Source organism: Arachis ipaensis, chromosome B06 (genome assembly GCF_000816755.2).
Source record: "Arachis ipaensis cultivar K30076 chromosome B06, Araip1.1, whole genome shotgun sequence".
Classification (NCBI taxonomy): Eukaryota; Viridiplantae; Streptophyta; class Magnoliopsida; order Fabales; family Fabaceae; genus Arachis; species Arachis ipaensis.
In genome coordinates, this window is record NC_029790.2 from 104390275 (window position 1) to 104462363 (window position 72089).

Here is a 72089-nt window from a genome sequence, read left to right on the forward strand (position 1 = left end):
GTTAATATAATATTTAATAGATTTAAATAAAAAATTCCTATTAATATGTATATTGAGATGCATGCACAATCTAAATTTTAATTAGTATAAAAAATGGCATATAATACGAATATGACTTAATTAGTATTATATACATATATGTAAGCGTATCGTAAAAAGTAAACTTGCATGTATAATAAAATATATATAGTTACATGAAGTTTTATTATCCGAAAATAATAAAGTTGTATTATAGAAAATAATAAAATGGAATAGTCATTAGTCGATGTGTGTTACGGGTCTTTAGTGGGGTTTTGGTTTTTTAAATATAGATAACCTACATTGATTGAGATTCACTAAGTGAGAGAGAGTTTCCTATCTTGGTTGGATATTTGAAGAGCCTTCGTTACCGTTGTGGTTTCCATGGAGAATGAAAGGTATATGTTTTATGCCATCAGGAAGGGACGGACGAATTCCAGGGATTTACCTGACGTGGGAGGAATGCAGTGTACAAGTGGACGGGTTTAAGAAGAACGAATACAAGGGGTTTCATGTGCGTGCAGAGGCCGAAGAATATATGCACCGCGGAGGTTGTTTCTATGGAGGTGGAGGGGATGTGGTTGGAGGTGGTGGGTGTTCCCAACATTTACTTCAGGCTTCTGTATATGCAAGTCCTTCTTCTCAAAAAGTGCAATACTTGGGCTATTCTCCTAGCAGTGTTTTTGTTGGTTGCGGTAGTCGTGGCACATCCGCATCGTCAGGTACTTTTTTTCTTCTTTACATAACAGTTATAATATTTTTGTTAGCCGTTGTGCAATTTCAATTGGAACCTTTTCTTCGTAGGTGGAGAAGTGGCTTCGAAGACCTAGGGTCCTGAACTTTTGTATGTGGAGGACTTTGAACTAATGCTCATGCGAGCATGTTCGACTCTTGCAATTGGAGCTCCAATCTTCGTGCCTCAAGACAGCAAGTCGTCAGCGCGGTGTGTGATGTTTCGATTCATTGTTTTCCTTCCAAGCAATGCAAGAGGTTTAGAACTTGTGGTATATGGCCCAAAGTTTGAAAAGGAAAAGGTGGCTAGGCAAGAAGTTTCTTTCGTCATGCTGGAGAAATTGATCGACGCTAGTGGAAAGAGCATTTATGACTATAATTATCGAGTGCTCGGTCGTATGCAACACCAGATGAAGGATGAGATGCCACAGTCGATGTTTGAGCGAATTCGGATGCTTGAGAAGGAGAACATTGAACTGAGGCACCAAGTCAAAATGATTGAGGAAATGTTGGCTGATTAAGGATGAAGGTGATTAGTCCGTGGTTTGCTTAGGAAGGTATTTGGTGTATAGGTGCTTCGTTGTATGTGAATTTTGTGTTTTGTTATGTGTTGGATGTAAGATAGTGTTTGTAGTTTATGGCAGTCACAAATTAAAAGAAGTCGGTGGGAAGAAATCTCATATTATATGCTCAGTATGGATTATGGTTCATAAACCGCGTAGTTGTGATTGTCATAGCCTTAACAAAGTTTCCGAATTAAATTACAATGTGGTGTGTCTTATGTGAATGATGTAGTCCCATAACCATAGTGATCTTATATTTGAATTACCGCGAGTATTAGTGAAAGAGTTGGTGATATTATGGTACAACGTTGCATACGTTGCAATAAGCTAAAAAAACATGAAAATCTAATTAACTTGCTCTTCAGTTGAGTCCTTTTTAGAATATGCAACATGTACGAGATTAAATTTAAATGGTTTATTAAAATAAAGGTTTAAAAATTTAACAATTTATTGCAATTAAGGTGACGTTGAGGCTTTAATATTTGCCACGGCATCATGAATGCACATCTTTGTTAACAATAAAATGGTTACCAGTACCACTGGTACTAGTGTCTTGATTTTGTCATTGATTTATATAATGAAGTGGATGAATGATTACACCCCCCTCAACAAGGATAGGCATTGGTTTCTCATTATTGTTGACCTAGATTTGGGAGACCTTATGTACCTGGACTCCGCAAAGGACCCAAATGATCGAACGCACAGAGTTTAGATGATGACATACGTGGTACTGTGCAAAATTTTTATCCTTTATGGACTATTCTATTATTTTAGTGACGTCCAATGTCATGTATTCTCACATTGGGAAGTGGATGCATGATTTCTTCTTGGAGACAATGCTGACGGACAAGAGGTTTTATGAAAATGAAGCAACAATCCTACCACTGGTGTCGCAGTTCGATCTAAGAGAACCTCTCGTCACACAACAAAAGGATAAGTCGTAAGTTCTATTTGAAATATAATTTATTTTCATCAACTTTGAAGAATACTTCATGGACACAAATTAATTTGTATTTTAAAATACTTTGGGTATTGTTTTAATGAAAATGCAGAAAAGATTGCAGAGTCTTTGTAGCCCAATGGTTGCAACTTTCCCCTCTGTGGAGCACGTATGATATTGAGGTGAGCACTACACATTCACAAATGAAAATAACAATTATAACACATTCGAAAGTTAATTTTCAAACTTCGTTGTGCAATATGGTCACCAATGCTTTGCTCATTAATTTAGGGTGTCACTGACCTTACCTAGATGAGTCTAGCACTAGACATTTTCTTCTCAAAAGCCAACAAACAGAGAGACGAAGTGGTAAAACTTGCTATTGATTATTGGGACAAGCATGATCAAAAATCCAACACAACAAGAACGAAGTTGAAAAAGAAATCTGTTGTCGAAGTTGTTTCACTAGCCACCAGCAGCAGCCAAAGCATGAACATCTAATGTGTAGGGATTGCACGATGACGTTCCACGCCGAATCCTACTTACGTAGTAGTACTTCTTTTTGGGAGAAGTCACATGATGCATTTTGGTTAGATTAGTGGTATATAATCATACTGGAATTTGCTAGACTGTGTGTTAGTATATATTACTATTGGAATCCGTCTTGATCAGCACAAGATCATGGATCCTGGTGTCTATCTTTTGAGAATTTGTGCGCTTCTCCTGATCATGGGCGTATGGGTATGAGATTCTTTTGGGTATTTAACTGGCTATTTTTGGCACTGAACAAGAAGGTTTAACCTTGTAACTTTGCTTTTTCAAATTGTTAAGATTTCACAATGTCCCGTGGAATAAGTAACTTCAACGAAGTGATGATGTTATTTGAAAGTAGCATTAGATTTTTAATTTTTAAATATTAAAAATTAACACATAACATCTTTAAAATTAAAAAATATTTTTATCACGATGTTGACAGAACCCAAAATATAATGTATGTAACAATTTTAAAGTTACTAGCATACCCTTATTGGAATAACTAACATTATTTGATTCATTAGCAACTATGAATCTTAATTTTAAAAGGAAATATATTCTTACAATGCACATTTAGAGATTTAGAATTATTTACAGTAGTCATTAGCATTAAAAGGCAAAATTTATTTTCTAATGATTAATTGAAATTATTGGATTATATTGTAGTTCAGAAAACTTAATCTAATACTATAAAAAATAAATCGTATTAACAAAAGTTATTTAATTACATTAGTAGTTGTAAATTTTCGGTGTTAACATAACTAAAACACCTTCATAATCAGTCGGTAAATGTGTATTTCTTTCTTTGTTATTAAAAATACCATTAGAGCATAACTTGACCCTTGGAAAAAAAAATAAAAAAGAATATTTAGTGGCGGCTGAATGAAAGTAAAGGCTATAACTGATCTCTGCTTTCAGCAAGCAAAGTTTTGCCATTGAAAGTGTAACGTAAGTACAAAAAAGGCCAAATAATAAAACTCATGTACTTAGCATATCCAATTGCGCTGAACCTTAACGACATTGTTGCACACAAAGCCAAAAAGAGTCTTTTAAACAACTACTGACTCCTAAGAAAAACAAACTAAACCACTAACTGAAACATCACTGGGACTTCTAAATGCCATCTAAGCCTATTGTTGCATTCAGCGATTTCATAAGATCCAGTACCTATGAATTCCCTCAATCGATGAACAAATGGAACACATCCCATCTAAATGATAAATGTTATATGCAATTGAGGGGAGTACCTATTGGTGATAATCGCAAGCCCCTGCATCTGCAACAGATGCTAGAATCTCACTTTGTGCAGTTTCGACAATCCTCTCCTGAGTTCTCACAGGTTTTAATTTTGCCGAAACATTTTTCCCATCTCGTGAATACGCCGATGCTATCCTCGCGGGCAGACTTGTTTCATGTACCCCCATTAAGTTCTGCAACATCAACCCAAATGATCACTCACCACAGTTAATTCAAATATACTGGCTATACAACAACTTCACACCCCAAAACATTATCTCATAATTTCATTTACTTAGCATGCAAAAGTAATGTTGATTCTCTCAGCATAAGTAGTTGAGGGACACATTCCCCACAATCCCATACAAAAACTATGATATATATTTCATCCATACATTAAATTATGTCCCCTGAAGGTTCCTTTAAAAAATTATGCTGAAACAAGAAATTAAGCAAATGAAATACTAAGGTGCACTATTGAAATTCCATATTAATAAATATACTCAAATATGCAATTTTAAATTAGCATTCATGAAATTCTGCAAAAAAAAAAAAATACATGCCAGATTGTACATTAAATTATGTACATATTCCGTACAACTCTATACAGAAATTGTTAGACATGTTTCATCTATACATTAAATTATGTCCCCGAAAGGCTTGATTCAAAAATTATGCTGCAACAAGGAATTAAGTAAATGAAATACCAAGATGCAGTATTGAAATTCCATATTAAAAAATATACTTATTGACCCCTGGTCTTTCGATAGATGCTTCATCCTGTTGCAGACCCCATTTGGATCGATTTGGTACCCTATCAAGAGATGTCCGCTTTGTGTGGCCGGTCCTTTTGCAGAACATACATCTCCTTTTCTTTCCCTTTTTGCCTTTGGACCGTGGAGCGCCTTTAGTTCTAACAACAACGGGATCCCAAACGTCCTCATCCCATTCGCTTTTCTTCCCTCGTTTGGTTGACCAAGACGTGCATGGATGTCAGTACAAATTCCACGAATTCTTTCCATTGCATTCTTAAATACAGTTCGATTCTTTGAACCAAGGTAGAACATCCACTGTGACGCCGCATGGAGTGCCCCATGTCGCAATAGAAAACCTCTCTCACTCAACATGTCGTCGACATACTCTTTAATTGCCTTGGCGTCTCTCCTCCACAGCTTCAGAATTAAACGATTTAGAATATCCTTTAAATGCTCGTGCTTCGTGACAAAGAACATGTGCCTACATAGAAAGTCCTCTTTCTCCCAGAATCGGCATTGACATTCCATTATAGTCACGGTCCTATCAAATAAGGTTACAATGTAGTGGCCGAGATGATCGTACTCTTCCATTGTGTATACCATTGTTATGGAGACACTCCTTTTACTCACAAATTTAACCACTCCAACACCATCAATCTCTTTCTTAACTAGTACAAAAATAGCTCTCGTGTAAACATCTGTAGCACACCTTTCAATAGGATCCAAGCACGTTGTTAGAGCAGGGGTGCTATATATTGAATTGAATTGTGCAACCAGCTCGTTGTTGCGGTATTCTCGTACTACTAACTCCAGATTTTGTACCAATTCCAAAATACTATGTCCTAAGTTCAAAAATCCCATTACGCGAGGATTTATTCCCTCACACCTACATATTGTGCGATATCCAGCACAAAACTTGCCATGAAGGTATGCATTACACCACAGGTGCCTTTTCTCGTATATCTAGTTTGCCCAATATTTTTCGTGTAGACCAAATTCCTCAGAAGCTTCTTCCCATTCAAGCTCGAAGTCATCTACCTCCATGTCAGCATAAAGCCATTTACAGAATATCTCACGAAACATCTGCTCGCCTCCATTCGAGGTTACATTCTTTTGTAAGTGCCATGCACACAACCGATGAGTAGCTTCTGGAAACATTTTTTTGACCGCTGCAATCATCGCATCATCGCCATCAGTTACCACAACAGAAGGGTACTTATTACACATCACCTCCAACATCCACGTATAACTATCTATTGTTTCGTCTAGCACTAATCCAAATCCGAATATCGTGGTTTGCTTATGATTGTTTGACCTAGAAAATATAACTAACGGGTGCTGGTACTTATTCTTCTTGTATGTCGAGTCAAAGGTGACCACATCCCCAAAATACTGATAGTCTACTCTACAAGGTCCGTCGGCCCAGAATATGCTCGCCAACATTCCATCCTTTGTAACGTTATATCTAGCCATTGACATTGGATCCACCGCTGCCTTTCCCTCTAGATATACAATAGCGGTATTCGAGTCACCATTAGCAACCTTGTCCTGCCTCATGTGGTCAATGTAGTTGTATGCATCCTTTTTCTTTAAGCCCAACAAATAGTACTCTTCGACAACCCCAGCCATGTAACCCAAAATCTTTGATGTCGGAACACCATACCCGCGCATGTCATCTATGTTTGCCTTTGCAGCATCCGATATACGACAAAATTTCGAAATCATGTGCACCATCCCTCGAGGTGTCAATTCATGATTGTGATCCAAGATTACTTTGCGAACCTTTTATGTTGACTTTTTCCTATCCAGATAAATCGACAGCTTCGCCATGCAATTAGTACTTGTTTCAGGACGGTGTCCCTTTTTTCTATCCAACATGTTCAAGTGTTTCTCATCTTTCAGTCCAGCCCTATTAACAAAAAAATCTTCTCCTTATCAAATTACCTTCTTCATCCTTTCCATAATCCCCCTTGCGCACGCCAAATCCATGACATCTGCCAAATTTACTGTAAATATCATACGCTCTTTCCTCACTTCGAAAGACCTTTCTCATTATCTCCTATTCTTAGAATCCGAACACATTAGCATAATCGGATGCATACTCATCCGATACTACATTCATGCCGTCGCCGCCGCATGCATCATCCAATTCCTCATCAGACCTACACCCCTCATCCCTTTGGCTTCCTTCCATCCCCTTATTTCCTTGTGAATTTTATCTGATTAAAATTAATTGCAAGAACATAAGAAACCAATTGCAAAGTCTTGGCAATCTGCTATACACTCATGCTGAAATTATTCTTAAGTGGAAACCACACAAACACACTACTTCATAAATAGAAAAATTCAACTAATAATGCCACAACATTTCTTAGCAAACCACCCTTTACTCAACAGAACATTATCCAACCCTTTCAGCAACACATCATTTTAATTTAATCATTCATATTTTAAAAGCTCTAAATAAAAAAGTAATCATGTTTTGATAGTCTAATTATTCTGTCCAAATTAAAAACATAAAACATAAATAATTTAATTAGTTAAATGTATATATATTATGAGACAACCAATTTTGCGAGATACACATACAAACCTCACATACATTAACAATAAAAGAGTTTCTTAATGAACATTTAATTTAATCATTCATACTTTACACGTTCCAAATAAAAAACCAATTATCCTTCCGAAGTCTAATCATTATGTCCAGATTAAAAACATAAATGCTTTAATTAGTTAAATGTTAAATATATGACACAACCGAATAATATATTGATACATTCAAATATATAGTGTTATTATGTGTAAATCTTTGAACATGGCACACCATTATTTTGGAATGTATAAAAAAAATCAAATTTTGCAATATACACACACAAATGACACATGCATTAACTTTAGAGGAAGAGGGTAATGACGAACCCTCTCTTTCGTCATCTTCAAAATAAACTAAAAAACAAATACACAACCCAAATTAACAGTATGCATCCTTTAAATTAAACCTTTTATCTTTCCTAAAACTTTATAACTTCAAAATATTTCTCCCTCCACCGATACATAATGGAAATTGATGCACACAAAGAACAAACAGAGTTCCCAAGAAACACATACCTCTATTCCTCTGCCGCATATGAAATGGACAGCAGCGCAAAAAATCAATTTTCCTTTCCCAACCAGCTGCAACAACAATGCCGATATCCCCCTATTCCACTTCGATTTGGGTGGATGGTGAAACCACTGACACCAACATTCAAAACCCGCAACGAAACTCTAAACCAAACCCGTATAACATTCCCCTGTCTCATAATGTCACAGTGTTTTTTTTTTTTTTTACCAATGCCACGGTGTTTAATTCAATATGCTACCTCTATTCCAATTCAGTTTCTACTTTAGCAAAAAACAATCACAATGACAATCAAAAAGTCCAAACACTCTTAGTCCAATATCTTCTAAATTAATTACTCACGCTGAACTAAAGTAATTAACATAGTTTAGCAAAAGTCATCACATGCCAGCAGTAGACAGAATGTGCTTTATGTCAGCTGCTGTTTTGCAATATTTAGACATTTGTCAAAATGTTAAGGTGACAGTAATAACATACATGTGTAGAAAGAATTTTCCTTCTACACCCTATACCTCACGTTATATGTAATCCTTCGAGGATCATATTACAACGATATCTTCAAAATATACTTATAAATATAAATATTACAAGGCTTATAGTTTTACTTTAATGGTGTCTTCAGGACCTATTTAATCAATATGAATTTGAACTTTGAATATTAATGATAAGTATTTTGTTTATTAATATATTAAGAGTTATAAATTAAAAATAAGATAATATTATTATCTTAAAATAATAGAGATAATTTATATATATACACAGCAATTATAATTGTTAGAATCTCTTCAAAAGTTTTGATGATATTTAAATCATCAACATACACAGCAATTATAATGAATCCAGATGCAGATTTATTTATGAAAGCACATTGGCAGATATTATCATTCTTAAATCCGTTTTTGGCCAGATACTCAATAAGAAGATTATACCACATTCGCCCAAATTATTTTAGACCATATAAAGATCTTTATAATTTGACTGAGTACAACCTTTGCGAATATTCATTGGATGGTTTAGATATCTTTAGTCATTCAGAAATTTTCATATAAATATTACGATCTAATAATCCGTATAAATAAACTGTCACTACATCCATTAGATGCATATGTAGTTTATGGTATGTTGATAAACTGATCAAATAATGCAATGTTATTGTATTTACTACAGAAGAATATGTTTCTTCAAAATCTATATTGGGCCTTTGTGAAAAACCTTGTGCCACAAGTCAAGCTTTGTAGTGTATAACTTCATTTTTCTCATTTCATTTTTTTACAAATACCCAATTGTATCTAACAGATTTTACATCTTCTGGTGTACGGACTACAGGTCCCAAACTTTACGTTTTGTAAGTGAATCTAATTTAACCTACATGACTTGTATTTAAGTCAATCATCTCTTTGTCGACATTTATTATTGGCTCAAGATCCTCATGCTCATACATGATAACACAAGATGGTTTGAAAACATATCATTAATAATGATCATTTTTCGATTCCATTTTCATCTATAACAACATAGTTTATTAAGATCTCATAACTTTTAAGTACTTGAACGACTTTAGGCATTTAAAACTATGTCAGAATATTAGAGCTTTAGATAACTGCAGGTGTCTTTCCTGTATCTTTATCTTCTTTGACAAGAAGAGTAATTACTTCTTGTAAAATCATTTGTTCATTTTCTTTTCAAATAAATTTACTTTTGGAATCGATTACTTCTAGCATATATGTGTTTTAACGGTCATTTGTCCAGTAGGGACATCAATTTGAATTTGGATGTTTATTTTGGCATAAGATCATAAAATGCATCTATAAATTTATTATGAACTTCTGGTTCATATTGTTATGTTCGAGTATCTAAAATAATAATGATGTATTCTCACTTATCCTATTTTTTAACTTTGTATTTTCTCTCCCTGCTAAAAACATTTCTAATCAAATTACCAAGGTACAAAATGAGTCAAGGATATTTTCTATTAGTATTTCAAAAAATACTTTCTTATAAAGGAAAAATCATATCCAATATATATATATATAATTTGAAATTCCAAAATTTTTAAAATATAAAACATTTAGCTTTGGGCCGAAATTAATCATGAAAGAGAGAATTGATGTTACTATAACTTTTAAGTACTACAATAATATGTGTTCAAACACAAATGACTAGAGGATTTGTTCTCATAATTAGTGTAACAATAATTTTAAGGCAATATATGAATAATAATAGTGATTTATTTTGTGTATGAATATAAATTACTGGATGTTCAAATATTTTCACCAGTGGCCATACAACAAGCATAAATAATTTTACCAATACTATTAAAATAAAAATTTTGATTGGATTATAAGACTTTTGTATTCTTAAATCAATTACTTGCGTAAATAATCTCGCAAATTTCAAGTTGCAAGTTATATTAAACATACGTATGCCGGTCTTATAGATGTATCTATTAAAAACAAAAATTATCTAATAAAAGCTTACATGTTTAAAAGATCCACAGCATGTATCACTGTAAATTCTTTCTAGAAATTCAACTAATTTAAATCTAAACTTTTTTCGGTAATAGCCATAAAATATCGAGAACATACAGTACAAGAAAACCTATACTTATATGAACAAGTAAACTATTTATCCACTTTCATATACTTATTATTTCAGTATATCTCATTTGATTATATCAAATTCTCATTTGATTATATCAAATGACAAACTATTTGAGTAAGTAAACTTCTGGTTTACTATACATGTGATTCAATTGCACTTATCAAAAAGTGTAATACATATTAAAGGAAACTATATACTTTTAGTGTATTTTTTTCAATTATTTGAATTACAATTAGTAATAATTAATCAAACCAATTTACTTTTTAGAAATTGGTGATAATAAATACATAATCTTATTCAAAGAAGAATATAATAACTCTCATAACTGTACAAAATCATTTATTAAAATTATCTTTAAATATTTATTTATTGCTGGAATATAAGATTTCAAAATACTTATTCATACATTTCAAGTAATATGAACAATAAAATTTATTTACTTCATAGAATAATCTTGATATATTCCTTTGATGGAATATACAAATATAAGATCAATTATAATTTTGAATTATAAGTCATTTAAATTTTAAAATAAAAACATATTATATATAACTATTTTTAAAAAAAAATAAAAATACAGTGGGACAAGTACCCCTCATGCTTGTGCCTAGGGCCTGTGTCTGGTTATGATAAATAGTAACATCATTATCCCCATTGCTTGATCAGCAGTAAAATTATTACTCTTATAACTATTTCTAGAAAATTAAAGAATTGTCACGATCTATAATGATAATTTTGTCTATAAAAAAGTAATTTTTTATTATTAAATGGTATTTTCAAGATTCATTAGTTCACAATAAATTTTTGTAATTATTGTAATTCTATAAAGATTGTCGTTTTAGGTATTCGAAAGAAGCATCCCTTATAGGTGATAATAATATTTTTTTTTTGATCTATAAATTCTTTTAAAATAACAAAATTCTTAATCAAAGAATAATTTCTTTTTTATGTGAAAGGTTAGATAATAATGTAACTACAGATATTCAGAGTTGAACATTTTATCCATTTAAATGAATTATATGTAATCTATGATCAATATTACAATGATATTTTCAGAACATACTTATAAATATAAATATTACAAGACTTATAGTTTTGATTTAATGGTGTCTTTTGTAACACCCTACCATACAGAGTCTTATGCTTAAGTCATAATTCAGAGATGGCAAGGTATTACGACCTCTAAAAATTAAAATTTAGTACATATAGTAGTGTGAATAAAGATTATAACTAGGAGCCTTTGAAGAAAAAGGGATAAAACAAAATCGCAACTCGAAAGCGCAACACTCCGATCGAAAACGTGACGAACAAAGGATAAACCAACGTGAGATTATATATATACAAAGGAGTGTCAAAAACATGAATATCAAGAACTCATAATCCGGTTACGAAGATAACCGGTCCGAGCATAGCAATGTATACAAGTAAATAAAATAGGAAACCCCAAGGAAAATCCAAAGGGACATGAATACAAGGAAACCTATTCTCCAAAATCTCCTCTAAAAGGAGTCATCACAGTTTGTATTATTTATTGGAGATAAGAGTAGCTAAGCAAAACATATAAACAAAAATAGAGTCCCAAGAACAAAGGATCTTCGCTAATCCAGAAGTCTCCAGCATGTTTTAGCGAGAAGCATCACGTCCTGTATCTGAAAACCACAAAATCTACATGGGTGAGAACCAGAGGTTCCCATCATGGTAACAGTTCCCACATATTTAACATGTAATATCAGAGAAAAGACGAAGGTAATCCTAGAACTTCCACCAGATAAATCAAAGCTTATAAACAGACTAAACCAAAAAAGGCAACTGACTAAAGATTCTTCAGTCTAACTGATACTTCCCTTTCCAAATCTTTCAAACCTCCCAACCATCAGCAGGAGTATAATATGGCAAACACAGTTATATCAGACAAGAGATATACAAATAGGAACAGATAAGGCATTTAGACAATTAGCAAGTAATATACAGTCAATTAGGCAATCTCAAACAAATCACGTAGTATGCAATATGATGAATGCATGTCCCTAATGGCTGATAATATCATCTGTCGATTATATAGCCAACCCGACAAGTCTTGGTAGCTAACCATTGGATTGTCCCTCTGTCGCGCATCCCCAACTCGAGTTATACTCAATATAATCGTGATCATAATCATGATCCATATCCAACACCCTCACTAGTGTATATTCACGGGGGCAAGCTCAACCGGAACTTTCACAGTGTCCGGCCACCCTTACGACATAGGGTCAACAGAGTCTCGAGTCTCCACCTAGAGCACGTGGTGGCTAGCCATTGCTTTCTTCCAGGAAAACTCGTGTTTCAGATAGTAGAAGTACAACATTCACAATTTCATTCAATAGCATATATGCATTTATACTCAGCCATAATCAATAATGGCACCGCCATAACACAGCAATAACTCAGCCATCCGGCTCATGGTTAAATCCATAACCAGCCAATTCATAACAATTACAGCCCTTAGGCTCGTGGCACATACAGCACTTCCACCGCTATCCTCCACATCTCATATAGTCATCTTTGATTCTCATTGATCATTCATTTTTCCCTTACTTCACTCGCAAGTTACTACATTCCCTAGCTCCTTTTCTCATTGCTAGGCATATCATAATGATTTAAGACATAAGGAGTAGATCGGAGGCTTAAAAGTATGAGATTTGGCTTTTAAAACTCAAAAATCAACTTTGGGATGAAAACAGGGCCACGTGCACGCGTCCTCCAGGCACACACGTCCTCCACGCGCACGCGTGGATGGGAAAACAGTTAAGGAACGCCTATGCGTCAGCCACGCATACGCATGGGTGCGTTTGTGCCCCACGCACAGAACTCGCACAGTGCTCGCGCAACTCTCGGAAATTTTGGCTGGGCAACCATTTTAGCACATCGACGCATATGCGTGAGCCACGTGCACGCGTGGATGGTGCTTTTCTGAAAAACGACGCGCACGCGTCAAGCACGCCTACGCATGAGGGGGTATTCTGCTAAAAAATTTTCTAAGTTAAAAGCTGCAGAATTCACAGATTTAAACCCCAATTTTCCAACAGACATAACTTCATCGTTTTAAAACATTTTTCGCCCGTTCTTCGAACGGCATAACCACCCCGGATCCAATTTCAAGTCTAAACAAATTTGGCACAAAACCGGGATCCGGAGTTCAAGTTACGTTCCATCAAAGTATGCCCAAAAACCACATTTTCATTCAAAACCACAAAGTGCCATTTTCAAAACATCCCAATTCCAACCCTTCTCAAAATCAAGGAAAGTATGCCAAAAATCAACTCAAGCCTCTTCAACTCATACATTAGCATATTTAACACATTACAAGCCACATCTCACCATTTCATCCCATCTCAATCAATTAGCCTAATATTAAATACATTAACATGGCACATACCCTTCCTCATCACAATTTCTAATCACACCATTACCAATTAACCAACATTACACATAATCACTACCATGCTCACTCCCACATGGTTCCACCCACAATTCAACCTCAATCATTCATCAAGCATATATCACAACATGCATTTTTTCCTCATATATCACACCATTAAGGCATCAATATTCATAATCACATATATGACCATATCATATATCTCAACCATTCAACAACATCAATAATTCAATGCCTATCTTAGGGCCTCTAGCCTAAGTATTTCCTACCACATTATATCTTAGATACGAGAAACCGAGATCATACTTTAGTCGATTTCCCAAGCTCAACCGGAGCACTTCCAAATCACTTGTCCACAAGCTCTCAATGTCTCAACACCTCCAAAAATAGATTTTTACCACCAAAATCCCTTTTCAAGCTTTTTAAAGTCTCAATCAAGCTCCAATACCCACATATACACAACCTAAGCCACAATCATCATACCCATACACAACATCTCAATACCCAAACATCATAGAACAACAATTAACACTAGATTTGAGAATCTTACCACACCCAAGGTCTAAGGAGACAAGATTAACCTTCTTCTTCAAGAGAGTTGGGTTCTATAACATCAAAGAGCCCAAAATCTCTACATTTTTGTCCATAAAACTCGAAAACAGGGGCTGGAATTTCGAAGAACAAACTGTGACTTACCTCAAGATTGATTGTATGGGTTTTGTAGAACTCTCCGCGGTGAACGTGTGGCTGCAAACGGTGCAGCAATCGGAGCTCTAGATCGAAAGTTATGTTGATTTGAAGATCAAATGAGAGAAAGAACTTGAGAGAGTATTCTTTCCTTCTCTACCACCATTTAAGCATGTGTGTCAGTGTGTGTGTCAAATGAGGAGAGAGAGTGTTAGGGTTTTGGTTTAGTTAGTTTGGGCCAAGGGCCCACTATGGGTTCGGTTGGTCCGATTTGGCCCGGTCGGTTCAGTCTTGGTCCGATTTCTACAAAATTGGTACTGGAATTCTCGTCTCAATCTCCTCTATCATATTTAGCCATAAAAATCACATTTTTGACTTTCTAGAATAAATTCTCATTTATGAGTTAATTAGTCATTAATTAACCAAGTTTTACATCTTCAAGATCTATCAATATAAATTTGAACTTTCAATATTGATGATAAGTATTTTGTTCATTAACATATTAAAAGTTATAAATTAAAAATAAAAAAATTTGACATAATTAAAATTTATTTTTACTCTTTATTTATACACCTATTAAATTTATTTTTTTAAATTTTATTAAATTCAATCTTTTTTAAAAGCAAGAACCTCTCAATCTTAAAAAATTCAGCCGCTTATGACATATTGACATCCATATCACACGTCACAACATCAATTATTTAGGAAGGAGAAAGTATAGAGTATCAACATATCATAAGTTATAACATTAATATATTATTTGTCAATTTATTGTTAATAACAATTAATTATTATATTTTAAATACATATATAAAGAGACACATTCAAAAAATGATAATCTAGTGGAATTGTTTAGGAAGTTATGTTTCCTTAATGAGTTGGCTAAGAAATGGTGATTTTCTGATAAAAGTAAATAAACAATAAAACAATCCACTCGTTTTTGGTTAAGAAGGTGGAGTTTCCTCCGGCGAAGTGGAACTAAATAACAACTTGCTTGTAGAATCCCGAAAATGTCCTTACTCCCCGACGAGCTCTGGAGGCGAATCCTCGAAATCGGAATTGAAAATCGCAGCTTCAACTACAAGACTCTCTGCTGTATCTCCATCACCTGCCGCCGCCTCCGCCTCCTCTCCGCCGAAGACCCTCTTTGGAACCGCCTTCTCTCCAATGACTTCCCCCTCAACCACAACGTTACCCCTTCCTCTCTCCCTTCTTCTTCTTCTGCAAAATCCATTTATAAGTTCAGGTTTGAATTGAAGTTCGATCATTGGCTTCCTTCCAATTTTGGATAATTCTATTATCTGGGTATCCAGGAAGTTCAGATTTTTTTTTTTTTTTGATTTTGTTATCTATGCTAGGTTTTATCAGGTATTTTGCTAGAATTTTATTATCTGGCTATCTGTGAAGTTCAATTTTTTTATTTCTGTCTGAACTTCTGAGCTGCGTTTTTTTGGGTAGAATTTTAATATCTGGGTATTCATAAAGTTGTTCTTATTTTGTTTATTTGATTTTATTTTTGGTGGTTAGGTTTGAGAGAGACAAGGAGAGGAGAGTAGCGGCTCATAGGAGAGCAGTGCTGAGAAAAGAAAGCCAAGTTGCTGAACATTCTAGAAGGCTTCGTGCCATTGAGACTCGGATCAATCAAGAGACTTCCAAGATGAGAGAAACTGTTGCAGAGTTGTCCAATTTGCGCAGGGTCAGGTACTTTGCTAATCTTATCGTTTTTATTGAAAATTCGGTAGCAAAGTTTTCATGCCTGTTATGATGTTGTCATAGTAGTAGTTATTTGCATGCTGATCACATGTTTAGACACAAATAATTTGCAATCTTTATCATGAATGCATTGCTAATTGCCTTGTATTTACTGCAAAATCAAAGTTGTGATTTTCCTCCTACTACTTTGATATTAAAGCCAGTTCAAGTTGAATCCTATGCTATCTTTTCGGCGCTGTATATGCTGGTAAAATTTGGGATGGATATGTAATACGTTATGCTTGGAGGTCTTTAACATGGAAAGGAAATGGGGTGGATTTTCTTATTCATTCCCTGGTCATCACATGCATAACACCGTGCAGCTTTTGTAGAGTAATGCTATACATTCTTTGGCACTAGAAACTGTTGTTTGCCCTTTTTGTTGATGTGGTTTTGTGATTGGTTCCTGTAGGCAAGCTTCTGTGGCTTTGAATGTTTGGCAACCGGAGGTTGTTCGAGGTAGGCAAAAGCAGATGGTGGAACAAAGTGTTGTGCCTGCTGAATCTCGAATACATGCGCTTGAAATGGAACTTAGGCTTTGTAGGCAACAGATTATCGGGTTGGAGATGTCCTATGTAAGTGTTGATATTCCCATATGATATGATCTATAAAGATTCAAAGAGTTGCTGTCACTTACATGAAATTGTACCAGCAAGAGGAAAAGCGCAGACATGATACTGCAAAGGAAGAGTTAGAATCCATAAATTATCATCCTGTTCAGGAGTATAATGCTGTGACTGCCACGGAAAATGGGCACATCATCAAGCGGAAGAAGTTGAAAAGATGCAATAGCTGTGAGGCTCTAATTCTGATTCTTCCATATATTTTGCCGCATTGTCTAATGCCAAATTATTGCCTGCCTAAAACTGAATCCTTTTCGGCTTTTTTCCTCCAAAGATTTTGACTTGCATCCTGTATTTTGTTAAATTTCCTTTGTAAATAATACTTACACCTTTTGCATTGTTTATTATAGTTATGGGGGTTATTTTTAATATTGGAATTGGTTGCACTTCTGATTGGTTTTCTTGATTGTTTAGTAAGAGTACGAAACTAGTAATAAGACATATTTCTTGATTTTGCAGCACATGAAAAACAATGTAAAGCTTCATAGATGGGAATAATTCTTGAAACGAGTACAAGATGATTTCATGGAGAGGTATGAGCAAATGTTATGATCCTTCTTGTGGTAAAATGTGGACCAACTATCTATTTCAAATTGATTTACGAACTAAAAGAAGTATCTTGCATGAAATCTTCACATATTAATCATGATTTGCCATGCATCTTGGTGATCACTGTACTTGAAAGAAAAAACACTCTGGCATGTGCAATTTAATTTTACATTCTCAAATACTATTTCCTCCACAACAGCAATGCAATGACAACTGCACCTATCACACTTAAAATATACAATTCTTTTTTTCCTCTCTCGAAATCATTGCCATTGCAATTGAAAACTGGATTCGAGTTGAGCTGCTTTATTGCAAATGCATATTGTTTGTTTACTGATTCAGTAATCCAGAACAATTGATACTAAAATGAATTCGGGAGGGGAGGACTGGTACAATTGCAATTTTTTTACTATTGATATCAATATATCATACAACCTATGTTTTTCCATTATTTTCTTGATCGATGACAGTATGCTTAATGTAATTGCTTGATAATGAATTATAATGACACAATGATATATGTTTTGAATTTTGATAGGCAAAGTTTCATTGGATGTGACCAAAATTTGCAGGGATTCGAAATTACCTGGTCGTTTACTTCCAACCAAGAAGATTGTGCTTTAATCAAATCCTCTGCCCATTGCATTTTCATGGAAAGGAACTCATTAGCATGGATTGTAACTCTGACTAGCAACCTACTTAAAAGAAAAGAAAAGGATCTTGGAATGATATCTACTAAGTTAAAGAGTTAGGATGGCAACTGAGCCACTCAATTGTAGCATGTGAACTTCATGGGAAAAGAAAACCATGTGAGTTAGATAGAGTGAAGAAGTAGGATCATATCATAGGTGGGAACAATTTGTATAGTCATGTGGGTTCATTTGCTTCTTCTCCCATGGTTCAGGAACTCATTATTCTTCTGTTTGATTGTATACTTGTTCTATTGGTTGTTGTAAACCACCTCTCTCAATTTCTCTGACACACATCACCTTCACCAAGTCACAAGTCACATCAGTGTGAGGTGGCATTAGAACATACTGTTTTCTTTTCATGATGTTCTTCCAACTTATTTAAATTCACAGTAAAATAATTTGATTGGAGGGTCCAACTGGCCCCCTCTCCCCCATGAAAGTAGTTATATGAAGTTGATGTGTGTGGAAAGTTTTCAAGTGATCTAGGAACCTTGGTGTTTCAGTGATTTTAACCGTTGATCTCAATATCAATGCTGAGATCAACTATTAAAATCACTGAAATACAAATATTTATAAAACATTTGAAAACCTTCCTATAACATTTACATTTGACTTATTTTTCTTCTTGCACCGAACCGAGTCACTCATTTCTACTGTTGAATGTATGGGAAACAGTGGAGGAGAATGCATGGATTCGCTGTATCAGAAAGAGTACAATATTATTACTCTTCAGTCGAATCCCTTGTCATATTACACAGTCATATGTTATGTTAAATCATTGGTTATCTTTGTTTATGGATTTTCAGGTGAAGCATTTATGATTTGGTTAGTTAATGTATTATGTATGCATAAATGGTTTCAGAAGTAGAGCCACTTAGTGGTTGGGGGTAATTATCTTCATTGTGTAATTTTATTGAATATTTTTATTATTTGTTAAAGCATATTGGTGTGGAAATTTATGTGAACATATTATTTCACACGACATGTTAGATGAAGAAATAGTGCTGTCAGTTTCCCATGTATTCAACATGGTACAGCTAACGTAGCAAATTGTTCTTTGCTTGGTTACAACAGATGTGAAATTTGGCAGAAATTATACATGCACAGTGGAGCCTCATAAATCCCAAGTAGAATTTATGGGGCCAGAATCTTTTCTTTTTTTTAAAAAAAAAATATAAAAAGAGGTGACACAGTGAAAATAGTTGGGGATGAATGTTGATTTGTTTATTTTACAATGTTAAAATATTCTTATCATTCAAAAAATTCTAATAATAAGTGGTATAAATATGATGGTTTTGAGTTTTAGTTTGTAAGAATTGTGAAAAAAAAAGAAGAAATCATTTAATCGAGGTGTGTTTTGCTATTCAATTCTTTTGATTTTTTTTTTTCATGTTTGTTACGTCTTGGAATTAGAGGAATTAGTCTGACATAGAAATAGAAGGTTTTAAAAGAAAAGGAAGCACAATATAGTGATTGTGCAGAATTAACATTCACTTTATGACTTGAAACTGCGGGTGCTGTTTTTTACTTTTTTATTTATTTACTTATTTATTCTCTGAGAAAGAAAACTAAGAGGGCGTTTAATTTGTATTTTTAATATTTTCTGTTTTTTAAATTTTGTGAAAAAAAATAAAAAGTAAAAATAGAAAACAAAATTTTATTATTTTTATTGTTTTCACTTATTTTTTTACAAAATCTAAAAAATAAAAAATAATAAAAAAAAACCCGGAAAGAAAAAAATGGAGGCCATTACGGCTCGCCTTTAGGTCTAAACTTTTTATGTAGGCAAGTTCAATCAAATCATGATACATATGCATTTTTTTTTCATTTCTTCTTCTATTTCTTTTTTCTCTTCTTCTTTTTCTTTCTTCTTCATCATCAGCATCCTCATTATCATCCATTACATCGTTTTTTTCTTTTTTTATACTTTTTTTATTTATCTTCTTTGTTTATTTATTTGTTTGTGTATTTTTAAAATTTTTATAAAAAAAAAACATAACACAAAAAATTATGATGACAATGATAAAGAATAATACTAAAATTTTTTATATAAAATACGAAATAAAATGCACACCGAAATTTATTATATAAAACATAAAATTTGAATTTATTTTTAAGTCACATCGCAAGATAGTTTGTTGTTTAGGACCTAAGAGTATATAATTCAACTTTAAAAAAAATTTATTTAGATAAAATTTTTCATTTTTGAAGTAAAACATAAGATATAAAAAAATTTTATATCAACAATAAAATATGAAAAAGAAGAAGAACATATTAGAAAAAAAAAAGATAAAATAGGAAGAAAAAAAGTAATAGAAGAAGATACCTTAGAAGAAATTTTGGTATTACGATTAAAAAATTTCGGTGTTATTTTTAAGAGATTTTGATGTTATTTTTGTTAATGATAACTTCTAATTAATTAAGAAATGTCCTATGTCATCGTTAAAAAATTTTAGTGTCAAAATTCAGAAATTTCTTGTGTCAAACTTATTAATTTTTTTAATATATTCTATAAAATTTAAAACTCTTCTCTTTCTCCTCTTCATCATTTTTTTTTCATTTTTTTTATTTCACCTTCTTATAATTTTTATTTTCACCTTAAAAAAAATACTTGAATAATGCCAAAAGAGAAAAAGAAACAAAAAATATAGCAACAATAATAGCAATAAAAGAACGATGAAAAGGAGAAAACACGAAAAAAAAAATATATGATTTATGGGTACTTTGTGCGAGTGGTTTTTAATTGGATTTGAATGAACTTAAGTTAAATTTTAATTAACAAAAGTATTTAGATGAATAATGAAATTCTTATCAATAATTTATCTACACTGAATTATTAGTTGAATTAAATAAATTGAGTTTCACTGTTTAATAATTTTTAGACTTTTTCTTATTTTTATATAAAAATATCTTCACGGATCGGAGTAGTCACCAAATTTTGTACATTTCATGAAATAAAAACCACGCATATAAAAGAGGAGATATAATTAATCAATATTGGAACAAGACGCTTAATAACGTCAAAATTAAGTTTTAAATATCTGATTAAACATGTAGTAGTGGTATCATCAGTCATCACGGGTCATATCAGGCGTGAAAACTGTTGTAATCTAGTTGTTAGAAGTTTTTCTTTAAATATGGAGAACTAGTCATTAAACTTAATCTAGTGGTTCACCCAAAATGTGATAAGAATATGTGATGCACAATTTTTGCACTACATACAAGCAAGAGTCTGTAACAAATATTTTATTTATTTATTTATTTTATAGATTATCATGTATGTTCAAATAAGTATAAATATCAGAATGATTAGAGCTTTCTTTTCCAAATTTTAACACAACTATAAATCTCAATAATTGGAGGATAAAATGTCTGATAATAAAAGTAGAAACACTCTTCAATTATCATAATATAAAAGAGTAAATCACGTATATAAAATAATTTTCTTTTAACATTACGCGTTTGTTCAAAATGATTATAGGTTACATATCTGTCTTCTTTAACAAGCATGCCTCTTGAAGTTGAAAACATTAGGAAATTATCAAACTATTCTAAAAACTTAGACACAAATGCACAATAGAATTTAGGAGACATATGATTGGCAGAATATTTGTATATTTTTTTTATGTAAAATTCCTAGAGTAAGATTCTTATTAGGATAAGAAAATATTCTGCAAGCCACACAATTTCACATAAAAATTAAAAAGAAAATAAAAAGATGGCAATGATTTCACAATATCTATATGTTCTAGGTTTTCATGTATGGGCATGCACTTGGACAGTTAGTTGCATTTGAAGATGTATGAAAATTTCTTTCCCAATGAATCAATATCCGTTATCATGATTATTAAATAATTGAATATCAAATTTGATTGGTTGACCAATTTGTTGAATCAGCAAAAACAAAAAATGAGAGTGTACCATTTATATCATCACTTTATGAAAACGCACATGGTTGAACCACGCCGAGCGATGAATGCACTGTGGCATATGGGGCAGTAGCTTAGGTGAAAATACGTGTAATCTATGAAGGTATATACGTACAAATTCCATGTTGTGGTATCAATAGATCTTTACATGAAGCTAAGGTAGCTATGGTCAATTCCATGTGGGGTACATGTTTTCATGACTTTTTAAATCAACACATTGAAAACTCATCTCTAAAAAGGAGATGGAGCCATGAGCCACATTCAATCTTCCCTCTTAAATGCCCTTATTACTCACTCCCCACCGACTCTAATAATATTCTAAATAATAATAATATAATGTAACTCTAACCTTATTTTTCGTTGCTAATATAGTATAAAACCGTTCGTAACACTTGTCGGTAATTATAGTAGCAAAATCGTATCATGATATATAGTTCAAATAAAATTTTAGTTGAAGGTACAATATCATCATATACAAAAAATTGTGTTAATGTGTCCGTATATTCTGTATGGTGTTGTATGTTGTGAATGTCCATAGGTTAAAAGAGTGACACTATGAGTAGCCGCTATATAATAGGTGATATATTAGAGGCAAAGAAAGGAGTTTAGTTCTCTAAATAACGCACAAGTATTAGCCATTAAAATATTGAAAGAGATATTATTTGAAAACTAACATTCTGTCTGTCTTAATAAAGGAGGCCAAGTAAATCAGAGTTAGATCTGTTAGAAAACCTAATTCCTCTAAAGCAAGCATGGGGGTACGGAAGGCATGTAATTGTTGATTACCTTTTCTAGCAAGTGGTGATAATGGTTTAGTGTTGAAGAATGGTTAGATTTTGCATACATAAGAGATAGTTCATATTGTCCTCTCTCATAAGAAGGAAGGAGCAAGACCTATGGAAATTGCATTGACAGTGACACAAACTCGGTACTAACACATGCTTTCAGTACATAGCCACACTTTGACCACATGGTTAAGAATTAATTTGAGGAGCCTCTTAAGAAATTAAAGACACACCCAACTAACAATATTTCAATTATATCGTATAAATTACTATATTATTAATCTTTTTTCATTTCACTAGAGATTATATTTAGTCTCTAGAAGAGAGAAAAACTAAAAAACAAATAATTTTTTTATAAAAAAACAAGTAATTTTTTATAAAAATAGATATTTAAATTAATTAAATAATATTATTTAAACTAAAAAATTGACTAAAGATTGAAAATTTAAAAGACAAGTAATATTTTTCAAAAAATATGAGGTGCCATTGTGGCAAAATGAGGACACCTCGATAAATAATTTAAACATGATGAAATTTTGGTAAAAGTTTAAAAAATAATATTTAAAAGATGCTTTATAAATATTTTACAAGCAATCAAATAACGAAAAAAAGTAATTTTAATAAAATAATATAGTATTGCTAAATTTCCTAGCTCTTTACTGGTAACTTTTAAAAAAAGAAAAATAAAATAGTGATATATTGGGTAGTTGGTTTATCACGAGCTTAGTAACCTTTTTGATATGCATGTACAATATATAGTAATATCCATGATCCATGGTTTTGAATAATTTCGTTTGAAAAAAGTACACAAAGTAAATGGTTTATTATTATTCTGCACGGTGACACAGACTATATAGTGTAGTATAGTATATAGTGACCATAATAAATCACTATATATTCATCTCTTTGTTCAAATTCAACATTATCTAAACATTCCCCCAAAAGCTAGCAGCAACCCTTACTGAAATCACCCAATGTTATGCACATTTTTATGGTATTTTCTGCTCTCTTCTGTGCAAATTTCATTAATTGTTACCAGTCCGCTAAATTTGGCAGGACTACTTCCCAAACATTCACTTTTCTTGTTTCCATCGCTCCGGAACCCAAAATAACTAATTATTAGAAAATGTGTAATGATGATATACAAATTTTTTTTATTCGTTTATATATTCACTTTAAATTTACAATATTATTTTTTAAAAGTAATTACATATTGAGTTTCAAATAATTACACACAAAAATATGTACGTTTCTCATTGGAAAATAATGTCAATTCTTGCTTTCAAATTTTGTGTTCGGTTAATAAATTGGAGATGTCCCATTTAATTTTTAATAAATTAAAAGAATAATAATAGAAGATTAGAAGAAAAGTATACCCAGCTATGCATCCATCCATCCCCATCTTTTCAATTTATTAGATGTTTACCAAAGTCTCATGTATAAATTTAATTTAGCGATTGGTGATTGATTATTAGCTTGCTAAGAGATATACATCAAATGATCCAAGCAAAACCCTACAAATAAATTCAATCGAATAAAAGGTTATACGTATACAAGATCAATAATATATTATTCACTTTACTTAATAACTTTGTTGACACAAGCCATGGTGCCACGTGACCCATAAAATAAAATTTAAAAAAAAAAAAGGAAGAAGAGAANTGGTTTTTCTATATATAATAATAATAATATTGAGTAATAATGGATAATTATAAAAATAGCAGTAGAAAATAAGGGATAGTGAAAGAGTTAGGTGAGAGAGGAAGGGCATGGTAGATGTGAGTGTGTAAAAAATAAAGTGCAATTTAATTTGGGTCTCTCTTAGTGTTTTAAAGTCATCAAGTATATATAAAGCATTCACATGCATTGGTACTATTTGAAAGCTCTATCTCTTTCTCTTTCTCTTGTTGTAAAAACTAGTAGCATAAAAGAGAGGTGAGTGAGTGAGTGAGTGAGTGAAGAAGGAAGAAAGAAAGATGGGAAGGCCTCCATGCTGTGACAAAGTTGGAATCAAGAAAGGTCCATGGACACCTGAGGAGGATATCATCCTTGTCTCTTACATCCAAGAACATGGTCCTGGAAATTGGAGATCAGTCCCTACTAACACTGGTAATTAATTATATATTATTTTAATTGGAATTGAGTCCATGAATTTGACAATAGAATAACAATGTTAATTATTTGTTGAAAAGGGTTGTCAAGATGCAGCAAAAGTTGTAGGCTAAGGTGGACAAATTATCTAAGGCCAGGAATCAAGAGAGGAAACTTCACTCCCCATGAAGAAGGAATGATTATTCACTTGCAAGCTCTTCTTGGTAACAAGTAATATTCTCCCACATATAACAAATTCAATTAATATTATTATTATTATTATTATTATTGTTTAATTTGTTGATTAATTAAAATAATATATATAGATGGGCAGCCATAGCTTCATACCTTCCACAAAGAACAGACAATGACATAAAGAATTATTGGAACACACATCTAAAGAAGAAGCTCAAGAAATTCCAACAACAACAAACATCTTCCATGGATTCTTCTTCTCAGCACCTTCAAGCGTCATCTAAGAGCTTCAGTGACAGAATTTCATCATCAGATAATAAGTCTTCTCAGTGTTCATCAATTACCACATCCTATGCATCAAGCACTGAGAACATTTCAAGGCTTCTAGAAGGTTGGATGAGAACTTCTCCAAAACCATCTTCATCATCTTCTCCATTCATCATCAAAGGAGCAGGAGGAGGAGGACCATCATCAAATCATCATGAGATTGATGAAGAAAACAATAACAACAACAATGATAATAATAAGGAGGTTCTTCTAGTCAAGTCTGTTTCTATGCCTGCTTTGAATCTTGAGCTTCATCATCATCAGAATCATCAAGACTTTGAATCTATTCTTTCCTTTGAGAATCTCAACACTACTACTGCTTCTTGCTGGGACAAATCTACTTGTGATTCTATGCCTAATAATAATCACAAATGTTCTTCAGAACCTGCTGCTGCTACTACTTTTTCTCATCATCATCATCATCATCATGAAATTGAGGAAGAAGAAGAGGACTATGAGGATCAAGAGGAGAGAAAGAATAGTAAGAGTAGTAGGGATAAGAATAATAATGACAATAATAACCCTCCATTGTCATTCCTTGAGAAGTGGCTATTGGATGAGAATGTTGGTCATGGTGAGGAGATCATGGAGTTATCTCCTATCTTCTAATAACATTCAAATTATTATATATTCAAAAAAGAGCACTCCATTCCCTAAGTTTGGGATATGTGATGTTACTTTAATAATTTCGAAGGAGGATTAAGGAAGTGGAAAGAAGAAGCTGCAAGAGGAGGATGGAGAAAAACAAGAAGAAGAAAAAAAAATGAAATATCTTGATCTTTCTGACTAGGGTAAAACTAAATCTATCTTTTTCTTTTCTTTTTCTTTTATTATATATATATTACTACTATTATTATAATTATTATTAGATGTGTTAATTGGAGGTTCTGAGAAGTTTAGAATCTCTATTCAACTTTGTAACTTGATGTTTATTTTATGATGAATTTGGTTCTAATTGTTTGCATTGATAATTAAGTAGGTAGTTTCTTATATTGCATGTTAATCTTTAATTTCTTTGTAGAGAGCTGCAGATAAAGTTAATTGTTAACTTTAATTTAGCACAAATACATATGAAGAAGACTTGAGAAACTTTCATGATTGTCAACTCGAATTATGAATAATATTCTGGAATATTTGCTTCAAGGAACACTTCAAAACAATATTAGTTACTAACCTTATTATATATGCTGTTTTAATTTTCTGTTTTTTCTTTTTTATTTTATTTTAATTTAATTAGTTACTTCTGATTAATACTGTACATCAGTGAACTGTGTATGTACTTAACAAGTTACCGGGAAAAATGGAAGATACATAATGAAGAGCACTGTGTTTATTACGGAGCCATTTAATTTCAATTTATGAATCTTGGCAACTAGTTAGTAGCTAGTAGAATATGTATTATCACCCTAAAATAATAATAATATAGCATCCCATGAAGTTAGAACTTTAAGTATAAAGTAATTCAAATATAAATAATATGATTGTGTAAAAAGAATTACAATGAAAGTAAATCAAAATTGAATTTTTTTTTTGTGCTCTTAAAAAAAATAAATATCTTCAATAATTGATACCGTATAGAGGAGAAAAATATGACGTGACTATAGTGTCCAAGTGTACAATTTAATGAACATAAAAAACATATATATAAATTCTTTGTTATTGTCGCCAGGAACTCTTTATTGGCTAACTTTTTCATTGTTAGGCTAAATCATTAGTTGAATTATTAATTATTACCATATAAATCAAATACACGAAAACAAAGCATGAAATTTGTTTATCAATTTTGGTCATATCAATAATTTAGGGAAAAGGGTACATGAATTTGACACAATAAGAGATCATATTAGCAACAATGGCCAAAAAACAAATGATGATGGGTAAAAGATCAGAGACCAATGCCACCAAATATCTGGATCATATCGTAATATAAGACTCAACCTATATACTTTACATTATTAATATCCATGAAATTAAACTATCACTTTTTATTTTCGTGTGTGAGAGATGGGGAATATAATGTCATTCAATTTATATATACGATAATATGAATGGTACTATATAATATATATTGCATAAAATTAAATAACCTTGCTAGCTAAAAAGGAAAACATAGCTATATAAGAGAAAAACATTATGCTGTCACGAAATTCTTGCTAGCAAAATAAGGTATATTGACATCCTTGAAAGTCCATTTTTAATTTATTTTTTCCAATTTGGAAAAATTTTTGTATTGGAAGCATGTGATATTCCTTTTACTTTTCGGTGTGAGAAGCTGGCTACCATTGTTATTCTCATGGATGCCATATATGCATATATCTAATCTAATTAACTTTCACAGGATGCAACATAAAATTTGGGTTGGACTATTCTATATATATGCTTTTGTGTGTATCTAGCTAGCAACTATCAAATTAAAGGGCAAAAATGCTGGACCAATCATTACTTGCCACATGTTTCCCTTTTTTTTTTGGGCTCCTATTTAATTTAAGATATACTAGCATATACTAGTATAATAATGCTGAAAAACAATAAATGAATAGTGATTAATATATAATGACAATAATAATAACAGCAATAATTTGATGTTAAAATTTGTGGATAGCCTCCCTTGACTTTGAGCGTATATTTAATGCAGCAGCTTTGGGACTAAATGCGGCATGTTTTGATTGGCAGTGGACAACTAGAGGTGAGGTGCATCATTTAATAATTTTCTATAATAGATCGTTATATTCTTTTCAAACTAAATACTACTAATAATAATAGAAAATTTATTGGTGTGAATATTAAAAGTTAAATTTATAACCCATTTAATTAATTTAAGCTAGTCAAATAGTACGTTTATTCATTCGGATAAATAAGTGTCACGTGTTCGAATATCGTCTTGTATATATAATAATTTATTAATTAGTGACAAATTTTTAAATAAAATTTTAATTCGTAATAAATTAATTCTTAATCTAACGAAAACTGGAGAATACGGTAAAAAATAAAAAATTGTAATTCATTAGTGTATTAAAAATGTGAAAAAAACACATCTTTTTCCTCAAAACCCTAATAATTCTTTTTTTCTTTTTAAATGAAATACTAATTAGTAAAACTCTACTAACTTATTATAAGGATAATAATTTTTCTTCAAATGAAATGACATTTTAAATTTGCAAATAAATAAAATTACCACCGAAGAATACAAGCTAAGAGAATATTACTCAATGAAAGTCAAAAGTTACCTAGGTGACACTATTCATATATCTTTGTATTTTCCACCCCACTCCATCATTTAATCACTCCACGCAAATATATATGTTACTATCACATGTAGGAGTGGTTAAATTATTAGACTCTTTTTCTAGAAAAAAGTTGAGGCATGGAAATAATAATTCATAGTATCCTAATCTTGTGAGACTCCCTCAAGGACAGAGAAAGCATGTGAGCAATTCCAAAAAGTAAAATGAAAAGTGAAAACAGAAGTTGTAACGGCAATTAAATGAAAATGTAGGGCTATGGTAGAGAAGTGTTGGATCATTTATGTTTGAGATGAAATATGCTTAACTTATAGGCCACATCTTTTTTTTTCTTCATTGCCTACTTTTATGGGTAACGGAAATTGTGGGTTCCAATTTTTTTAATTTCTTTTTTCCCTTTCTTCATACTCTAAATGAAAATGATGTTTTCCTCCGTTGATATATGTTGAATTTCCTATGCTTATTATATCTCTTTTTAACATCAATGTATTATGTATTATGTTTATCTCTATGTTTCTCACTTTGGGTTTATAACCCTCTATATATACATTAATTATGTGAACAAAATAAAGAATTTTAATTTTAATATTATATATTATTACTAATATGTAATATGTATAAAAATCTTATATACATATTTATATATTTTTGACTCAATTTTCATTATCTCAAAAGTCATTTAGGTAAAATCATATGTATGTATAACCCAAACAAAATGTAATTTTATACTGATAACATGGATATAATGAATGAGATACATTTTAACTAATATTGATTTAAATTGATCATGTTTATATTATTGACTGGTAGTAATTTCTTTCATTATAGATGAATTTGACAAAACCTTTTAGTTGAATTAAAATTTATTTCATATATAATTGTAGTTATAAAATTTTATATTAATCCCAAGTCATATAAATAGCAAAAATTTTATATACATTAAATTATTCAAATTAACATAATAAACACTGTTAACGTATTTGAAATTAACAATAATTCTGAAACTACATATCATGTTTTAAATATTTGGGAACATTCTATTATAATTCAAAAATTAATAAATCAGTAAACGTTATTTTTTTATAATCACTTGTCAAAATGATAATTGTATGTTGATTATTTTTTTTAATCCGTATCATCTATATGTTTATACATAAAGTGATTTATGAATTTTTCCTCTTCTAATTAATGATATATAAACATTATCAAAATACTATTATATATATATAAAGTATATCTTAATGTGAGACAGCATGAATGAAAAATATATTTTAAGTTTCTACCATAAATATATATCTTTAAGTTTTTATATTCTGTTTTTTCTTAACTTTTAGTCTATTTTTTAACTCTAGATTTTAACTTATGGTTCAATACTATTAAAGTGTGATATTTATAAGAATATTAAACTTTTCATAAGGGGCGAAAAAGTTATATTTAGAAATAGTGGCTAAAACTTAACATTACGGAAAACAAAACTAAAATTATATAAAATAAAAAATTCAAATGATTATATTTTTAGAAATTTTAAACCTTTGTACTTTAAACTCTTTGATTCAACCAACAAATATATCCATGTGAAAAGTGATGTGAATTTCGGATGACATAGAATGAAGTGCAAGTCTCTGTCATACAAAAGATTGAAGTTGTACGATGATTTCGTTCATGACAAGCATAAATAACGAGATCCAGATCTCAGATCTGGCTCTGTATACTATTGTGCTCTGTATATCCGTAAGATTATCAACATTATGTGTTTCTTTGTTGGATTCTTATCAGTACGCTTGCTATTTAATTTTCAAATGATGTATGTTTTCAAAAGTATTTTAGTCCTGTCGAGTTGAAAAGTTATTTCGATAAAATTTATAAAAAAAATGGATTGAAGAGACAATGTTATTATCATTTTTTTATTTCAAATTCTCAATGTTTTGAGTTTGTTATTTTACGGTGGGGTGTACCAATAAAGACTCTAATGTTCAAGTTAGCATGATCGCGAGAGACACTCAGCTAAAAATTATACCTGAATGCACAAATTTAAAATAATCAATATTACTAGATTTAGTTAATTTTAATATAGTGAGAGTTGCTCTTTTTAGAAGCTATCTTTTATTTGAGATATTAATTCTTTTTATAAAGCATCTTTTTATGAGTTATTTCCTTTTATATCATGCTCTTTTTTTCTCCTTAAGTCTATATATAATTATTCGCGAGTTATCTTGAACTATGGGATCTATGATCTAGCAGGGTGACGAGTTTCGCGGCGTCAAGTCCGGTGAAATGAAAGGAGGAGGGAGTGACTTGCAAAGACACTCCGACGCTTAAATCAGAATAGATCTAAGAGGTAGAATTTTAGGATTTGTCGGTGACGTACCTTGGGAGAGTCCGAGACTCCCCTTATATAGGTGCTTTTTCGATCTGAGAGATCTTCTAAATGGGAAAAGATACAATTTGTATCTGAACGATGGTGAGTGAGCTGAGACAGTCCAGAAGATCTTATATTCTTGGGCCGAAGGGGCCGAATTGGGCTTGAGGGTCGGATTCGTCGTTGAGCCACTAAGGCTGGAACCCGAGTCTGCAATAGTGCCCCCAGACATGGCGTGCCTGGGCCTAGCAGGGATGTCACGTTTTCGTGGACCCAGGTTAGACCGAACTCCTGGTAGGTCGGTTGGAATCAAACGATTTCTGGAGATCCTGGAGATTGTGTGTGCGGTTCTCGAGGTATCGCGTCAATTGATGTGAAGGGACTTATTAATTGCTGCCGCGCTTGATACCCTATTACCCTCCTAACTTTTTGTATTTGCACTTTTTGAAATGCCTTCATTTAAAAGCCGCTTCAGTTACATTTAGCTTTATTTCGTAACTACCTCTTCATCATCTCTGTGTGTGCTTCCTTCTTGTCCATTTTTCTTTGGTTCTTCGTCGTGGGAGCTACTTCGACCACTTCTAGAATTGTCTTTTCTTGGAGGCATTTTTCTGCACTTTGCCATCGTTTATTGTTCGTGATATTTATCTACTGCCTAATCAAGTAAGGTTTTTTTTTCTCCCTCGTCGATTTTTCTTGTGTTTTTGTTTACTGTTATGGCAATGTGATTGATAGCGTAGCTCCGCCATGAAGGTGGTTTTAGGAGGTTTAGAAGGGGTGCTATAGCCTTTCTATTTAGGGCCTAGGCTTAGCTTTCCCTTGAATTTTAATGGTTTTTTGACTGTTTATCTATAGCTCGTAGGCTTACAATGGTGGTGGTTCCCCCAATTTGTAGGTATGGTACGAAGGAGAGCTGAACCTCAACAGGAGCTCGTATTTTCGGTTGAAGGGGTTCTCCTGACGTATTTCTGGTATAATACCAATGCAGTAGGGACCCTTTTGTGTCTTGGTGAGGAAGATTTACAGAAACTTTGGGATGCCGATGCAATCTGTGGTGGAGGCCCTACAGAGGAACATTAAGAACTCTCCCTCCCCGACCCCAGGAGCTCGTTTGCTACGTAAATATGGAGGCTCTCCTAGTTTTTGACTGGATGTAGGTATATAAGCACGTTTGATGTCGTAGGGGGTCGTTTCCCCTTTTCCGACTTCGTGATCAGGCTCCTGAACTAGTGTAGTGTTTTCCCTTCACAGTTTCATCCTAATAGCTGGGTGGCTATTAGGTATTTTGAGCTTGTGTGCGAGTATCTTGAAATCATGGCCGTTGTGGAGGTTTTCTGTACTTCTTCCTACTCATCGTGTTGCACCCTGAAGCTAAGCACAAGAAGGTCTATATGTCCTTTCGAGCCATTCAAGGTCAGAAGATTGTGGGGCTCTTTGAGGACTCCTTCCATGAGTTCAAGGAGGGGTACTTCAAGGTGAGGCCGGCAAGGAGACGTCATCTGTTTTGGCTGATTCTGAAGGGGGAATAAAGGTTCCTGACTTACTGAAAGTATGAGGCCGCAGTGGATTATTTAGTAAAAATATCTTACGAGGGGCTAAATTGGGAGAGTAAGAATATAGTCGAGGTATTAACGGTCATTTTTGGGAATAGGCCGCTGAACCACCGACATGTAATGGGTGACTGGGAAGCTGGTCGTCTATATGTTGGTAGGTTTCTCTCTTTTCACTTTGTTTTTGTACTCCCTTTTGTTTCCTTGTTCTCATAAGTTATTTCTGTTTGCACTTAATATGGCTGGTAGGCTTACTGATGAGCGGATATTTTATACGCTTTTTGGCATCATTTTCATATAGTTTTTAGCATGTTTTGTTTAAGTTTTATTATATTTTCATAGGTTTTAGTGTAAAATTCACATTTTTGGATTCGACTTTGAGTTTTTGTATTTTTACGCAATTTCAGGTATTTTCTGGCTGAAATTGACGAGCTGGAGCAAAAGTCTGATTCAGAGACAGAGAAAGCACTGTAGATGCTGTCTGGATCTGACCTTCTTGCACTCGAAAGAGCTTTTCTAGAGCTAAAGACATCCAAATGGAGCGTTCTCAACGGCTATGAAAAGCTAACATCCAGAGCTTTCCAGCAATGTATAATAGTTTATATTTTACTTCAGAATTGAAGGCCCAAAACTGGCGTTCAACTCCAGCCTCGTGCCCTATTCTGGCGTCCAACGCCAACAAGGAGGAGACTAGCGTCCAAACTCCCATAAAGGACACCCTAGCCAGCGTTCAACGCCCTAGAGGCCTCCTAGCACGTGGATCTTAATCAATCTCAGTCCAAACACTCACCAAGTGGGCCTCAGAAGTGGATTTTAGCACTAAAAGACTGTTTTACCTTTCTTAATGTAATCCTTAGTCATTAGTATAGTATCTAAAGACTTTTACACCTCTCATCAAAGGAAGGATGCACACTTTACATGTTTATCATTATATTTTCTATCAGTATGAGTTTCTAAACCTCCTAGGTTGAGGGGAGGAGTCCTGCTGAGTTTTATGGATTAATGAAAGTATTACTGTTCTTTCTCAATTCATGTTTGATTCTTTATTCTAAGATGTATCTTCGTTCTTCATTCTAAGACTACGTGCCTGACAACCACCCGTGTTCTTCTTGGGTTCATAGTGCGTCTTTCATCAGAAGATTCAACCTTGTCTGTGGCATTTTGAGTAGGATCATCAAGGGGATGAACTGCAGGAGCTTCACCCTCAATCAGAATGGATCCACACTAACCCTGGGATTCAGATCTGGAGGAGCATTGGCGACCTCTTAACTGACATCAATCATATATAGCCTGTCATAGAAGAAATCATTCACAGTTGAAGAAGACAGTAAGACCGGAATTAATCCAGAAGAACAAAGCATCTCCAAGCCTTAACCATCTTCTTATCATTGCAAACGTATCAACCTAGTTAAGTTCTCTTTATTTTATTCTATGTATTTAAACAACCAAACTACTTTTCTATCCGCCTGACTAATATCTACAAGATAACCATAGCTTGCTTCAAATAACAATCCTCGTGGGATCGACCTTGACTCACTCAGGTATTATTTTGACGACCTAGTGCACTTGCTGGTTCAGTGTACGAAGTGTGGGGATTCGTATGCACCACTTACAACCATGGAAAACCTCATTGCTGCCTTCCTTGAGGTGGAAGAGGAAGAGCAGCCTCATGTTGAGGAGGTCCCTGCCTCAGGTGCCAATGTTGAGGAGCATTGCGAGGTCGCGGTCACCCAGGCTGAGGTAGAGGTATTCACGGTGCGGTTTGGTTAAGTTATTTAAGAAAAAACAAAAAAGCCATTCGATCCAATTTTATATTAATTCTTCGGTTCAGTTTGGCTCAACTTTTTTTATCGAGACCAACCAAACCAAATCAAATCAATTAAAATTGGTTTTGTTTGGTTTGGTTTTTTAAGTTTTTCAATAATTCAAAAAATATTATTTTTTAATCATATATAGTGCACCAAAATCAAATATTAGAACAAAAAATCAAAACAGAATCAAAATCCTAAATAAAAAGTAAGAAGCTAAAACAAATAATCATAAAAAAATTACAATAAAAAATCAGAATAGAATATACCATCAGAATCAAGAATAATGAGATCCAAAATCCTAAACAAAAACTCATGGCCAAGAACAAATAATCATAACCAAAAATCAAAATAAAAAATCAAAACATAAACAAATATTAGATCAGAATCAAAAAATAAATCTAATAACAAAGAGTCAGATCCAAAAAATAGTTTAGAATTGCGAATCACATATATGCGAAGACGAGGCGCTGCAAACTATAAAGATGACGACGCTGTGAACTGCAAAAGAAGGCACTGCAATTTGAGAAGACGGGGGCAGGACGACTGAACATAGATGACAAAGAGGAGTAGAGGACTGTAAGTCTGTGATTGAGAGAGGAGAGTGCAGCTGTGCGTAAGGGACGACGACGGCTGCATGACACCGTGGAGGAGGACGGAGAGAGAAGCACTACGAGGGAGAAGGCTGGGTCGTGCCGCCATAGGATGCTCGTGAGTCAGGGTGTTGTGGCTTGTGAGGCAGCGTTGACGAGGGGGAAAGAGGGATGATTTCGTCTCTGTGAGAAGAAGTGGGAGACTGGGAGGGAGTGTTTTCAACGCAGTGAGTGTGAAGTGTGAAGACTGAAGAGTGAAGAGGGAGAAGGGTTAGGTCATTTGGCTTGGGCTTGGGTCCTGGGGGGTTGTAATTTAAGGTTTTCATTAAATACCAGTTCAGTTTGGTTTGGTTAGGGTTTTCCTTAGCATAATAAAAAACCGAACCGAATCGCAACAAAAACTACAAAACATTTTTTTGGTATTTTTGGTTATTTTGGTTTTTGGTTTTCTTGCTTCGTTCCATCAATTTTGTTTAGATTGGATCAGTTTTAAATACCCCTAGGCTGAGGATGATCTCCATGAGATCACACCCCCGTCTCCTCGGATAAAATGAAAGACGACATTAAGCGGAAACGGGAAGGAGGTTGTCGTCCCTTCTGTGATGGAGAAGGCTTTTGATGCCTCGGCTTTCATTGATGAGAATTTACTTTCGGGGACAGAGGAGTACTTTGCCGACTGCGACTTGGTCGCTTAGGCGAAGTGCATCTACTGCTTTTTACTCTGTTCTGCATTGGTGGTTCACAAAATGGAGACAATTCTGGGATAGTCACGTATTTGGATGGGAAGCTTCACCAAGCTCAGTCTGACCTGACGATTGCCCCGGACGAGAGGGATGCCACTAAAGCTGCCTGTATAAGGGCGGAGAAAGAGGTGAAAGAGGCCACGGACGAGATTCATCAATCTTTCTAACCTCGAGATGTCTTTGCAAGTGCAACCTTAAAGGCCGAGCATCGCACAGAGGAGGCCGAAAAGAGGGCTAAGGACGCTACAGATGTTTTGAGGAGAAGAGACAAAAAGATTGTGAGAAATGCGAAGGAGGCTATTTTCGCAACTGAAGAGTCTTTGAAGTCATAGGTCTCAGTTCTTTCTTTGGACTTCGATGTTCCCAGATTGGCACCTTCAAGACTATTTGTGATGGGCAGATTGTGGACCTAGCTCTTGGAAAGAAAACTTAGTTTTCTATTCTATTTTTTTGAATGTATGCCCAAGGGTCTGACCTTTGTATTTTCGATTAAGCAAAACTTAAGTCATACAATGGGATCCACGATCTAGCAGGGTGATGAGCTTCGCACGTCAAGTCCGTTGGAGTGAAAGGAGGAGGGGTGACCTGCAAAGACGCTCTGATGCTCAAGTCAGAATAAATCTAAGAGGTAGGGTTTTAGGGTTTGTATGTGACGTTTGGGGTTCCATAGTGGTGGCTGCCAGGATCTTGAGTTCATTCTTTTAAGAGGATTTTGATTTTTCGCAAGACCTGCTGATTACCATGTTTACCACAATGGTGGGGTTAAGGTCTATTTTTTCTCTTGGGGTTGCTCTGACAGTTCTAGGATTCCGACCTTCCTCTGTCTCAGAAGGTGCTTCGTGGTTGGATTTTCTTGGTTTGCATATAATTTTTGCAAACTCGGCGAGCTTCGCATCCCTAATGGCCTGCACGAGGGAATCTTTCAGGTCCATGCAATCCTGTGTTTTGTGTCCATACCCACGATAGAAGTCGCAGAGCAAAGATTTGCTTTTTCCGGTCTGTTCTTTTAGTTACCAAGCTTTCGGTATTACGCCTTTATCTGTTATCTGCTGATAAACCTCTGCTATCGGGGCGGTTAGGGGCATGTAGTTTGTGAACCTTCTAATTCTTGGGGGTTGGGGGGCTTGTTTGCTTGTTCCTTGGCTCCTTCCCAGGTAGCATGGGAATGGGCGTTTTGACGATTAGGCGGGTTGATTGTTCTCCATTTATTAGCTATCACAACTTGACTCACCTCTTCGTCATTTATGTATTCCTTGGCCACCTTTTAGATTTCATGCATATTCCAAATAGGCTTCGTGGTAAGGTGTTTATGGAAGTCTATGTTTATCAGTCTGTTGGTCAGGTTGAGGCTTGCAATCGAGTCTGTGAGGTTATCAATTTCTAGGCATTCATTATTGAATTAGTCCAGGTATTTTCTCGTTGGTTCACTGTCTCGTTGAGTAATCCTTAGGAGATTTATGGGATGCTTTGCTTTGGTGATCTGAGGGATGAATTGGGCCAAAATTTTTTGGGAGATATTCGAGAAGAACCTGATGGATCCTTGAGGGAGCAAGTTAAACTACTTGATCTCTGGTCCTGCAAGTGTTACCGGAAATGTCCGACACTGCACTGCATCGGGAACACCTTCTAGGTTCATCTGAGCCTCAAAGGCGGTTAAATGTCCTTGGGGGTCTTTGATCCCATCGTAGTGCATATCCATTAGCTTGTTGATGTATTTAGGTGAACAAACTCGGAGAACTCTTTCGTCGAAAGGAATTGCCCCTAGAATAACAAGTTCACCGCATCGCCTTCTCTTCGCCACGGAAGATTGGCTATTCTCCCTTTGATAGGGGTCACGCCGAGTTCGGGTCCTCGACTCATGGGCACGCTGATCATCCCTGCCTTGTCACCACCGTTCTGGCGATCGGGAGCGATGCCTCTCTTGGGGTTGCGTCCTCTAGTGCGCCTTGGAGCTAGGCATCGGATGGTAACGATCTCGAGAGGCTACTTTCCTTTCCATGTTCTGCAACCTGTGCCGTAATTCCTAGATGATCTGGGTGCTTTTAGATCCCGTTCTCCCGAAAGGGAGGGAAACCGACTCAGGGTGCAAGTTCTGGCTGTTCCCTAGCTGATGATTGGGTGTAACCGTCGTGTGGACCACACTCGGAATCCTAACCCCGTTTGGCGCTTGGTGATTCTCCAGGGTTTATACTCTCTATTCTCTATGAGTGAATGATGGTTATCCATCGAATGGAAGATGTTGAGCTCTCTTGCTGAGGGTCCCTACAGACGGCGCCAATATTTATCAGTTACTTTGAACAATGGGTTCCACGATCTAGTAGGGTGGCAAACTTCGTGGCGTTAAGTCCGGTGGAGTGAAACGAGGAGGGGGTGACCTACAAAGACACTCCAATTCTCAAGTTAGAATGAATCTAAGAGGTAGGGTTTTATAGTTTGTGTGTGACGTATCTGGGGGAGTCTGAGACTCCCCTTATATGGGCACTTTTCTGATCTGAGAGATTTTCTAAATGGGAAAAGACACGATTCTTATTTGAATGATGGTGAGTGAGCTGAGGCGGTCCAAAAGGTCTCGGATTCTTGGGCCGAGGGGGCCGAATTGGGCTTGAGAGTTGGATTCGTCGTTATTATAACATTTCCTTTAATAATAGAATGATAGTTACAATATAGCAATTATACTTATAAAATTGAGTTATAGGATATTAGAATGAGTCATGAGGAATTAGTGTTCTCTTTATAATATCGTCTTTGGAATTTCAGAGAACACTTAATCATCAAATTGGTTCTTCGGGATTGGACTTCTTATACTCTTGAACTCAGTTCTTAGTATTTGGTCTAGAAGAATAGTTCAGAACAGATACCCAAACTTAATATGTCTTTTTCTTGATAAGGGCTTTCTAAGTTTTAGATCTCAACCCAAGCATTTTGTCATTTTCAGTGCACGTTTTTATTTTACTTATTTTTCTTATACCGTCCAAACTTTGACCATAACTTCTACCAATTGTAGGTTATTTTATCTTGATTTATAAGTTTGGGAGTTGGATTTTTTAATGACATATTTGCGTAGTACAATTCCAAAATTAAGAGTTGACAATTTAATTTCGCGAATGTTATTTTTCTTAATGTCTCAACTCTTCGATTGCTTGACATTCGATGGTGGGTATCCTCAAGTCGTAGTTTGTAAATTCGAACATCTGAATTTCTGAGATTCTGAGATTCCAATGACAAGATATTAAAAAAGTTCAAGTTATTAGAATCATTAATTAATAAATTAATTTGCACGAAATAGTAGTTTAATTGTAAAAATTTTGAATTTAAGATAAAAAAATTATTTTCTCTAAGGGGCATTGCAAATGAGCTTTATCTATTTAATTGTAATCTATATAGATGAAATTTTTTTCTATTGAAAGCAATTGTTTGAACAATTATTAAATGATAAAAATTTTTAATTTAGATTAGTTGACTTATGAATCTTTTTACTCAATAAACAATTGTTTAGAGATATTTATACTACAAATTTTTATATTATTTTTTAAAATAATAATATGCTTGAAATATTTGATGAAAATTTAAATAAAAATAAATCATATCTTATGTGTCAAAGTATGAGATACCGTAGTATAGTTTAGACCTTGAATTTTTCAGCTATTAATCAATTACTACAATTAATTAGCGGGATAACTTCACCAACCATGTAACTTAATTTTGGTGGAATTTTGAATTCTTTGCTTAAAGCATTTGATTACTTTTGTTAATGGTGTAATAATTACAAGCATTAAAGCAAAATTGAATAGTGCTTTTAATATCCATCACGTTTCTTTATAACATTTATCTCCTTCTTAGTGATTTATCTATTTTTAATTTTTTATGACTCAATCAGGCCTTCTTTTAAGTGGATCGGTTTTCTGACCCATAACCATTCTTTTTGTGTGTTCTCGGCGGTTTAGTCTGAACATTGTGTAACACACAAAGCAGTAATGAAGATAAAAGAGTATTGCAATTAAGTGTTTTTTTAGATTTTAAAAAAGATGTTACAAAGAAGACATTAAATTTTTGTCACTCATTTTAATATTTAATAACTCAAATTTTTTTTTTTTTTTGGCGAAAGAGAGGATCAAAGACTCCAAAAACAATGCAAAAGACCAGAAACAAAATTTAGAAGCAAAAGAAAATCAGGGAGAGCTAGCCAATCCTTCATAGTCTATGACAACCATAAGAATCACATAATAACGCGTGGTTCACGTATACGCGTCATATTGCGATTTCTAGGTCACCCGTACGCATGTGTCACGTGTACGCCTCGCATGATAGATTTTGAAAACTTCATTTCTTCATGAATTCTCTATTTTTGCATGTTTTTTTTCATTCCTTCAACCCAATCTTTACCTTCTAAACCTAAAATCACTTAACAAACACATCAAGGTATCGAATGGAATCAACGTGAATTAAATTTGACTAATTAAAGGCCTAAAAAGCATGTTTTTAACCATTAAGCACAATTAGAAGAAATTCATGAAACCATGCTATTTTAGTGAATAAATAGGAGAAAAGTTGACAAAATCCACCAAATTCAATACAAAATAAACCATAAAGTTGTGGTTTATCAACATCTCCACATTTAAACATTAGCATGTCCTCATGCTAAACTCAAGAGAGACAAAAGGGATAATCAATTTATTCAATACAAACTACCTACACGTAATCTATCTAAATGCAATGTATGCAACTACTTGGTCAAAATAACTCAATTTCCAAGAATACATATATGAACATAAAGGCTAAAGCAATCACAATCAAATCAAATCCACAATTGAATTGAGTTCTACAAGAGAATTTACAAACTTGCAAGAAAAGAGATGATCTTAGGTGAAAACATGTAATTGAGCAATCGAACCCCTCACTGGATATGTATCCGCTCTAGTCGCTCAAGTGTATAGGGTTGATTCACTCAATTCTCCTCTAATAATGCTTTCCAAGATTTGTTTTCATCTAACAATCAACAATTATTCAATGCATGCATACAAATATCATGAGAACTTTTCACAAGGTTGTAATGGGGTTAGGGTCAAACTAAGATTGTATTTGGTCAAGTGAGTTTGAAATTTGAATCTTTGACTAACTTAATCTCTCACCTAATCTACAACCTATACAATTCAAATGCAAACCTACTACCCGTAATTCTCACTTTTTCACACACTCATGCATTCTCTTCATTTCACATCACATATGCATTGTTATTATTACTCTTCTTTGGGGCATTTTATCCCCTTTTTATTGCTTTCTTTTTCTTCTCCTTCTTTTTCTTTTCTTTTCTTTTCTTTTTCTTTTTCTTCACAAGAGACTAACGCATATGGTTTAAGTATTAAATGCATGAATCTGTACTCAATTCGCAAGATCTTTAACAAAAGTATAAAAACACACTTTTACCTCAATCAATGTTCCTAAACTTTCCCACACTTGAATGATACACACTCTCCCTAGCCTAAACTAATCAAAGATACAAATAAGGGATATTTATTATTTTTCACTTAGGGGTAATGATGTGCTAAACTTAAGAACAAAAGGGATTAAAAATAGGCTCAAAATTGGTTAACAATGGAAGATAAAAGGTAAGGCCATTTGGGTAAGTGAGCTCAAATGAAATAAAGGTCTCAATCATATAAATGTATTCATACACAAAATAATGGACATAAAGAATCAAACAAATCAAAGATTACAATCATAGAGAGAGAGAATAAAACACAAGAAGGAAAATAGTGGTTATATGATGCAACTATACAATTAGGCTTAAAAACTCACAAGCTTATGTATTCTTAGCTCAAAAACATGCTCCACAATATATAATTCAAGCAAGTTCCAATGAAAAGTTTTTACTCAAATCAATTGGGTTGCCCTATAGATAAAGTTCTTGAAAAATTTCATTATTTTGACTAAGCCTATTACATATATGAAAACAAAAAAAATGCAACTAAAAATCCTAAAAGATCTAGTAATAAAATAATATAAAATGTGAAAGTATTGGGATTAGAAAATTGTCACCTAAAAAAACGACCGATTAGTCGGATGACCTCCATACACTTAAAAGTTTGCACTATCCTTGGTGCATTCAAAGATCAGCAAGGGGGTACGGCGACTTTTCGAATTGCGACCTTCAGCTGATGGATCAACCAATTGCTACGTGTTCTTTGTCCGCTTCCCGTTTCGCTTTGGTGACTTATCCTAATAATAGGAAACAAGATAAGAAGACAAGTAAATGCAAAAGTAAGGAAGCATATATTGTTGGGATGAGGTGAGAATCACTAAAATGAAGTGAGTGAATCAGTTTGTGATATCACTGAAAATATGCACTTCACTCATTCTAGTGTGCTTAACATACTTTAGAGAAGACTTGTTGGTTATGACAAACAAACAAGTAATAAAGAAGCAAAGGAGCAGTCAAGCAATAATCAAGTAAATGTGAAATGGATAAAGAATGGCCATTGGTTGATGTGCAAGAGAATTCAATGAATCAAATGAAATATATAGCTCACACATCAAACAATGACACACATTGAAGTTTAGTCCGCATCACCTAAGTGAAATAGAAAGTGGAAGACATGGGTGCTATTCAATTTAGGACAAGAGAGATAGAGGTTAAAATCAATCACATAGCAAGCATGGTCCACAAAGCTTTAAAAAGTTCAAAAATATGTTACTAGGTAAGCTTACCATCCAAATTCACAATTCCAAAATTTCAATGCATGAACTAGGTGACGTAAATAAAGATCAATCATAAACAAGCATCACCAAACAAAAATGCATTGATTCTACACAATTACCATATAACAGATAATGAATTCAAATTACATGGTGGCTAGCTACAACATGCAATTTAGAAGTCTAAAAATAATCTTGAAGGCAATGTCATAAGTACTTGGTATGCACAAAAGTAAGTAGGAAGAATTCAATACCAAGCAACAAATTACAACCTCAATTACAATCCAACAATGAATATTAATAACAATGATGTTAAAATAACATCCTATCAGTGATCAGCAGCAATAGACAGCAAATAAGATTAATAATCCATCACTTACCACCAAAACAGAAAATTAAATAGAAAATTAAACTAACTAACTAACTAAAAGAGATGAAGGTGGATGGTAAATGGTGGTGGTAGATGATGGTTGGAGAGGAGGAAAGAGGAGAAGAAAAGATATAAGAAGAAAAGAAATGGATAGAAGAGAAGAAAAGAAGAGTGGGTGAAACAGCGCAGGGGGTCACGCATATGCGAGAGGTCACGCGTACGCATGAGTGGCAGAAATGGGATGCGACGTGTACGCGTCAGGCACGCGTACGCGTGGAATGGGAAAATAGAGGGTGACGCGTACGCGTGGGTCACGCGTACGTGTGGAAAGAATTTGTGCTAGACGCACATTTCCCGCACCCTATGTGCGCAACTCACTGTCTGGACCGCATGATGGCACAGTACTCGTGCGATCCTGGCACGTTCAAAATCTTTGGGTCACGCTTGTGCGTGACAGTGTGCTCTGTTTTTAAAAATTTTACCAATTTTTTGCACCAAACTAAGCATTCCAAACATCCAAACAGTCATCTAAACACCACTAGACCTTTTTCAAGACACTAGACTACCAAATAAACTCAACAAACCAAACTAAACATGAAATTAAACTTATTTTAACATGCAACTAAGAAATTCAAACAAAAAATGCAATGCCAAACAAGATACAATTCAAAACAATTAACCTATAAGTTAAAGCATAAATCTAACCAAACCAACTAATAACTCAAGAAATATATATACAAGAGTGATATCAAAGAAAGAAATTACCTAACAATGGCAACTCAATTCATTCATCAACTATATATACAAGAGAATGGAAAGGGGTTACCATGGTGGGGTGTCTCCCACCTAGCACTTTTATTTATTGTCCTTAAGTTGGACAATTGGGAAGCTCCTTGTCATGGTGGCTTGTGCTTGAATTCATCCTTGAACTTTCACCAATGCTTGGATTTCCAACAAGCTCCAAAGTTCACAATTAATAGCACCAATCTTTGATGAAGTTCCACACAAGCTAAGGGCTCCCAAAATTGATCCTCATGTATGCCGGGATCCCAAATCTTGTTTCTACACCCGTCTTCTAATTGATCATCATCATTCCATCTGGGTGGCAAGTGATCCGAATTCTCACTGAGGCATCCAAACAACTTCCTAAACCCAAGCAATCTAGTTTTACATCAACCTTTGCATTTCCACTTTGATCTTTCAACCATAATGAACTGAGAATTATGTTTCCAACCATTAACTATCTCCCTTTTCCTCTTAAAGTCACAAATATTTCTCATTTGACCATCCGTCTCAAGCAAACTATATTCAATTGGGAAAGTAAAGCTTAGAGATAAGAGATTTACCCACTTGAATGAAAGAATGTATGGTGATGGCTTGGGGAGAGGTGTTTCCAATGGTCTTGCAAGCTTCACTCCATTGTGCTCTTCTTGATTTACCTCCTCCTCTTGGTAGCTTTCTTCCAATCCAATCTTTTCCTCGTTGCTTGCCAAGGGACTTGGAGGTTGTGCACATTCCTCTTTGACCTCTAGTTCATATGCAATGGGAGATGATTCAATTGTGGATAAAAACTCATCAATGATTGAATCCATCTCTTGATCAACTTCTCTAAAGTCTTCAACCATGATATGCTTTGGAGGTCGTACACCCTCCTCAACATCAAATTCAAACTTATTGGAAGGAGGCTCTATGACTTGAGATTCCTATGGAGGTTCCACATCTCCTAAGTCTTCAACCACTTCTTCCTCTTCAACAATTACGGCTTCCTCCAATTGTTCCAATAAAAAATCTAATTTCTCATTCTCCACCAGAGTTTCTAATCTCTCCTTCATGCTACGCTCCTTATTAGATTCTCCATATGTGGCCATGGGAGTACTTTGAGTGTCCAAGCGTTGAGAGGCTAAATTATTTACTACCTCGGTCAAGGTAGCCATGAGTTCTAGTGTCCTCCTTTGAACTTGGCATTGTTCTTGAAGTAATGAAGTGAGAGAATAATCCATTAGGGCTTAGGGTGGATAGGAGGATTCATTATGTGGGAAAAAGGGTTCATAATAGGAATGCGGTTCATCTTGATAAGGGTATGGAGATGGTGTATATTGAGGTGGTTCTTGGGAGTATTGATGTTGGAGTTGTGGTGGTTCTATGTATGGTTCATATGGATCATATGATGGTTGGTATGATGGATAAGGGTTAAGGTCATATGAAGGTGTTTGGTGGTATAGGGCTTGTGAGTATGGTGGTTGAGGACTATATTGAGGAGGGAGTTCATAGGCATATGGTGATTGTGATTGATAATCACAAGGAGGTCTACCATAACCATTAGATGGGTATGCATCATGGAATGGTTCTTGCTCATGGTATATTGGAGGAGATTTTTTCCAAGAAGGTTGATAATAAACATATGGCTCCTCCCACCTTTGATTCTCTGATGAGCGGATATTTTATACGCTTTTTGGCATCATTTTCATATAGTTTTTAGTGTGTTTTGTTTGGTTTTATTAAGTTTTTATAGGCTTTAGTGTTAAATTCACATTTTTGGATTCTACTATGAGTTTCTCTATTTTTGTGCAATTTCAGGTATTTTTTGACTAAAATTGAGGAGCTGGAGCAAAAGTCTGATTCAGAGACATAGAAAGCACTGCAAATGCTGTCTGGATCTGACCTCCTCGCACTCGGAAGAGATTTTCTGGAGATACAGACATCCAAATGGAGAGTTCTCAATGGCTATGGAAAGCTGACCTCCAGAGATTTCCATCAATGTATAATATGTTATACTTTGCTTTAGATTAAAAGGCCCAAAACTGGCATCCAACGCCAGCTACTTGCCCCCTTCCAGGCGTCTAGTGCCCACAGAGTAGAGTCCAGCATCCAAACGCCCAGAGAGGACCCCTAACCAGCATTCAATACCCTAGGAGCCTCATAGCACGTGGATCTCATCAAAACTCAGCCCAAACACTCACCAAGTGGGTCCCAGAACTGAATTTTAGCACTAGATAGATTGTTTTACCCTTACTAAGCATCTGTTTAATATTTAAGACTTATTCTAAGTCTCTCTAAAGGAGAGATGCCTATCATTTAACATTTCGAATTTTACATTGTATTTTCCTTTCAGTATGAGTTTCTAAACCTCCTAGGTTGAGGGAAGGAGCCCTGCTGAGTCCTATGAATTAATAAATGTATTACTGTTTCTTCTTCGATCCGTGTTTGATTTAATTCTAAGATGTATACTCACTCTTCAACATGGTGAATAGGATGATCAGTGACAATCTACTCTGTTTATCATACTAAGATGAACGTGCCTGACAAACACCCGCGTCTACTTGGGTTCATGTGAATACGTGACTGGAAAGCGCGAACCAACAACTATGTTTATACATCTCTCAGACGGCTAATCCACGACTTCGTTGGGGACTTCTTGAGACACCAGTTCAGCCGATTTCTGGGGAGATTAGGGTCTCCGTGGTATAGGCTAGAATCCAAAGAAGCAGCATTCTCTGATCCGGAAGATTCGACCTTGTCTGTGGAGTTTTGAGTAGGATCGCTAAGAGAATGAACTGCTAGAGCTTCACCCTTCGTCAGATTGAATGACCATGGCCAATGGCGTTTGATCTGTAGCAGAGGAGATTGATGACCACAGCCCATGGTATTGATCACTGACAGCCTGCCATAGAAAAGATCATTCACAAGCAGAGAAGACAGTAATACCAGAATTAATTCAGAAAGGCAAAGCAACTCCAATTCTTAACCCTATTCTTATTACTGATTTTAATCCTAATACAACTCCATATCCAACAACCTTCTGATTCGCCTGACAAAGACCTGCAAGATAACCATAGCTTGCTTCAAACCACAATCCTCGTGAGATCGACCTTGACTCGCTCATGTATTACTTGGACGACCCAGTGCACTTGCTGGTACAGCTGTACGAAAGTGTGGGGATTCGTGCTACCAAGATTTTGGCGCCGTTGCCAGAGATTGTTCGAGTTTGGACAAACTGACGGATTGTCTTGCTCCATAGATTAGGTAATTTATTTTATTTTGTTGAGTCTTTTATTTTTATTTTCTTCTTCTTTTTTTTCAAAAATGATTAAAATTTTTTTCAAAAATATTTTTCTTTTCTTTGTTTAATTTTTGTGCTTAGTTGAGTCTTTCCTGCTTTCTGTCTTTTAATTACAAAAATTTTAAAAATTCTTTAAAAACCTTTATCTTTTTTTGTCACCTTATTCTTTTATTTGAGTCTTTGTTCTTGTTGAGTCAATTTTCGAAAATCTTCAGTCGTTTTTTGTAAAAATATTTTAAAATTAGTGTCTTTTTGTTTAAGTTTTGTTTCAAATTTGTAGTTTGGTGTTTGAGTCTTTGTTTTTGTTCTTATTGCAATTTTCGATTTTTTGGTATCTTCCTTTCAAAATTTTTCAAAAATAGTTTTTCTTTGGTTAAATCTTGTATCAAGTTTCTAAGTTTGGTGTCTTCTTGTTATTTTTCTTTTAATTTTCAAAAAATTGTGTTTAGTTTTCCAAAAATTTTAAGTTTGGTATCCTTTATATGTTCTTGTGTTCTTTGAGTTTCTTGAATCTTGTTCTTTGTGTTCTTGTTAGTCTTCAAAGTGTTCTTATGTTTTCTTTTTGTTTCGATCTTAAAATTTTTAAGTTTGGTGTCCCTTTGTGTTTCCCTTCAAAATTTTCGAAAATAAGGTGCACTAGATCTGAAAATTTTAAGTTTTTTGTCTTTTGCGTGTTTTTCTCTTTCATCATTAAATTCAAAAATAAAAAATATCTTTTCTATTTATATTTTAACTTTATTTTCAAAAATCATCAATAAAAATTCAGATTTCAATTTCAAATTTTTATCTTATCTTATCTTAGTTTTCAATTTTCAAAAATCAAATCTTTTCAAAATTAAAAATCATATCTTTTTCAAAAAATAATATCCTTTTCAAAATAAAAAAATCTTATCTTTTTCAAATTTCAAAATTTTAAAAATCTATTCTGATGGATATCAGTGGCTAAGAGAAGGGGGGTTGAATCTTAGCCCATTTTTCACTGAGTAAGACTTGCTGCCCCTTTTAAAACGCTTAAGGAGATATTTCTGCTTTTTGTCTTGTCACTAGTCAAGAGACTTTTTCTTTTTGTCTCGTGACCAATGAGGAGATATTTTTCAATTTTGTCTCCTTCGAATAGAATCAGAATTTGAGTAGAGTAGAGAGAGAAAATCACACCCAGAAGTATCCTGGTTCAGCTGCTAAGTGCAGTGCAGCCTACATCCAGTCTCCATCACAATAATGATGAAATTTTACTATAATCTTCATGATTACATTCACCAATTATCCCTAGGAACTACCCTTCCTATCCGGGACAAGTCCAGAATCTAATCCCAAATCCTGAACTTGACTTGGTCACCTGCCAAGCTTTCAATATGCTAAGTGCTAACCCAACTTGCAAGAAAATTTCCACAGAATCATGAAACACAACACAGATGTACAAAGGACCTCTAGGACATCTATTACTTTTTTTTTTAATTTTGTATACTCTGCCTTTTTCCGCTCTATGGCTTTTTCATACAAACCTCACTGTTTGCCTTTTTCCATGAGACTCAAGACAGATAAAACTAAACAGAAAAATACAACATGAAACACATTGAAGGAGAAGAACTTATGTTAGCTTGGGTAGCTATGAGAACTCTGTGCTTTTCACTCTTTTCTCCTTGCTTCAAGCCCTGGCTGTTCTCCATTATTTATAGAAGGGGAAGCCTCCAAGGTTGAAACTAATGAACTGAGCCAACTTCTTCTTCTTCATGCAAAAACCGGTTCGGCCAGATAGAGAGGAGAGGAAACCGAATGTAAAACCCAACATGCAATTACCTCTGTGTCATCCCTTCTCACCAAGCTTCATCAATCCGGGCCTTCCATCTTGACTTGCTCCTCAAGAAGGATTCCTAGCCCTTGATTAGTCCTTGGTTGCTTGACAGCTCCTCCTGCTCTTATCCTCTGCCTCATCCTCCACGTAGCTACAGTAGCTACCCTCTGTAGTGGTTGAGCAAAAGTAGAGACGTGCCATGCTTCCAAGGGATCTTTTTCCTCTGACCGAAATGGATTTCTTCCATTTTTGGGTATGGAAGGCTTGAGACTTCTTCACCACACCTTACCTTTAGTGGCAAAGATCTTAGCCACACCATAATGTAGATTTTTTTTTTCTTACCGCCATCATCACAATGGCTTCATGCTTGAGCCTAGCTTCACTGTTACAGTGCCATATCTCTGATAGCTTGCAACTTTTTCTTCTCTGTGACATGACCGAGAGTGATGAGAGAAAGGAGAGAGAAGAGAGAGAAATTTGAACAATATTCAATGGAACTAAGAAAGAGAATTAAAATGAATTAAATTTCCCACTTTTCTTTGCTTAGTAACGTGTGATAGCATTGATGGCAATTAAATCAATTGTTATTTCTCTCTCATGGTTCCAATGTAATTAAAGTAAGTTGAATAATTTTGAAATCCATCAAATATTGAAAGTGGGTAACCGAACTAAGCATGCAAGGTTCCCTCCTTTCTCTTTTTCAATTCGGACCAAGCCTTTTGGTCTTGCACCAATTTGTTATTTTTTGGGCTTGTTTGCATTCATTCTGGCCCAATTAACAAAATATTGTTTCAACCACCATAATCAAAACAATTTTGCATCAAGGCTGAATATTAAATTCCATTGGGCTTGCTATTTTTTTCGGCCCAAGCTAAGATCTACACAACACAAAATTATTAATTAACAAATGTTAATTAAGGACCAAATTAATAATTTTATAATTAATTATTTTAATAATATTTTATCATCACCAATTTAATTTGGAGTTTTCCAAACTCATCATATTCTTTTTCAAAATCAAATTTCAAAATCAAATTTCAAAATCAAATTTCAAAATCTTATCTTTTTCAAAACTTTTCAAATCTTTTTTGTTTCTTATCTTATCTTTTCTAAACCTCAAATTTTAAAATCATATCTTTTTCAAATCTTTTTAATTTCTTATCTTATCTCTTATCTTATTTTAAATTCAAATCTTTTTTAATTAATTAACTATCTTCTCTTTCTTCTTTTTCAAAACCTCCTAACTAATTCTTCTATCTCTCAATTTTTGAAAATTAATTCTTCTATTTCTTTTCCCTCTTTTTTGAAAATCAATAATTAAAATTCAAATCTTTTTAATTTAATTAACTTCAATTTTTGAAAATAATAAATAAATAAAATAAAAACAAAAATATTTTAATTCTTATTTATCTCTTTTAAGTCTAATTCTTCTCTTCTCTACTTCTATTTATTCGAACTCCTCCCCCCTATTTTCAAAGTATTCTTCTTCCCTTTCTTTTATCTTTATCATATCTTCCTCTACTTTCTTCACATCTCACTGGAAGCTCTTGGTCCAAGTAGCATAAAAAGCTTTCTTCTTTTTTTTTCTTTTCCTTTTCTTGTTTATCACCAGGAACAGGGATAAAGAACCCCTATTTGATCTTGATCCTGAACCTGAAAGGACTCTGAAGAAAAGCTTACAACAAGTTAGAGCACAACACTCCAGAAGAAACCTTTCAGAAAACTTTGAACAAGAACTAGGAGACTTGTCCAAACCTGAAGGTGATGCCAAAAAGGTTCTTGGTGACTTCACCATACCTACCTCTGACTTTTATGGCAGAAGTATCTCTGTACTTGCCATTGGAGCTAACAAATTTGAGCTTAGCCTCAGTTAGTCTCTCTTCTGCAGCAGAATTGCAAGTTTCATGGACTTCCAATGGAAGATCCTCATCAGTTTTTAGCTGAGTTCTTACAGATCTGTGATACTGTAAAGACTAATGGAGTTAATCCTGAAGTCTACAAACGTATGCTCTTTCCGTTTGCAGTAAGAGATAGAGCTAAGATATGGTTGGATTTCCAACCAAAAGAGAGCTTAGACTTTTGGGAAAAGCTGGTTAATGCTTTTCTGCCTAATTTCTTTCCTCCTCAAAGGATGAGCAAGATTAGAGTGGAAGTTTAAACCTTCAGACAAAGAGAAGGTGAATCCCTCTATGAAGCTTGGAAAAGATACAAGCAATTGATCAGGAGATGTCCTCCTGACAAGCTCTCAGAGTGGTCTATCATAGGTGTGTTCTATGATGGTCTGTCTGAGATGTCCAAAATTTCATTGGACAGCTCTGTAGGTGGATCACTCCACTTGAAGAAAATACCTGCAGAAGCAAGAAAACTAATTGAGATGGTTACAAATAACTAATTCATGTATACTTCTAAAAGAAATCTTGTAAACCATGGGATCTCTCAGAAGAAAGGAGTTTATGAAGTTGATACTCTGAATGCCATATTGGCTCAGAACAGGATCTTGACCGAACAGGTCAATATGATCTCCCAGCGTCTGACTGGAATGTAAACTATAGCTGGCAGTACTTAGGAAGCTTCTTCTAAAGTAGAAGCTTATGATCCTGATCAACCCACCATGGAGGAAGTGAATTACATGGGAGAACTGATAAACCCATATTTTATGATATATTTTGTGCTTAATCTGAGTGATTTATTCAATCCTTCACCCACTTATTCATATTAATTGCATGGTTTTACTTTCCCCTCCTTATTATGTGATGTATGTGAAAAACATGTTTCCTATGCTTAAAAATAATTATTTTGATTATCCTTTATTTCCATTCGATGCCGTGATTCGTGTGTTGAGTAGTTTCAGATCTTCTAAGGTAGGAATGACTTAAAGGATGGAAAGGAAACATACAAAAATGGAAGGAAAGCATAAAACGGAGTTTTTGAAGAAACTGGCATCCACGCGATCGCATGGGTGACGCGGCCGCATGCCAGCGCGAATCAACAGCGACGCGACCGCATGACTGACGCAACCGCGCACCTCGAGCGAAACACATATGACGCGGCCGCATGACTGACGTGACCGCGTGACAAGGAAAATTTCGAATGACGCGACCGCGTGACCCACGCGGACGCGTGACAGAGGTCATGCACCAGAAATTGCAGAAAATGCTCATAGCGAATTCTGAAGCCCTTTTTGGCCCAAATCCTAGTCTAGAAGGTATAGACCAGAGGTTATGAAGTGGGAGAATGCATCCATTCAGGGAGAGTCTCCAATTAGTTAGTTTTCCATGATTTAGATTTAGTTTTGAGAGGGAGATTCTCTCCTCTCTCTTTAGGATTAGGATTTAGATTTAGGATTTTATGCGCTTTCAGGATTATCTCTTTTTATCAGGTTCAATATTCCTTTTTATTACTTTCCCAATTTTAATTATGAATTCTTCTATGTTACAGATTACTCTTTGAATTAATGTTATTTGAGGTATTTTAGTTTATTATTGATTTCTTTTATTTACATTATTGTTATTCCCATCTGAAGACATTTTTATTCCAGTAGATTTACTTTTCTCCTTTTGGTCTTGGTTAAGAAATCAGTAACTCAGGAGTTATCAAACTCAAACATGATTGATAATTGTTATCTTTGTTAATTAAATTGAACTTCAATAATTCCAATCTTTTCTTAGGAAATAAATAGGATCCGAAGATCAAACCAATTAATCCCTTGACCTTCCTTTGCCTTAGTAAAGGTTAACAAAGTGGAATTAAGATTCAATTTTCATCATCATTGATAAGGATAGCTAGAATAGGACCTCTAATTTCTCATACCTTGTCAAAAGTTTATTTACAGTCATCTATTTATTTTACTTGCCATTTAAATTACTTGTTCTTCATTTACTTTAATTGCTAATTAAATCAGTCGCTCCTCATTCTCAAAACCCAAATTTACAACCTCCATAACTAATAATAAGAACATACTTCCCTGCAGTTCCTTGAGAAGACGACCCGAGGTTTAAATACTTCGGTTATCAATCTATTTAGGGGTTTGTTACTTGTGACAACCAAAACGTTTGTAAGAAAGGTTGATTGCTTGGTTTAGTAACTATACTTGCAACGAGAGTTTACTATAACCTCTAAACCATCAATCTTCCATCTCTTTCAAGAACTCTATGGAAACACCTACAACCCTTCATGGAGGAATCATCCTAACCTCTCATGGAAAGATCAACAGAAACCTCAGTAAGGTTTCAATAACAATCAAGGTGGAAGGAACCAGAATAGGTTCAATAACAGACCACCATTCCCATCTTCTCAAGGGAATATGGAACCCTCTAAGTAGAGCCTTTCTGACGTAGTAACTCTGGTTTCCGGCCTCTCTAAGACCACTCATAGTTTCATTAATGAAACAAGGTCCTCCATTAGAAACTTGGAAGTGCAAGTTGGTCAACTGAACAAGAGAATCCCTGAGACTCCTCCTGACACTCTTCCCAGTAACACTGAGGTGAATCCTAGAAAAGAGTGCAAGGCCATAAACATGGAGGTAAAGGCCGAATCAGAAAAGAATGGGAAGGCATTGAACGCCAGTGAAGAAGTCTTCACTGGGCGTTCAACGCCCATCCTGGCAGCAGAGCTGGCATTGAACGCCAGCCAGGGAGCACTGGCTGGACGTCCAATGCCCAAACATCCAGGGTTTCTAGCGCTGAACGCCAGTGAGGAACCCCTCACTGGGCATTCAACGCCCAAACATGCAGCCATTCTGGCACTAAACGCTAGTGAGGAACCCCTTATTGGGCGTTCAATGCCTACAAACCCAGGGAAGCTGGCGTTTAATGCCAGCAAGGACATCCCTGCCGGGCGTTCAACGCCCAAAACATTAGAGAGACTGGCGTTTAATGCCAGTAAGGGTGTACAGCAAAGGCGTTCAATGCCCAAAGAGCTATCAGAGCTAGCGCTGAACGCCAGTGAACGCACACCCTTTGAGTGCTTATGTCCCACTCAAGAAACATCTAGCCCAGAACCAAAGGAAACTATAAAGACCATTGAGGTTCCTTTGCATGTACTTCTGCAGTGTATGAGTTCTGATAACTATTCATCCTCTGATGAGGATGAAGACACTAGGGAAGAGCAAGTTGCTCGGTACCTAGGAGCTCTTATAAAACTGAATGCCAAGTTATTTGGTACAAAGCCATTGGAGGAAGAACCTCCATTGCTTACCAAAGAACTCCATGCTTTGGTTTAGCAGAGGCTACCTCAGAAGCTTCAAGATCCTGGACGCTTTCTGATTCCTTACACCATAGGCACTATAACTTTTGAAAAGGCTCTATGTGACCTAGGGTCAAGCATAAACCTCATGCCATTCTCTGTAATGGAGAAGTTGGGAATTCTTGAGGTACAAGCTGCACACATCTCATTAGAGATGACAGACAAGACAATGAAGAAGCCATATGGCTTAGTAGAGGATGTCTTGGTAAAAGTTGAAAACCACTACATCCCTGTAAACTTCATAGTCTTAGACATAGGAGAAGATGAGGATGACTTTGTCATCCTTGGAAGACCTTTCCTAGCCACTGCTAATGCTATCATTGATGTGGCTAAGGGAGAACTGACTTTACAGTTGGGGGAGGATCACATCTTATTCAAGATGGCTCACCCTAATTCTCCCTCTAAAAGAGAGATAACTGTGTAACACTTAGTGTTCTAACCCTCTCTTTTTGTGCAGAGCTTTACAGAGCCCCAGACATCAATTCTAAGTTTGGTGTTGGGTAGTCCTCAACAAGCTCTAAGCACAAAGGTACTAAGAAGAAAGTACCTAAAGGCTGGAGGGACAAGAAAGTCCCAACTGAAGGCCTCTCACCTGGCATGAGAGTTGTCTTCACTAAGAAGCCAGCCTTACCACATATAGTGAGTCGTATCCTATCTCTAAAGCATGTGCAGCTCATTTATGAGAGAACAGGAAGAAAATTCTATGTAAAGGGCAAAAATATGAGCCCATACTCACCTCCGTAAGGAGCTAACCATCAAGCTAGTGACATTAAAGGAGCACTTGTTGGGAGGCAACCCAACCTTAATTAATTATTTTTATTCATTTTGATTTTCTTTCAGTTATTTTTAGAGTCATGATCATATGCAGTAGTTAGAATAGAGACAGAATTTCACAACAGTGAAAACAGAATACTCTGGATGGAATGTTAAAGTTGAACGCCAGCCAGGGTATCCCTGCTGGGCGTTCAACGCCCCTCATGGGCAGCATTGCTGGCGTTAAACGCCAGCCAGGGAGCAGCCCCTGAGCGTTCAAACGCCAATGTAGAGAAGAAGAAAATCTGGATTCCCTAGCCTCTCATAACCAGTGGGTCCCACAGCATCTTTCACCTACCCCACTTATTCCTACCTACTTTCACACTTTCCCATACACATTTCCCTATAAACCCTAGCCCAATCACATTCATTTCACTTCCCCAAATCCATCATAACTCCCACCATCCCCCACCCACTTCAAAATCAAATTTTTCACCCAAAACCCCACCTATGGCCGAACCTAACCCCTTCCTACTCCTATAAGTACCCCTCTTCAGAACCCTTCATACACATACCTCTCATACACTCACTACCCCACAAGGCCGAGCCCTCTCTCTCCCTCTATATCCTCTTATTTTCTTCTTCTTCTACTTATTTCTTCTCTTTTCTTTATTTTTGCTCCAGGACGAGCAAAGTTTTAAGTTTGGTGTTGGAAAAGCATAACTTTTTTCTTTCTTCTTTCTATTACCATTCATGGCACCCAAGGATGGAGACTCCTCTAGAAAGAGGAAAGGAAAGGCAGTAGCCACTCCCTTTGAATCTTGGGAGATGAAGAGATTCATCACCAAAGCTCATCAAGACCACTTCTATAAAGTGGTGGCAAAGAAGAAAGTGATCCCTGTGGTCCCTTTCAAGCTCAAAAAGAATGAGTATCCAGAGATCCGAAAAGAGATCCAGAGAAGAGGTTGGGAAGTCCTAACCAATCCCATTTAGGATGTTGGGATTCTCATGGTGCAAGAGTTCTATGCTAATGCATGAGTTACTAAAAACTATGACACTAGTGTGAACCTAATTCCAAGGAATTAGAGTACCATGGTCCGAGGGAGAATCTTAAATTTCAGCCCGAAAAGTGTGAGGTTGGCATTCAACTTGCCTCTAATGTAAGAAGATCCTCATCTGTACATTAGGAGAGTCAACTTTGATCAGAGATTGGATCAAGTGCTCTCAAATATTTGTGTGGAAGGAGCACAGTGGAAAAGGGATTCCCAAGGAAAGCCCATTCAACTAAGAAGGGTTGACCTAAAGCCAATAGCTAGAGGATGGTTGGAATTCATCCAACGTTCCATCATTCCTACTAGTAACCAGTCAGAAGTGACTATTGACAGAGCCATCATGATTCATTGCATCATGATTGGAAGTGAGGTGAAAGTACATGAGGTAATTCCTCAAGAACTGTACAAGATAGCTGAGAAGCCTTCCACCAATGCAAGGTTGGCATTCCCACACATCATCTGTCATCTATGTAATTCAATTGGAATTGTCATAGAAGGAGATATCTCCATTGGGGAGGTCAAGCCCATCACTAAGAAGAGGATGTAGCAAACTAGAGAGCATACACAAGAGCTTGTTTGGCCACCTCAATATGAGATCCCTGAGATACCTCAAGTGATGTATTTTCCTCTTCAAAGCTATTGGGATCAATGGCAGACTTCTCTTGGAGAACTAAGCACTAATATGGGGCAATTGAGGATGGAGCACCAAGAACACTCCACCACTCTCAATGAAATAAGAGAAGATCAAAGAGCCATTAGGGAAGACCAAAGGGCTATGAGGGAAGAGCAACAAAGGCAAAGGAGTGACATAGAAGAGATCAAGCATCACATTGGATCCTAAAGGAGGAATATTAGCCGCCATCATTAAAAGTGGACTCGTTCTCTTTTACTTCCTTTCCTTTTATTATTTTCTATTTTCTGTTATGTTTTATATGTTCTCTTGTTCTTATTGCATGATCATTTGCATTGATATCTTAAAGTTGTAAAATATTCCATATATCTCTCACCTTGCTTAAAAGAAAATTTTATTTGAAAAGAATTGAGAGATGCATGAATTTCAAGTTTAAAATAAGAGTAGTTCAATTATGTTGATGTGGTAACATTGCTTTTGTTTTCTGAATGTATGAATAAACAGTGCATATCTGAAGTTAGAATTTTAGAATGTTGGCTCTTGAAAGAATAAGGAAAAAGGAAAAGTATTATTGGTGATCTAAAAAATCTAAAAATTGATTCTTGAAGTAAGAAAAAGCAGCAAAAAGAAAAAGAAAAAGCTTGCATGCGAAAAAAATAGCAACAATAGCTCTTTAAACCAAAAGGCAAGAGCAAAAAGCCAATAACCCTTTAAACCAAAAGGCAATGGTAAAATGATCCAAGGCTTTTAGCATTAATGGATAAGATGGTCTAAAAGAATAAAATCCTGGCCTAAGTGGTGATGCACCAGTATTTGGTGGTGCATTCTATGCTGCATACATTGTTTGATGAATGGATTTTTGATGGTATAGAATTTCACAAATGAAATCTCGTTGCAAGTATAGTTTCTAAACCAACAATAATCCTTTCATACAAACATTTGTTTGTCACAAGTACAAACCCCTAATAAAACTAATAACCGAAGTATTTAAACCTCGGGTCGTCTCTCAAAGGAATTGCAGGGTAGTGTTCTTGTTATTGGCTATGGACATGTATATTTTTGGGGTTTTGAATAAGAGACAAGAAAAGTAAGTGGCAAAGGAAATAAACTAACAACTAATAAAGTTCTTGGCAAGATATGAGAACTAGAAGTCCTATCCTTATTAACCTCCTCAATTGTGACAACAATTGTCCATTGCTCCCACTTAGTTAACCTCTAACTATGAAGGAAAGTCAAGTGGATTAATTAACTTGATTCCATAAGTCCTAGCCTAATCATAATGAAAGACTAGCTTTAGCAGCATTCAAGTCAATTAGCAACTTCTAATTATCAATCAACAAAAAGGTTAGATAACTCAAGAGTCACTAATTACTCTATCTAGGCCAACAGGAACGAAATCTAACTCCTAACTAAAAGAAGCATTTCATCAAACACATAAAAGGCAATAAAAGTAAACAATAGGAATTGTAAGAATTAAAAAGAGATCTAACTACAAAGGCAATAGATCCATAATAGAAAATCAAATTAAACATAAAAAGACATGAAAATCATAAATTGCATTGAACGGTAAATGGAGATCTACATAAGAATTCATAAAGCAAAAGGAAAATTGAAGCAAGAGAAGAAGTAGATCTAGATCTAAGAGAAGAGAAATAAAACCTAAACCTAATCCTAATTCTAGAGAGAAGAGAGAGCTTCTCCCTCTAGAAACTAACTTTCTTTCCAAAACAAAACTAAAATAAACTAATGTGGTAAAAGGTTCCTCGTCTCCTCTTGATTTCTGCCTTAAATAGGCTCAGAATTGAGTTGGATCTGGGCTTGGGAAGCCTAGAATTTGCCCCCAGCATTTTGCCTTTAAGTGAGTCACGTGCGAGCATCTACGCGTACGCGTGGGTCACGCGTACGCGTCGCTTGGAAATTTGCATTCCATGAGTACGCGTCGCCATGCGACTCCACAATCCACGTGTGCGCGTCTGCTGCGCTTGCGCGTCGATCTCAACATCCCAAATCCTTGTTTCTTCATGTGTTCTCCACTTGCATGCTTTTCCTCTTCATCCCTTTAATCCATTCCTAGCCTTTCCATCCTGAATTCACTAACAAACAAATCAAGGCATCTAGTGGAATCAAAGGTGAATCAAAATTAACACATAAAAGGCCCAAAAAGCATGTTTTCACATTTAAGCACAAATTAGGAGAAATACAAGAAACCATGCTATTTCTTGGAATAAATGTGGGAAAAGGGTTATAAAACCCCCCTAAATGCAGCATAGAATGCACCACCAAATAGTGGTGCATCAAATCTCTCCTCACTTAAACCAAGCATGTCCTCATGCTTATATCAAGAAAGAGACAAGGGTACCATCATTTATTAAAATATAAACTAACTAAATGCAATCTATCTACATGTAACTATTTATATGAATGCAATTGCTTGGTCAAAATAAATCAACTCCCAAGAAAGCATATATAAGCACAAGGGCTAAAGGTATTAACAACCAAGCCAAGCCACAATTGAATTGAGTTATTAAAGATTTTATAAACTTGCAAGAAAAGTGATGATTCTAGGTGGAGATATGTAATTGAGCAATCGAACCCTCACCGGATGTGTTTGCACTCTATTCGCTCAAGTGTTTAGGGTTGATTCACTCAATTCTCCCCTAATCATGCTTTCCAAGATTTGTTTTTCATCTAATAATCAACATTTATTCCATGCATGCATACAAACATCATGAGGTCTTTTCATCGGTTGTAATGGGGCTAGGGTCAAGGTAGGATGCATATTTGGTCAAGTGGACTTGAAATTTGAATCTTTGATCAACCTAAACTTCCCACCTAACCTATATAGCAACCTATACAATTAAAAGCTAACCTAACTACCCATTCTTCACTTTTTCCACATACTCATGCATTCTTTTCTTGATCATAACTCATATGCACTGATTTTATTGAGCTTCACTTTGGGGCATTTTGTCCCCTTTTTATTTCTTCCTTTTTCTTTTTCTATTTTTTTCTTTCTTTTCATATATATTTTTTTCTTTTTATTTTTCTCATTTTTTTTCTTTTTGCAATAGCATATATACAAAAGTATCAATACATATGGTTTTACATCCAATTAACACATGAGCATGTACCCAATTTCCAATATTTTTAACAAAAATACAAAACTCCCCTTTTACTCAACCAATGTCCCAAGTTTCCCCACACTTGAATGATACACACTCACTAGCCTAAGCTAATCAAAGATCCAAATAAAGGACATTTATTTTTTTCGCTTTACGGCTTGTAATGTGCTAATATTAAGAATAAGTGGGTTAATCGTAGGCTCAAAGTTGGCTAACAAAGGTTGATAAAAGATAAGGCTATTTGGGCAAGTGAGCTATTGAATTGATGGCCTCAATCATATAAATGCATGAATACACAAAATAATGGATATAAAGAATCAAACAAATCAAAGATTATAATCATAGAAAGAGAATAATGCACACAAGAAGGAAATAAAGTGGTTATAAGATGTAACCACACCATTAGGCTCAAAACTCTCAAGGTTGTGTGTTCTTAGCTCAAAGACATGATCCACAATATATATAATTCAAGCAAGTTCTAAAGAAGATTTTTACTCAAATCAATCGGGATGCCCTTCCCATCTAAGGACGTTTTTATTATTTCAGCAATTTTACTTTTTTCCCCTTTTGGTCCTGGTTAAGAATTCAGTAACTCAACATTATCGAACTCAGCATAATTGATAATCATTATCCTGCTAATTGATCTGAACCTCAATAATCCCAACTTTTTCCTAGGAAATAAATAGGATTCGAAGGTCAAACTAATTAGTCCCTTGACTTACCTTTGCTTCATAGGTTAACTAAGTGGAATTAAGATACAACTTTCATTATTGTTGAGAGGGATAACTAAGTTGGACTTCTAATTTCTCTTATCTTGCCAAAAGTTGTTTTACAGTTATTATTTATTTTTAATTGCCATTTAATTCACTCGTCATTTAAATTATTTGCTTAGGATGGATGGAACCAAGAGGATCTAATCAACCCTTTTGGTAGCAACACCCTCCGAGATATCCTGGACAAAGACCATTCTACCATGCATACCTAGCTGAAAGACATGGTGGACAACCTTGTAACTACCAACAAGCCCCACCCCGTGCATATGAACCATCCTTTCAACATAACCCCGAACCACCACACTCACAAGCTTCTCTTCACTATTCGCCATCATATGATCCTTCCTTATCCCAATACCAATCCAATCGTTCCCAATCATCACCACTTTCCTTTGTATCATGTCCAAGTCCGGCAAACCGCGAAGCAGAGGATCGCCTGAAAGAAACAGTAATTAAATTTCAAACAACCATTCAACAACTGGAGCAAGCACTAATTCAATGGGCCACTAAGGGCTCAAATATACAAGGATCAACCACAGCTCCATGTGGACAGCCCGATGAAGAGCGTAGCATGAAAGAAATACTAGAGACTCCAGTGGACAAGACAGAGAATGAATTCGTACTAGAACAAGTGGAAGAAGTTGTCATTGTTCAAGAAGAAGAGTTGGTTGAAGATTTAGGAGATGCTGAAATTCCTTGGAAATCCAGAATTGAGGAAAACTCCGTCCAAGATGCTACAGTTGATGCTAAAGAGGATACCGTACAATCCCCAAGGCAAGTCATTTACGAAGAATCAGACGAAATAATCCAAGAAGCAAATTTCCTTGATGATGATAGTCACAAGTCTAGTTCTCGTAGTGATGAACTTGCGTCCGCAAGTGAATTCTCTGAGATCGAAGAATTCTCCCCAAGTGAATATGAAGATGATGCGGAGGTAGATTTCTCTCAACCTCCAATCTATGACTTAAGTGATGAGGAAGACATAGAAGACTTTAACCAGGATACAGATACAATTGAAGACCTTTGCAAGGAAGTGGAAGAATTCACAGGAGAGCACAAGGAAACAGAACTTGCAGAACCACCAAAAACACCTATCCCAAGGCCATTACCACCTAATACAAGCTTCAAGTGGGTACAATCCTTAACTTATAATTTTACTTATTCACTTGAATATGGTTTGCTTGAGACAGATGGCCAACTTATAGCTCTCTGCGGCTTTAAGAGTAAGAGGGAAATGGCTCGTGCTCAGAGCTGGTGTACAAGGTTCAATAAAGTTCCACGCTTCAACTTGAAGTGCACGGATTAGTATCATGCTCAATTGAACGGATCTCGGAAAACGTTTGGTCACTATGGTGAGAATCTACTTTGTAAACCTCCCGGATGGAAAAATATAGATCAAAACAAAGGCGGATTTAGAACCAAAGTTTGGGATCCTGGAAAATATTCTGATATTCATCACCCCGGGAGCCTGAAGATCTGTTTGAAGCTGCTCAAAAGCTTCACATGCCTAGTTTGGGACCCCGGAGGCTGTTGGCATTCCAAACATTGGTGGAGGTTTCTGGATGAATTTAAACACAAGCCACCATAACAGGATACTCTCCCAATGTCCAACTTAAGGACTTTAACTAAAAGTGCTAGGTGGGAGACAACCCACCATGGTATGGTCGCTTCTTTCTCAATCTATTTCTTGTTTATTGTTTTTAATTTACCCTTTTTTTTATTTTAACATTAACCTGGAATCATGCATAGCATTCATGTTAATCACTGCATCCTGCATTTTTCAGTTAAAAAAAAAGGGGTTGCACGACGCGACCGCATGCCCCATGCGATCGCGTCATATCGCAAAAAACACCACCCATGCGACGGCGTGACCCACGCGGCCGCGTGATATATATATCGGCGTAAGGATCCAACGAACAGAAAGTTGGGCTGGAATCGTGCGGCTCTTGTGCGTTTCGCACAAATTGGCCCACGCGATCGCATGCCCCATACGATCGCGTCACTTACCCAAATACCAATCCCACGCGACCGCGTGAGTGACGCGATCACGTCGCATGGATTGCATATCACCCCGAAAGGAGACAGAGAGTTGCGCTGAAACGGCACTGGAGTCGTGCGTTTAGCACGAGTTCCAGCGATGCGATCGCGCGACCCACGCGATCGCGTCACCCCTCTTTCCCCCCCTCTCATGCGATCGCGCGCCCCACGCGATCGCGTCTCCCCCATTTTCACCCCAGCCCTCTTCCTCTCTCACTAACCCTAATACCTCCCTCTGCCACTGCCCCCTCAGCCGCCACCGCGACGCCGTGCACCACCACCGCACCGGACGCCGCCGCGGCCACCTTCTTCCGTGTTCCACCCCTTCCGCTTACCATGTTCTGCAACACGCAATCCTTTTTATCCGTTCGTCACTTTTCTGTATTTTTTATTCCGTTTATGTTCATGATTAGGATAGCTAGACTTGCATATTGTAGTGGATTTTTAGGTTGTTAGGTAGCTTAGGCTTTGGTTAGTGGATCTACGTCTGTTTACTTGCACTGTTCTTACTTCTGTTTTATCCTATGTGCAAATCTGTTGCTGCTATAATCATGATTCATATGCTGCTTTCTTGTATGTTGCTGCTGTTTACATTGAGATTTTATGTTTATTTTATATCTATGTACATGCAGCTTGATTTTTTTAATTCATATGAACTGATATGATTGCTGTTTATTTTCTGGGACAATCCAATTTTAGCCGGAATGCTGCCCAAATTTTTTTGAAAATTGTTTTCATTCTTGTTTTGGTTTGGCAACTCTGTTTTACTCTGCTTCCCCCAAACCATTTCATGAATGCTAGGGCCACTTTCTTATCCTCTTTGATTTCCTGGTTCATAACCTGCTATTGTGATTCACTGATTCCAATTTCTGATTTCTTTATTTCTATTCGAATCAGCATCACCCTGTTTTCTTTATTCAATTATGAGTTCTTCTATTCTTACCTGTGAATCCTTGTTATATGGAATTTTTTCTATACCACTTACTTTCCTAACTCACTAATTTTAATTTACTAATTTCTTTTTACCATACTAACCCTCTTGATCTCTTTTCTGATTACTTTCACTTCCTCTAACTTTCTCACTATGGCATATTGATTTTTTTTTCTTTCCATTTAACATTAATTCAATCACATTTCAATTACTCATTTTCCTTATTCTATTTCTCCCTTACCACTTTGAGTTTCCTTTGTTTAATTGCCTATTTGCTTTCCTATTTTTTTATCCATTCCTGGTTTTCTGTTTTTCAGGATGTCTGCCTCACAGAGGAAAGGTAAAGGCAAGGCCACTGGCAAGCGCAAGAGAGGAGATTCCTCCCAGTCCATCATTGTTCTATTGCACGATTCCTCATGGCGGGAGAAGAACTTCACACAGCAGGAAAAAGCTGACCAGCTGCTCCCTTCGACTGATCCTATAAAATTTGCAAACCGGTACTGTGAGCTGAAGTACCTGACTTTTGCAAACTCCAGAAATCTATACCTGGAACGTACCTTGAAGATTCCAGAAGCCCCCCAGCAATACACTACTGAGCAAATCAAGCAACGGGGCTGGTTCTTTCTGGAGAGACCACTGACAGAGGTCAATGCATCTTGGGTCCGGGAATTCTATTGCAACTACTACCTTACTACCCTAGATGCAGTGAACCTGAGGGGAAAGCAAATTCTGGTCACTGAGGAGGCCATAGAGACCATTCTCCAGCTCCCAGCCAAGTCCGATCAGCCAGATGGTTTTGCACAGGCTGAGGAGGACATGGGCCAGATGCAGTTTGACTGGGACGCCGTGAAGGCACAGATAGCTCTTGACCCTGCTGTTCCTTGGGAGATGGGTCAGAACACCACTATGCCTAGAGGGATCAAGAGAGTGTACTTGAATGATGAGGCTCGGCTATGCCATCAGATCTTGAGTAATTTTGTGATGCCGAGTACTCACGAGACGGAGATCCCGGCTACCATGATCACCCTCCTTTGGTGTGTGCTGGAGGGTAAGGACCTTTATTTGCCTCGTTTTATCCGGCATTATATGGCCAGGGTCCACGTCCGAGGCACCCTACCCTTTCCTTATCTGGTTACACGGCTAGGCCGTCAGGCTGATGTGCCTTGGGAGGATGCCGATGAGCGACCACCAGCAGCGGACTGCAGGAAGATCATCCCTCACAGCAGGAACTTCCTTGCTTTTGGCTACAGACCACCATCTGTCACTGCTACTGATGAGACAGCCCCTCCGTCTGCTGGACCCTCTTCATCTACAGCTGCCCCAGCTGCCCCTGCTGCCATCACTGCACCTCCACCCGCCTCTGAGCCGGTTTATCGCCTCGTGCACCATCTATTCCGCCAGCTTGATCAGATGGAGCGCCGTAACAGGCGCCGGTATGAGAGATTGGAGCGCCGCAGCAGGCGACGCTATTCCCATCTGAAGCTGATGATCAGACAGGGCGCCGACATCCCCTCCGAGCCCGACACACCATCAGAGCCATCAGAGGAGGAGGAGGATGAGCACGAGGAGGAGCCTCATTCCCAGGCGGAGACTCATCAGAAGACAGGCACAGAGCACGCTACACCACAGTAGGAGGCCCCACATCAGCTTGAGGCTGCAGATCCGGAGATCCCAATCCAGTCAGTCCTCCCTCTACAGCAGCCAGACTCTCAGCCCACCACCGCCACAGAGACCCCAGCTACCATCCCTACCAGTGATGACACTCCTTCACACCCGGCTTGATTGAGCATCGAGGACGATGCTTCATTTTAAGTGTGGGGAGGTCGCCATCTCTTGCGTTTATTTTGGTGAACTACTACATACTTTTTCTTTTAATTTCGATATTTTTCTGTATTTTTCTCTTTTTCTTTTATTGTTATTTTCTGAGTACTTATACATTGCTACTTGTGTATTTTACTCTATTTTTTGCATTTTGCATTTTGCATTTTTTTTTTCATATTTTAGTTATTTAGCTCATTTTAGTTATTTAGTTTAGTTTGCAATTTTAACTTATTAGTGGATCAATTAGTATAGTTTACCCTTTTTACATAAGATAGCTTAGTTATAGCTTAGTTTAAATTGACAAATATAAAAAAGAGTAAGCTAGGAAGTTGAACATAATAGATTTAGATCCATAAAACCTTGTATATATAGCATTACATGATGTAGTTAAACTGACAACATTTCATCAAGGAGAAACATTAAAACTTCAAAGGCTACCCTAAATTATTTTTTAAGGGAATAATGAGAATTTTTAACTAAACCTGCATGACATACATAAGTGATAAATGATTTTTCAGCTAGAGAACACATAGCCTGTGAGTTTTGAGCTTAACTGTATGGTTACATTCAAACCATAATTTTTATTCCTGTGTGTTCCAACCTTCTTTCTTATTCTGGTGTTCTTTACTTTGTTTTAGTCTATATGTCCGATTATAGAATATAGGTACATCTCAAAATAATGATTAAGGTCATCATTTGATTTTAGCTCACTTACCCCAAATTAGCCTACCTTTTACATCACCTTTGTTAGCCCCCTTTGAGCTTTTTTTAAAAAAAACCCTTATTCTATTTTAGCCAAATTACTAGCCTTAAGCAGAAAAACAAAAGAAAACCCCAAGTGAATCCTTGGTTAGCTTAAGATAGAAAATTAAAAATAGAGTAAAATGTGGGAAACTTATTGGGAACATAGTTGATAAAGACAAAAGGTAGAAAATTAAAAAGAATAAAGCAACTCAAAATTTTGGGAAGCAGCTCATGAAAATTCAAATTAAAATTACCATGTGTATTCAAAAAAAAAAAAGTTGTTAGTTTTCAAGCATGTAAATAAGGGGATACAAAAAAAAGAACTCCCCAATGCAAAATAAAAAAGCAATGCACATGGGATAAAAACAAGAATTGAAACATGAGCATGTGACATCAAAAGCGAGAAAATAGGGAGAATAGGTAAAGAAGCATTATTTTACCAAGTATGTATGTTAGGTGAGATCTTAGTCTAATTAAGGATTCACTTATTAGCTCACTTAGCCTTATACATATATCCTTACCCTTTGCCTTGACCCCATTACAACCTTAATTAAAGACCTCATGAGTTTTGGTATGACTATGTTCTATAATTGTTGATTGGTTAGACGAAAAACAAGGTTATAGAAAGGAAGAATAAAAAGAAGAATAGAGTGATTAACCCAATAAACACTGAGTGATTAGAGAGAAAACACAAAATCCAGTGAGGGTTCAAAAGCTCATTAAACATTTATCTCTGATTGTCTTGTAAGTTTTTTTTCTCATCTCATTTGCTTTATTATTTGAGGGTTAGCTATATATGTATATATATCTCCTTGAGAATGTGAAATAATTTGACTACATGTAGGCTTTATATATGAGTGGATGAATTAGAATTGCATGACTCATTAGGTAGATGCATTTAGCATAGGTTGCATTTCATAACATTCCATCACTTTAACCTTAATTATTTATCTTGGATTTAGCGTGAGGACATGCTAGTGTTTAAGTGTGAGGAGGTTGATAAACCCATATTTCATGAGTTCTTTTGTGCTTAATTAGAGTGATTTATTCAACTCTTCACCTACCTATTCACATTAATTGCATGGTTTTACTTTCCCTTCCTTATTATGTCATATTGTGAAAAACATGTTTCCTAAGCTTTAAAAATTAATTATTTTAATTACCTTTATTTTCATTCGATGCCGTGATTAGTGTGTTGAGTAGCTTCAGGTTTCCTAAGGCTGAATGACTTAAAGGATGAAAAAGGGAACATACAAAAATGGAAGGAGAAGGCAAAACGGAGCTTTAAGGAAACTGGTATCCACGCGATCGCATGGACGACGCGATCGCGTGCCAGAAGCAAAGAAGCAGCGACGCGGCCGCATGACTGACGCGACCGCGCGCCTTGAGTAGAACACCCACGATGCGGACGCGTGACTGACGCGACCGCGTGGAAAGGAAAAGCTCCAGATGACGCGACCGTGTGACCCACGCGGACGCGTGACAGAGGCCACGTATCAGAATTTACAGAATACGCCCCCAGCAAATTCTGAAGCCCTTTTTGGCCCAGATCCAAGTACAGACAGCATAGACCAGAGGTTATAAAGTGTGGGAATGCACCCATTCAAAGAGAGCTCGCCAATTTCTAGTTTTCATGATTTAGATTTAGTTTAGAGAGAGATTCTCTCTCTCTCTTAGGATTTAGGACTTCTTCTTGTTTTGGGAGTAACTCTGGATCCAGGTTTTAATGTTCTTTTATTTTAATTTTACTTTTATTTATTTGATTCCAATATTTGAATTGATTATTATAATTTAAATTATGAATTATTCCATGTTATAGATTTCTATTTGAATTAATGATATTTAAGGTATTTTTCAGTTTATGATTGTTCTCTTTGATTTAAGTTATCATTGCTTCCCATCTAAGGACGTTTTTATTATTTCAGCAATTTTACTTTTTTTCCCTTTTGGTCCTGGTTAAGAATTCAGTAACTCAACATTATCAAACTCAGCATAATTGATAATTGTTATCCTGCTAATTGATCTGAACCTCAATAATCCCAACTTTTTCCTAGGAAATAAATAGGATTCGAAGGTCAAACTAATTTGTCCCTTGACTTACCTTTGCTTCATAGGTTAACTAAGTGGAATTAAGATACAACTTTCATTATTGTTGAGAGGGATAACTAAGTTGGACTTCTAATTTCCCTTATCTTGCCAAAAGTTGTTTTACAGTTATTATTTATTTTTAATTGCCATTTAATTCACTCGTCATTTAAATTACTTGCTTATCACCTTCTAAACCCCGATTACAACCTTTATAACCAATAATAAGAACATACTTCCTCACAGTTCCTTGAGAAGACGACCCGAGGTTTGAATACTCGGTTAATAATTTTTAAGGGGTTTGTTACTTGTGACACCCAAAACGTTTGTAAGAAAGGTTGATTGCTTGGTTTAGTAACTATACTTACAACAAGAGTTTTTATAACCTCTAAACCATCAATCTTCAGTTCTTCAATGCCCTATAGTTAATTTCTTGAAAAATTTCATTATTTTAACTAAGCTTATTATGTATATATGCATGTAACTAAAAATCCTAAAAGACCTAAAAATGAAATGCAAAAGTGTTGAGATTAGAAACTTGTCACCCAAGAACGCTGAACGGTCAAACGACCTCCCCACACTTAAAAATTTGCACCATCCTCGGTGCACTCAAAGATGAGCAAGGGAGTACGTCGACTCTCCGAATTGCCGCCTTCAGCTGGTAGGTCAACCGGTGCTGCGTGTTCTTTCTCCTGCTTTCGTGTCTGCTTGTGGTGTATCACTCATTGATAAAACCCATTTTTAGGGTTTATCTTGTATTGAATTTAGAGGGTTTTGTCAACTTTTCTCCCATTTATCCAATGAAATAGCATGGTTTTATAACTTCTCCTTTAATTGTGCTTAAGAGTGAAAACATGCTTTTAGGACTTAAAATAGCTAAATTTAATTCACCTTGATTCTATTATATGCCTTGATATGTTTGTTAAGTGATTTCAGATTTAGGAGGCAAAGATTGGATCAAGGGAATGAAGGAAAAGCATGTAAAAATGGAGAACTCATGAAGAAATAAAGGAATCGCAAAAGCTGTCAAGCCGACCTCTTCGCACTTAATCAACCATAACTTGAGCTACAGAGATCCAAATGATGCGGTTCTAGTTGCGTTGGAAATCCAACATCTGGGGCTTCAAAATGATATAAGATTTTCCATAGTTGCATTGCGTTTAGGGGCGGTCACGCGCACTGTACGCATACGCGCCTATGGTTGCACATGGTTCACATAATGCAATTCATGGCCAGCGATTTAGAAGCCTTGTGGGCCCAATCCAACTCATTTCTGATGTTATTTAACCCAAGAATTAAAGAGGTATGGGGCATTTAGTTAGTTAGTGAGTTTTATTTTATTTTTGTCATGCTTTAGTTAGTTTCTAGAGAGAGAAGCTCCCTCTTCTCTCGAGAATTAGGAGTAGGTTAGATCTAGATTAGGAGTTCTTAGATCTAGGTTAATTTCATGCTTTGATTTACTTTTTCTTTTGTATTTCTTCTTTTTCTACATCTCTTCTCTCTATTTTTGTATTTAATTCTTGTAATTCTCTACTTTTATGTTGATGCACTTTTGTTCTTTTATTTCTCTTTAATACAATTTATGATTCATGTTCCTTTATTGTTGAATTGCTTTGTTGTTGTTTAATTCCTTGCAATTGAGTAGTGTAGATTTACTTTCCTTGCAAATTTACTATGCTTTCCTTTTATGCCTTCCAAGTGTTTGATAAAATTCTTGGTTGGATTTTAGAGTAGAATTTTATGCTCTTGGCTTGGGAAGGTAACTTAGGAACTCTTAAGTTACTAATGTCCAAGTAATTGACGATTGGGAGCCATTAACTCTAGATCTCACTAATTGAATTGGTGGAGAACTAGAACTTATGGACTTGGATTGATATAGCTCATTTGACTTTCCTTTACTACTAGTTAGAGGATGACTTAATGGGATTGATCCTTGCCAATTCTCATGTTGTGGTTAGTGATTAGAATAGAGATTTTTGACCACCTAACCTTGCCAAGACCTTTTTGTTAGTTATTTCCTTAGCCATTTATATTTCTTGTCTATTATCTCAAAAACCCCAAAACATACTCCATAACCAATAACAAGGACACTTTATCGCAATTCCTAGGGAGAACGACCCGAGGTTCAATACTTCGGTTTATAAATTTAGGGATTTGTACTTGTGACAACCAAATTTTTGTATGAAAGAATTATTGTTTGGTTTAGAAACTATACTTGCAACGAGAATTTATTGTTAATTCTAAACCGTCAAAAATCCGTTCATCAAAATGGTGCCGTTATCGGGAAATTGCAATGATGTTGTGTTGTTGGTTATTGTATGTATGTGAATGTTGTAAATAGGTTTGCATTTTGCTTCTTTGTTAGTTCTTGCTAGTTTTAGGATTTAATTTTCTTGCTTCTTATTTGATTTTGTTTTCATTTTCTTTTTCTATCATGAATTCTCACTTTGGCTATGAGTTTGGTTCTCACTATGTTGTAGGAAATGAGGGCTACAATGAGGATGTGTATCAAGGATGGGACAATCAAAGGTGGGAGGAGCCTTACGCATATGATCAATCTTCATGGCAACAACCTCCACCAATCAACTATGAACAAGAGCTATTTTATGATGCATATCAATCCAATGGTTATGGTGAACCCTCTTGTGACTTTCAAGAACCACCACCATATGCCTATTAGCCATATCCTCAACATAACCATCTACCACACTCACAAGCCTATTTTCACCAAACACCTTCATATGACCCTAATCCATATCCACCATTCCAACAACCATATGAGCCATATGAGGAACCACCATTTCAATATCAATACTCCCAAGAACCACCTCAATATACACCACCATACCCTTACCAAGAAGAACCACCTTCCTATTATGAACCCTTTCTCCAAGACAATGAATCCTCTTATCCACTCCAATCCCCAATGGATGAAAGTCTTAGCCTTATACTTCAAGGGCAAGGAGAAATGCAAAGGGAGACACTAGAATTTGTTGCTACCTTGACCAAGGTAGTAAGCACTTTAGCCTCCTAATGCTTGAGCACTCAAAGCACTCCCATGGTCACATGTGGAGAATTAATTGAAAAGCATAGCATGAATGAGAGATTGGAAACTCCGGTGAAAAATGAGGGATGTTATTTTGTATTAGAGCAATTGGAGGAGCCTATGATCATTGAAGAAAAGGAAGAATTAGTTGAAGACTTAGGAGATACGGAACCTCCCTGGGAACCTAGAGTCGAAGAGAACCTCTCCAAGGCGATTGAATTGGATGTTGAGGAGGAGAGTGCACAACCTCCAAAACAATTTTTGAATGAAGACTTGGAAGGATTAGAGCAAGAATTGAGTTCCCTTGATGATGAAGATCATGCATCCAACCTTCTTGGTGGTGAATCCTTTGAATTTGACAAACCATCTCCCAATGAGATAGAAAACAATGTAGAGGTAGATTTCTCTCAACCCCCATTTATGATTTGAGTGATGGAGAAGAGTTGGGTGAAAATGATGAACAAAGAATTGAAAGTGAAGAAGTTTGTGAAGAGGTGGAGGCAATCAAGGAAGAATATAAGGGAGTAGAGCTTGCAAGGACATCGGAGATACCTCTCCCCAAGCCATCACCATCCATTCTTTCATTCAAGTGGGTAAATTCCTTATCCTTAAGCTTTATAATTCCCCTTGAATATGGTTTGCTTAAGACAGATGGTCAACTTAGAAATATTTGTGGCTTTAAAAGCAAAAGGGAGATGGTTAGTGGTTGGCATTGTAAGGGTTGGTATAGAGCTAGATCGCTTGGGTCTAGGAGAATGTTTGGTCACTTCATTGAGAATTCATCATGCCTACCACCCACATGGATCAATGATATTCAACTTCAAGATGGGTGTGAAAATAAAGTATGGGATCCCGGATTACAAAAAGAGGATCAACTTTGGGAGCCCCAAGCTTGTGAAGAACTCCATCAACACTTGGTGCAACAAATAAAAAATTTTGGGGCACAATGGAGAACCAGGCACTGGTGGGAGTTCCAAGAAGAATTCAAGCACAAGCCACCTTGAGAGGAGCTCCCCATAAGTCCAACTTAAGGACAATAAACAAAAGTGCTAGGTGGGAGACACCTCACCATGGTAATATCTTTTCATT

The 72089-nt window shown here is 35.6% G+C and overlaps 3 protein-coding genes across 6 annotated transcripts; 2 read left to right on the plus strand and 1 right to left on the minus strand.

Annotated features, from left to right (window-relative positions):
* Positions 3638-6009, minus strand: LOC110263444 (protein FAR1-RELATED SEQUENCE 9-like). Of its 2 annotated transcripts, none has more exons than XM_021104709.1 (3): positions 4772-6009; positions 4035-4221; positions 3638-3954 (listed from the first exon to the last, which is right to left on the minus strand). In XM_021104709.1, the coding sequence occupies exons 1-2, from the start codon at positions 5637-5639 to the stop codon at positions 4211-4213; spliced, it is 879 nt and encodes a 292-aa protein (XP_020960368.1). In that variant the 5' UTR covers positions 5640-6009; the 3' UTR covers positions 3638-3954; positions 4035-4210. The 2 variants fall into 2 exon arrangements, with proteins under 2 accessions (XP_020960368.1, XP_020960367.1); XM_021104708.1 differs by having other exon boundaries at positions 4035-4217; positions 4768-6009.
* LOC107604761 (F-box protein SKIP24) lies at positions 15466-19200 on the plus strand. 3 transcript variants are annotated; one of them, XM_016306435.2, is made up of 6 exons: positions 15466-15854; positions 16136-16309; positions 16773-16935; positions 17013-17154; positions 17443-17516; positions 18071-19200. In XM_016306435.2, exons 1-5 carry the CDS (start codon positions 15619-15621, stop codon positions 17469-17471), a joined length of 744 nt encoding a protein of 247 aa, XP_016161921.1. In that variant the 5' UTR covers positions 15466-15618; the 3' UTR covers positions 17472-17516; positions 18071-19200. The 3 variants fall into 3 exon arrangements, with proteins under 3 accessions (XP_016161921.1, XP_016161922.1, XP_020960369.1); XM_016306436.2 differs by having other exon boundaries at positions 18105-19200; XM_021104710.1 differs by lacking the exon at positions 17443-17516 and having other exon boundaries at positions 18105-19200.
* Positions 24786-26300, plus strand: LOC107604760 (myb-related protein 306). Its single transcript, XM_016306434.2, has 3 exons — positions 24786-25047; positions 25131-25260; positions 25356-26300. Exons 1-3 carry the CDS (start codon positions 24915-24917, stop codon positions 26158-26160), a joined length of 1068 nt encoding a protein of 355 aa, XP_016161920.1. The 5' UTR covers positions 24786-24914; the 3' UTR covers positions 26161-26300.

What these genes read in the sequence shown, in the direction of transcription:
- LOC110263444 (XM_021104709.1), bottom strand. Translation starts at nt 5,639, where the DNA reads ATGGGATTTTTGAACTTAGGACATAGTATTTTGGAATTGGTACAAAAT.
- LOC107604761 (XM_021104710.1), top strand. Translation starts at nt 15,619, where the DNA reads ATGTCCTTACTCCCCGACGAGCTCTGGAGGCGAATCCTCGAAATCGGA. An exon ending in TCCAATTTGCGCAGGGTCAG is followed by an intron (nt 16,310 to 16,772) that starts GTACTTTGCTAA and finishes TGGTTCCTGTAG; the next exon opens with GCAAGCTTCTGTGGCTTTGA. An exon ending in TCGGGTTGGAGATGTCCTAT is followed by an intron (nt 16,936 to 17,012) that starts GTAAGTGTTGAT and finishes AAATTGTACCAG; the next exon opens with CAAGAGGAAAAGCGCAGACA.
- LOC107604760 (XM_016306434.2), top strand. Translation starts at nt 24,915, where the DNA reads ATGGGAAGGCCTCCATGCTGTGACAAAGTTGGAATCAAGAAAGGTCCA. An exon ending in ATCAGTCCCTACTAACACTG is followed by an intron (nt 25,048 to 25,130) that starts GTAATTAATTAT and finishes TTTGTTGAAAAG; the next exon opens with GGTTGTCAAGATGCAGCAAA. An exon ending in CAAGCTCTTCTTGGTAACAA is followed by an intron (nt 25,261 to 25,355) that starts GTAATATTCTCC and finishes TAATATATATAG; the next exon opens with ATGGGCAGCCATAGCTTCAT.